Below are 72,089 nucleotides of genomic sequence, written 5' to 3'. Positions count from 1 at the left end.
CTTCTCATCCTAGGTATTTCTTGTCCTCTTATTCTTCCTCCCTATACCTACTAGCAAATCCTCCATTTATAAAAGGATCTACCCAATGTGCTGGAGGACTTCCTTTTTTTTTTTTTAAGGCAATTGGGATTAAGTGACTTGCCCAGGGTCACACAGTTAGTAAGTGTCAAGTCTTTGGTCTGAGGCCGCATTTGAACTCAGGTCCTCCTGACTTCAGGGCCGGTGCTCTATCCACGGTGCCACCTAGCTGCCTCCTGGAGGACTTCCTTAAAGTCTTTTGAGTATTCTATGTACAATACAGCAATGCAACCCGTGTTTTTGTTCTTGCTTCATGACTGGTCCATATTTTTTTCTGATCATATATTTCCTGAATGATATCCCTCTTCCCTCCTCCCACCCCCCTCCTGCAGAAGACTGGGTCTCCAGTCATCCTGAACTATATCTTGCTACTGAACCCAGATGGCTCCAGAGAACAGAGTGAGGCTGGTGACTTTGCACAGCCCTGTCTCACTTAAATACAATTTACTTGCAAGTCATGACATTTCCTTCCTGATGTCATGGTCCTCTTCAAGAATGAAAGATAAGGGGCAGCTATGTGGCGCAGTGGATAGTGCGCCAGACCTGAAGTCAGGAGGACCTGAGCTCAAATCTGGCCTTAGATCAGACACTTGACACTTACTAGCTGTGTGACCCTGGGCAAGTTGCTTAACCCCAATTGCCTAAAAAACAAAAGACAAAAAAAGAATGAAAGATAAACCACAAGACTATTTTAACCAGGCTGTTACTGCAGCAGCCACTCATAGGTCTTATTCTAATGCTGATTATTATGAAAGTTTTCACCTGCTTTGTTTTTCTGACTTGGACCAGTTAGCCCCTCTTTAGGGAACCTGATGGTCCTTAGCTCCTAGGGGTTTACCACATTAGTGCTGGACTTAGTGCAGAAACCCAAATGACTTTAGCTCTACTTCAATTCAGAATTCTCCCGTTGAATCTGCCAGTCTCAGGGATTATACACCACCATGCCCAGATCTGGATGGTATCTTTTATATAATGTCTTACGTGTGTAACAGCAGGGGTCACTGTATAGAAAAGTTTAGGGTAAAAAGTAAAACTGAAAATTAGAACCACTCCTCTTTCTCTGTCTCTTTCTTCCCAAAGCCAACTATGAGTCAGTAAGGAGAGTTAGGTTTTGTAGTCTCTGGGGGGTGAAAGGTCCTGTTTTATAAAGTTCTGCTTTGTGGAGCTTATAAGGAAGGTTATAACAAAAATACATGATTAATGACTCATAAAATATGCCCCTGTTAGAGATCCTCTAATAGTGGTCCAGGGATTGGGCCCTCAGGTCTAAACTAGAAAGAAATGTTCCTAATCGGTTTCCTCCAGAAGGGATAGAACTACCAGAGCTGCAAACACCACACACTCAAGACTGAAAATAAATGGACTCAAGGAAATACATAGTTGAGTGAATAGCAAGTGTTTATAAGTAAAATTAGGTCAGTAAAGAGAAAAAAACCCCCACAATTTATAGCAAAGTAAAGAAATAAGCTCAGAAATGGGCACCAGTCATACCCAGCTGAGGCAGGATAAGGGGAGGAGATAAAAGAAGGCTTCATTTTCATATTCCTCACATCTGCTTTTATCAGAGAGCTTCAACCACACCAGCAAGTCTCTCCAATCACCCCCATTGTTTTCACTTCTTTGCCTCCTGGGCTTGGAAAAGGAAACTATCAGCTGCTGTCCTTGGCTCTGCTGCTGTCAAATTGTTCCCAAGTCTTTTCTCATCCACTTTCCCTTGATGCCAGCACTGGGAAAGGGGAGAGGGAGATGCCTTTCTTTACCTTCTTTTTCTTTCCAGACTCCTTTTCCACAGGTCTCTCTTCCAAGTCCTGCCCCTGTCTCAAAACCATGTGATTATTTTCTTGGTTGGAGAGATGAATGAAAACTCAAGTTTCAGTAGTCTGTGAGGGTCCAGGCTACTCCTACCTGTAGGAGATCAGAATCTGATCCCCCCCCCTTTCAAGAGGTCTGCTTTATGAGTAGTCATTGCTGTTGGTAATACGTTGCAATCTACTCAGATCCACCAAGTATCTTTCCACTGTATTCTGAGTCACCCATGACTTTGAGTCTTTGGAGATTATGGTGCCTCGTCATCTACAACCATATAGTATCAACTGAGGAATATTGATGTTAAAAGCATAGGTCTTTGTTTCAGAGAAAAATGTTTCTGAGACAGAGCAATCAGTAGAATTGCTTTGCAATCTAATCAATAGAACTTCATGATATATTGGATATAAAAGTAAAGGAGATCAAAGAATCAACGAAGGAAAGGATCAAAGAAGGACTGGATAGAGAAGATGGTTTACATTCCTATTGCACGTTAAAATTCTCACAGCAATTTCCTCACAAGATCCTGTGAGGGTGTGTGTGTGTGTGTATATATATATATATATATATATATATATATACACATATTATATATAACACTGTGTGGTATATGTCTGTGCTATTATCCCCATTTTACAGATGAGAAAACCGAGGCTTGAAGTGCTTAAATGACTTGCCCAGTGTCATACAGCTAATTAATGTCAGAACTGGTATTTGAAATTTTAGTTTCCTGCTTTAAAGGCAGCATGGCATCAGTGCATCGCATAATAGGGAGGCAGGAACCTGGGTTCAAATCCTCCATTTACTGGCTTGGGCAAGTTACTTAATTTTTCTGCGCTTCAAAATTCCTCACCTGTAAAATGAGGGGTTTGGACTAGATTAGGGGTCTTAACCTGTTCTGTGTCATGGACCTCTTTGGCAGTCTGGTGAAGCCTATGGACTCTTCAGAATAGTGGTGTTTTTTTTCTAATGTATAAAATAAAATACATGAGACCAATGAAAAATCAATTATATTGAAATATAATTATCAAAACAAAATTTTTAAACTAGGTTCATGGATCCTAGGTTAAGAACCCTACCAGTTGTGTGACCCTGGGCAAGTCATTTAACCCCATTGCCTAGCCAAAAAAAAAAAAAAAAAAAAAAAGAACCCTACCAGCTCTGAATCTATGATCCTGGGATTCCAAGTCCTTTGTTTGTTTGTTTGTTTTCCCAAAACACCTTATGACCTTCTAAAATGGTACTTAGCACAGTGTATGGCACACATAAATGTTTAATGACTTATTGACTGTTTTGGATAAAGCATAAGCCTAGGAAAAGTTAATTAGATCAGTTTATAACTGATTATGCCAATTCCACTTTAGTTAGACTGGCCTTGTAGGACCTTTGACCGGGATTAGCATTCAAAAATGCCAATGAAAAATGAACTTTGGTTCATGAGAAAATAGTGGAAATAACATTTTAGACATTTGTCAAATATGAGAAAAATTAGACAGCTCCTGAGCTTTTGCAGAGAAGTTATCAGGAAGAGCCTAAAGCAGTTTCAGGATGTATAGCAGGATCTGTGCTGAAACATGTTTTTTGCGGGTGGCTCAGTTTCACCCATGAGCAATATATGGGAGCTTCATGATCTCTTGTGTAATTGAAGTTTGGTTCTGACCTGACAGCTTACTCTATTCTTTGAATCTCATTTGTTCTATATTGGCCCAAACACTTGGATCACTTTGTAAAGATGGAGGAGACCTCAGAGCTTAGTTAGTCCACCTTTCTCATTCTGCATACAAGGAAACTAAAATTCAGAGAGATTAAGGGACTTGTCCATGGTCACACAGTTATTAAATGGAAGAGCTGGGATTTTAACCCTGGTCCTTTCACTCCAACTCTAACACATTTTCCCATCCTGCTCCATGACTTTCTGGTACAAGGGTGATCCCGATTTGATATAATTTAGCTCTCACTAACCAAAATATTGCTGCCAGAGATTCATGGCCTTAAATGCTTAAAGGATAAACATTATGCTTCAACAAATATCATTTGATCAGCAAATATTTATTTAGCACTTGCAATGTGCCAGGCACTGGCTAAGTTAAGCCCTGGGGATGCAAAAAAAAAAACCCAAAAACAACTTCTGCCTTCAAAAAGCTTAAATTCAAATGAGGAGAAGACATATACATAAATTGATTGGTAAATACAAGATAAATAGAGAGTAGATAGAAAGTAATCTTAGAATGGAAAACACCAGCAGCTGGTGGGACTTGGGAAAGGCTTTGTGGAGGTATGGAGCTTGAGCTGAGTCCTAAAGGAAGCCAGAGATTCTAAGTGTAGGTGAAGAGGAAGAGCATTCCAGGCACGAGGGTGCAGCCAATGCAAAGGAATGGAGATGGGAGACGAATTATTCTGTGTCAAGAACAGCAAATAAGCCATGAAGGGGAGTAATGTATGAAAAGATTGGAAAGATAGGAGGGGGCCAGGTTGCAAAGAACTTTAAATGCCAAAGGAATTAATATTTGTTCTTAGAGATAAACAGAAGCCTTTGGAATTTACTGAGTGGGGAGGGAGATGACATGGTGAGACTGCCCTTTGAAAAATAGCTTTTGCACTGTGGAAGATGGATTGAAGCAGGGAGACCAATTAGAAAGTTATAGCATAATGACAACATTGTAAAGAATTAAGTACTCTGATCAATGAAATGACCAATCATGAGTCACTCTAGAGTATTGATGATGAAGCATTCCACATATCTCCTGACAGAAAAGTAATGGATTCAAGGTGGAGAATGAGATGTATTTTTTGGATATAGTCAATTCATGTGCACGTTTTGTTTGACTATTCATATATGGTACAAGGGTTTTTTTTTTCTTTTTTTCCCAGATGTGGGGAAAGAGGAAGTGGTCAGTACAGAAAAATAATGGTTAAGTAAAAAAAAATAAAATAAAATTTCAAAAATGTTATTTAATAGTCCAAATGAGAGGTGATGCTCAGGAGAAAGACTAATACATCTGGGAAACAATATTACCCTTTCTAGAATACTGTTAAATGGAAATGGTTTACCTAAATTTGAGCCAAATGTTAGCAAACATGGCATCCTTCATATCTTACTCTGTTTCTGATATTTAAAGCCATAAAGCTCTCTTAAAAAAAAAAACAAAAACAAAAAACTTCTGTTTTCATGTTTTACCTGAGAGGTCATATAAGAAGCCATCTTGTTGGGAGCAGAGCCAAGGTAGTAGAGTAAAGGCAGGGATTCACTCCCAAATTACTCTCCAAACAATTTTAAAATAATTCTGGAGTGGCAGAACCAGCAAAAGGATTGAGTGAAAGAATTTCCTAGCCCAAGACAACTTAGAAGTTTGGCAGGAAAGGTCTGGGGTGAGAATAGACTACTGCTGGCAAGCCAGCCATAGCCTTGGAGGTGACTAAATCAGTAGCATAGACTTCTGGAGCTTTGAGCTCTCAGCCCACAAACAGTAAGGGGGTTGGACAACTGGTCAGAAGTCTACAGGGGACCCTTTGCTGGCACTGAGTGCAGGACTCTGTTGCGTTACCCATACTTGGTTCAAGGTCATAGACCCAGGGTGAGAAGGAGCTCAAGCACACTAGAGCCTGCCACTGCGGCAGGGCAGGGACCCTGGTCACAGTCTGAAGGCAGAAAACGGTACCTATGGTCACTTATAGACCAGAGCTCAGGCCAGGAGAGCAGTGATCACACCTCTCCCTAGATCTTACCACCTTGGAAAAACTAAAAACTTACAGACCCCCAGAACTAGCTCTGAAAACAGCTGCACAAAAAACCTGAAGTTTGGAACAGTGCCCCCTCAAGCCCAGGAACAGAGTCCAACTTTAATATAAAGTTAAAAGTCAAGTAATAGGCTGGAAAAATGAGCAAATAACAAAAAAAGAACCTGACTGTATAGTTACTATGGTGACAGGGAAGATCAAAACAAATTCAGACGACAGCAATCAAAACAACTACATCCAGGGGCAGCTAGGTGGCACAGCAGATAGAGCACTGGCCCTGAAGTCAGGAGGACCTGAGTTCAAATCTGACCTTGGACACTTGATACTTACTAGCTGTGTGACCCTGGGCAAGTCACTTAACCCCAATTGCCTAAAAAACAAAAAACCAACTACATCCAAAGCCTCAAAAAAAAAAAAAAAAAAAAAGGGGAGGTGAATTGGTTTCAGGCCCAATGAAGAATTTCTGGAAAAGCTCAAAAAAGGATTTTAAAAATCATATGAGGGGCAGCTACCTTAGACACTTATTAGCTATATGATCTTGGGCAAGTCATTTAACCCTGATTGCCTCTCAAGAAAGAAAGAAAGAAAGAAAGAAAGAAAGAAAGAAAAAAAAGAAAGAAAAAGAAAAAAACAAATGGTAGAGGAAAAATTGGGAAAAGAAATGAGTGATACAAGAGAATCATGAAAAAGGAGTCAACAAAAGAAGGCACAAAAAAAAAATTGAAGAAAATAACACATCAAAAAACAGAATGGGCTAAATAGTAAAAGAGGCACAGAAATCCACTGAAGAGAAAGACTCCTTAAAAAGCAGAATTGGCCAAATGGAAAAGGCTGTAAAAAAGCTAAATGAAGAAAATAATTCCTTAAAAATTAGAATTTGACAAGTGGAAGCTAATGACTCCATGAGATATCAAGAAATAATAAAACAAAATCAAAAGAATGAAAACATATTAGAAGGAAATGTGAAATGTCTCATTGGAAAAACTGACCTGGAAAATAGATCCAGGAGACATAATTTAAGAATTATTTGACTACCTGGAAGCCATGCTCAATAAAAGACCCTAGATATCATCTTTCAAGGAATTATCAAGGAAAACCACCCTGATATGGTAGAACCAGAGGATAAAATAGCAATTACTAGATCTCAAAAGGAAAACTCCCAGGAATATTATAGCTAAATTCCAGAGTTCTCAGGTCAAAGAGAAAATATTGCAAACAGCTAGAAAGCAATAATTCAAATATTGAGGAGCAACAATCAGGATAGCACAGGATTTGACAGCTTCTATGTTAATGTATCAAAGAGGTTAGAATGATATTCTCGAGGGCAAAGGAAGCAAATTACAAACAAGAATCACCTACTCAGGGGCAGCTAGGTAGTGCAGTGGATAGAGTACCAGCTCTAGAGCAAGGAGAAGCTGAGTTTAAATGTGACCTCAGACACATGATACTTACTAGCTGTGTGACCCTGGGCCAGTCACTTAACCCCAACTGCCTCACCAAAAAAAACCCCAAAAAACAAACAAACAAAAAAAAGAATCACCTACTCAACAAAACTGAGTCTAATCCTTCAGGGAGAAAAAAAAAGATATTTAATTAAAGAGAAGACTTTCAAGCACTCCTGATAAAGAGGCCAGAACTGAACCGAAAATTTGATTTCCAGAGAAGCATCAAAAGGTAAACAGGAAAGAGAAATCATAAGGATTCCATAAAGCTAAACTGTTTATATCCCTACATGGGAAGATGATACCTGTAACTCCTAAGAACTTTATCATTATTAGGGCAGTTAGAAGGAGTATACATAGACCAAGAACATGGGTATAAGTTGACTATGATGGGATGATGTCTTAAAAAAATAAAATTAAGAGGTAAGAGGGAGAAGGGGGAAGGAAGAGGTAGAGTGGGGTAAATTATCTCACATAAAACAGGTTCAAAAGAGTACAGTAGAGAGGATAGGAGGGTGGCAGAAAACACTTGAACCTTAGTCTCACTGGAAATGGCTCAAAGAGGGAATAACATAACACACTTAAAAATTTATCTGACCCTTCAGGGAAGTAGGAGGGAGGAGGGCTGATAGAAGGGAGGGTGGATTGGGGAAGATGGTAGTCAGAAGCAGGAGGAGGGACAGGATGAAAGGAGAAAGAAAGATAAATAGGATGACAGGAAATAAACAGTAATCATAACTGAAAAAATTTTTACAGGAACTTTCTCTGATAAAGGCCTCATTTCTCAAATACATATAAGTGAATATATATGTTATATATAAGAATATATATATTCTTATAAGTCAAACTTATAAGAATACAAGTCATTCCCCAATTGATAAATGATCAAAGGATATGAACAGATAGTTTTCAGATGAAGAAATCAAAGCTATCTATAGTCTGATGAAAAAATGCTCTAAATCACTATTTATTAGAGAAATGCAAACAACTTTGAGGTACCACCTCATACCTATGAGATAGGCTAATATGACAGAAAAGGAAAATGACAGATGTTGAGGGGATGTGGAAAAATTGGGACTCTAATGCACTGTTGGTGGGGTTGTGAACTGATCCAACCATTCTGGAGAACAATTTGGAATTATGCCCAAAGGGCTATAAAACTGCGCATAACCCTTTAACCCAGCAATACCACTACTAGGTCTATATACCAAAGGAATTAAAAAAAAAAAAAAAGACCTCTATGTACAAAAATATTTATAGCAGCTCTTTTAGTGGTGGCAAAGAATTGGAAATTGAAGGAATGCTTATTAATTGGGGAATGATTGAACAAATTAAGGTTGATAATTGTGATAGAATACTATTGTTCTAGAAGAAATGATGAGCAGGATGCTTTCAGAAGAACTTGGAAGAACTTACATGAACTGATGCAAAGTGAAGTGAGCAGAACCAGAAGAACATTGTATACAGTAACAGCAGTATTGTATAATGATCCACTCACAGCAATACAATTATCTAAGACAATTCTGAAGGACTTATGATGAAAAATACTATCCACTTCCAGAGAAAGAACTGATGGAACCCAAATGCAGATTGAAGCATACTTTTTTGCTTTATTTTTTTTTGTTGTTTGTTTTGTTTTGCTTTGTTTGATCTATGTTTTCTTTTACAACATGACTAAAATAGAAATGTTTTGCATGATTGCACATGTAAAACCTATATCATGTTGTTTGCCTTCACAATGAGGGGGGAGGGAAGAAAGGGAGAGAGAAAATTTGGAACTCAACATTATTAAAAAATGAATGTTAAAAATTGTTTTTAATGTAATTGGAAAAAATAAAATATTAAAGAAAAAAAGAAGCCATCTTATAAGTTTGTGACAAAGTAATGTCTTTGAAAGGTTGACTCTTTCGTGTTCAGTTTTAATATTTTGACACGGAACAGAAAACTATCAAATTATTCAGTTTCCTCCAGGGAATGATGTAATTAGTTACTAGATATGGATAGGACTTCTTGTCTCCTCAGTGATTAAGTGTTGCTAAGGAGATCAGATAACTGAAGCAACTGCTTCATTATGTATTAGGATGTCCTTGAGACCATATCTATGATAAGCTACCCCTTCTTTTCTGGAAACTGGACAATTAACTTTTCTGACCTAGGAAGTGAGAACATTTTGTTCTGAGAGAAAGTATACGATCCAATCTTATAAGATCATATTTTCCAAACATATATTCATATCATCTTTCCCTGTCATCATCCAGAGTTGGATTGCTTTGGCAAGTCATTGGCAGCACTCTCATTGACTCACTTCGTAGGTTGCCATGGAATCAAAGAATCTCCAAGTCGGAAGAGATCTCAGAGATCATAGAGTCTAACCTGTCAGGAAGAGAAAGTTATTCTTCTTGGAGGGAGTTGTAAATAGTGGTAGTATTTGTTCCCCAAGTCCCATACATGGCTCAGTCTCTTCTTTAGGTTCAGACATAAAGGCGACCAAGCAAGTTCCCATGATGTCAGACTGTAGAGCAGAACTCCCACACCTTTTCTTACACATTTGGTGGCATAGTAGAGTGTTGGATTTGAAGACTGGAAGGTCCAAATCTGAATCCTGCCTTGGACGCTTATTAGCAATGTGACACTGGGTTATCTGTAATATGGGGTTAATGATAATAATAGTAATACCTTACAGGTAAGAATGTCTTGAGGATCAAATGAGGTAACATATGTAAAGCAGTTTGCAAACCCTAAAGTGCTATATAAAAGCTATTATAATTATAGCTTTTTAACTTACAGAATACCAGAAAAATAAATGCTTTCCAACTGCTTCCAACTGACCTTTTGGATATCTTAGAATCATTGACTTCATTCTTTGCTGTTTCCACATGGTGCCACTTCACCTTCGGTCTTAGCCTTACCCATCACTCCATAAATCAGGTGATAGTTAAGAACCAACAAAACTCTATTATGTGGCTCAAGGGTGTGGGTGAAAAGAAAGGTGGTAGAAATAGGAATAGCGATTACCAGGACAGAGAAGGAAAAGGGAACACATGGCAAGTGGATGCCATCACTAGAAAGAGCGAGTGATAGATTTAGAATCAGTGGAGATCTGGGCTTTCAGTCTTGATTGACATACTAGCTATGTGAACACAGGAAGACTACTTTACTTCCTAGGGCCTCAGTTTCCTCATCCATAAAACATTTCAAGGAAAGTTTTTGTAAGCCATTAAGTCCTATGTGGATTACTGTAATTATTACCTGGAGACATATGGGTCAGGATATTTGAGAATGGGAAAGATGCTCTTGCTGATTCTAGGATACTGCATGCCAGGAACTGTCCTCCCTAAAAACCAAGATATACCTGTAGTCTAAAAACCAAAGATGTACTGAGTGGTAAGGGAACTGCACTGAACAAGGTGAAGGGAGAAAGGAGGAGAAGACTGAAACCTATAACATTCAGGGAAAGGGTAGAAGAAGGGCATAGATCAAAACATTTAACTAGAAGCTGTAACCCTAAAGTTTTAAGTGATGACAGAAACAAGACAATGTAGTCTGAATTTCTTACTGTGGATCTACAACTAGCTACTGAAATGTCAAATTATTAAAATATAATATACCTAAAACCACAAAAAACTATTTCACCACCTAAAACTGCTTGCTTCTATCCTTTTCTTTGCCTTTCCCAAGGAGCAGAAGGATTGGTTTTCACTTCTGGTCTACCTACCTAGTCTTCATATAAATTTTGATCCCTGAAACCTAGTAAGATATCTTGGGTTTTATGGGGTAGATTTCTTTTCTATGGACCAGGCCTTTAACCCAAATCACACTGGTTCTCATTGATTGGCCAACAATAGGTCCTAGCTAAAGCCTCATTTGGTCATTTTTTGGGTTCTGATGGCTCTCTGAGTGTAAATAGCAATTGTTTCTGTTTTGGCCAGAAACCCTGAGGATCTTCCCCTCCCAGATTGATTTTTTTTTTTCTTACTGAGCCTTAATCATTGAATAAATGGGCCTCAGACAGACTGTGACCCGGGAAAGACTTTAGCTTAAAAAGGTCAAGGACTCCTACTGCATCTGGGGCCATCTCCATTAGTCCTGATCTATATCTTGTCACTGGACCATGATGGCTTTGGAGGAGTAAGGCTGGTGACTTTGTACAGCTCTGCGTTGCTTAAATCCAATTGACTCATGAGTCATGACAACACCTTTCTGACAACATGGTCCTCTTCCAGAAAAAGGACAAACAACAACCTGGTCTTCATATACTAATTTCAGCCTTTCTCTACCTCTCTTCCCTTCTATTTACAATTCTCTACCTCCCATTAAAAAAAAAGAAAAGCCTTTCTCTCCAGAAGACCACTTGGAGACTACTAGGTCCTAGAGTGGATCTAATTTAAATAACTTGTCAGGAAAACACAAATAGTGCATTCTTCTTTTATATAACCTTAATTTATATTTTTCCCAAATCAAAGAGAGATACAGGTTTCATTTTTATTGTTTTGTTATTCACATCAACTATTGTGTGCCTTATTATTTATATTTATTATTGCAAATTGAATGACTTGCCCACACAGTATACATTTGAAAACATTTGTTGTTTTGTGTATTTTTGAAGGTAATTTTATAGTTACATCAGAAAATCTAATGATGCTTTATTTTCTCAACCAAACATAAATGAAGCAAATATGTTTAAGTTTTTGGGAGGCTAGTTATCTCCAATTCATCAAGCTAATCATGTATAGATGTTTTGGGAATAATTTTGCCATACATTTCAAAAACAATAACTACAAATAAAAATGGACTAAGGGACAGCTAGGTGGCGCAGTACATAGAACATTGTCCCTGGAATCAGGAGGGTCTGAGTTCAAATCCTGCCTCAGATACTTGCTACCTTAGCTATGTGACCCTGGACAAGTCACTTAACCCCATTGCCTTGCCAAAAAAAAAAAAAAGATTGAAATTATTTTATATAACAAAAACAAAATGCCCATGTATTCTTGACATTTTGGGCAGAAGTAAATTACGTAACATATATACACATACATGCATGTATGTATACATATATACATAAAGTAGATGTGATTTTACACTGAATTTTAAATTACTTAGGGTTTTTTTTATTATTTCAGCTAGGTACAGAGATAAAAATTTAAAATATTAGGTAATGTAGTTAATTCTGTCTTCCTCTTCCTGTTTACTGATAGAATGACTAGCTTATTATTATATTTATTATTGTAAATTATGTGACTTGTCACACAATATACATTTTAAAAAATTCATTGTTTTTTGCATTTTTCCAAGGTAATTTTACAAATACATTAGAAAATTTAATGATGCTTTGATTATTTTGTCAACTATGCACAAGTGAAACAGATATATTTGAAATCCTCGGGAGGCATGTTTCCCAATTCAAAAAGAAGCGTAGGTTTCATTTTTATTATTGTTTTATTACTCACATCTATTACTTCCTGTTTTTTCAATTCCCAAAAGATTTCTCAACTTAGAATGAACGTAGTCCATAGTAAGAAACTATTCTACTCCTTATAAAGAAACATACTTTCCTTTTGGGGGAGGGAGCAGGAAGGAGAGTAGAACCTGTGGTTTCATCAGTTTGGAAAACTCCCACTCCACTAGGGATATACAAATTGCTCTGCAACTTATCCATAAATAGTTGCCTGAGATCTTGAAAGATGAAATGATTTGTGCAGTCACACAGCCTGAATGCGTCTGAGACTGATCCCAGTATCAAGTCTGCACCATGACCTTCACCTCTTGAAATGAAATTTGCTAGTCTTGAAAGTTAGATATTCACATCAGTAATCTCAGAGGAACCCAACCACAAATTTCTTTAATACCTCATCAGTGAACACATATTTCTTGAATCAATAGTTCATTCGAAATCCTGAAATTTAATAGAGTTATCATCATGGAAAATCAGTTAGAAAGGACCTTGGAGATTATTTAGTTCAACCTCCATTTTAGAGGTGAGGAAACTCATACCCAGAGACATTAAATGATTTGCCTAAGGTCACACAAGTAATAAATGAGGGTTTGAAGTCAGGGCCTGAGACTCAACAATCCAGTGCTTCTTCCTCTCCACCATGATGGATACGCATTTTGAGGGCCAGCTACAGAGTACTGAGAATAATGATTTAGAAAAAGGGAGTTTCAGGGCAGCTGGGTGGCACAGTGGATAGAGCACTGGCCCTGGATTCAGGAGGACCTGAGTTCAAATCTGACTTCAGACATATAACACTTACTGGCTGTGTGACCCTGGGCAAGTCACTTAACCCCACTGTCCAGCAAAAACAAAAACAAACCAAAAAAAAAAAAAAAAGGGGGAGTTTGAAGACATTGCACGGGCTGCTGTAACCTCAAATTATCTGGTATGATGTCTTGTACACAATGGGTGCTTAATAAATATTTATTGTTTTTAATAATGAGGCAGAGCCCTACTTGGAAGCAAGATAATGTATTTCTTGGGGCAGTTAGGTGGCCTGCTGAATAGAGCTCTGGCCTTGGAGTCAGGAGGACCCGAGTTCAAATCCAGCCTCAGATATTTAACACTTACTAGGTATGTGACCCTGGGCAAGTCATTTAAGCCCGGCCTTACCAAAAAAAAAATGTATTTCTTGTGGTCTTTCTTCAGTCTCCACTTTCAGTTTTCGATAAAATAAAAACTGCTTATCAAGTGAGGCTGTATTGATTATATTGCTAGAGCATAGTAGAATTAATTACTCACTTGTGATTCTTCTGGCCTTTTTATTCATTCCTTCCTTTTCTTCTTCCTTCCTTCCTCCCCTCCCTCTTCTTTCTCTTCCTTCCTCTTTTTTTTTTTCTACCTATCCCTATCCCCATTCTCCATCCTACCTCCTACCTCCATCCTTTCCAGTGGTGACACTGGAAAACAAAAGAAAAAGAAAAACAAAGCCCTTGTTACAAAGCTGCAGTTGAATAAAATTAATTTTCATGTTGGCTGTGTCTGTAAATGTTTATCTTATTCTGCATACCATCTCTCTGTCATCAGTCTTCTAGAACAGTGGTTTGTCATTGCATTGTTCAGTGTGAGTCTCTGAAAGTTATTTTGCTTTATAACATTTTGTTACTATATAAACTGTTCTCCTAAGTTTACACTGCATCAGTTCACACAAGTTTTCCCAAATTTCTCTTAAAGTGTCTCTTTCATTATTTCTTCGCTGTTTCAGTCATGTCCAATTCTTCATGACCCCATTTGAAATTTTTTTTGGCAAAGATATTGGAGTGGTTTGCCATTTCCATCTCCAGCTCATTTTACAGATGAAGAAACTGAGGCAATCAGGGTTAAGTGACTTGCTCGGGGTCACACAACTAGTGTCTGAGGCCAGATTTGAATTCCAGAAGATGAGTCTTCCTGTCTCCATGCCCCTTGCTCTATTCACTGTGACACCTAGCTTTGCAGTAACACTATTAAATACACATACCACAATTTGTTTAGCCATTATCCAATTGACAGCTACTTTGCTAGTTTCAAATTCTTAGCCACTAAAAAAAAAATAGCTGCTACAAATATTTTTATGCATATAAGTACTTTTCTTTTTGATTGGTTTTTGTGCTATAGGCCTAGTAATAGTATCACTGGGTGAAACAGGGCATGTACAATTTAGAAACCTTGGAGGCATAGTTCCAAATTGCTTTGCAGAATGGCTGGACCTATTAACAGCTATACTAATAATGCACTGATGATGCCCTTGTTTTCCTACAGCCCCTCTAACTTCTATCATTTTCTTTATCAGGTTTTTTTGTTTTTTTTTTTTGCTTTTTGGGTGAGGCAATCAGGGTTAAGCATTTGAGGCTGGATTTGAACTCGGGTCCTCCTGACTCCAAGGCCAGAGCTCTATCCACTGTGCTGCCTAGCTGCCCCTATTTATCAGTTTTATCAATCTGATGGGTATGAGGTAAAACTTCAGGGTTACTTCAGTTTGTATTTCTCTAATTATTAGTGATTTGGAGCATCTCTACATATAGTTTATAACCTGGACTTCTTCCTCTTACTCTAGATCTCTCACTTACATTGAGAAGTCAAGTGCCCGGAATTCAGTTTTTGTAAAATTGTGACTTCTCATTCCAGTAGCTGAGGTCCTTGGACCTATTGAATACTAACCTACTAGGTTCATTTGCTTCTGTGTTTTGTACCCAAATCCACTGATCATCCTTTTTTACCAGTACTGAATGGTTTTGATGATTATTGCTTATTAAAATAGTTTGAGATTTGAAAATGTTAGACCTCCTTCTTTTCCACTTAAAAAAATTATTTTCCTTGGGATTCTTGACCTTTAATTTCTCCAGATGAATTTCATATTCTATATCTTTAAAAATAATCCTTTGAATGTTGGATACAGTAATAGCAATATTGTTTGAAAAATAACTATGAATGACTAGCTATTCTGAGTATTAGATAAATATACAAATCAACTACAAAAGACCTGTGAAGAAAGATGCTATACCACCTCCAGAGAAAGAACTGATAAATAGAAGTATGCATACTCTGTTTTTACATGTATATCTGTATCTGCATCAAATGGTGGCCTTCTCTAGTGAAGGGTGTGGAGGGGAGCAGGAAGACTGCTTAGAACTTTAAATCTGACAAAAATTTTTTTTTTAAATCTTTGCTGAAAAAATGGAATAAATTAACTTGAAAATTAACCTTTCTATAAAGTTTTGTAGTTGAATTAATGTAGTTCCTGTGTTTGTCTTGGTAGTCATACCGCTAAATATTTACACATTCATTTATTTTGAATGGAATTTCTTTATCTCTTCCTGCTAGGTTTCGCTGTTAACATATGGTAATAAGAATGATTAATGTCAATTTATTTTATATACCGAAACTTGGCTGGTTGTTTTAATTAATTTTAGATGAATCTTTAGGGGCTCTCTAAAAACACCATCATATCATCTTCAGAAGGTTGTAGTTTTATTTCCTCTTTCCTTGATTTCTTTTTGTCTTACTATTATACTGAGCATTTCTGAAACTATGTTAAATAGTAGTGGCTGGCAATAATAGACATCTTTATTTCACCTCTTTCTTATTGGAAAGGCCTCAAATCTTTTCCTATTATATATGTATTTGCTTGATTTAGTTAGATACTACTTCTCATATTAGGGAAAAGTCCATTTATTCCTATGCTTTCCATTTAAAAAAGCAAAAACAGAAATAGATATTGGATTTTGTCAAAAAGCCTCTTATGCATCTATTAATATAATCTTTTTTTTATTAGTAATACAGTCTATTAGGCTTATACTTTTCCTCATATTGAACCAACTCTGTATTCCTAGCATAAATCTAACCTGGTCATATTACATCATCTTTTTTTTGTGTGTGTGAGGCAATCGGGGTTAAGTGACTTGCCTGGAGTTACAGAGTTAGTGAGTGTTACGTGTCTCAGGCCACATTTGAACTCAGATCCTCCTGACTCCAGGGCCAGTGGTCTATCCACTGCGCCTCCTAGCTGCCCCTATATCATCTTTTTGATATGTTGTAACCACCTTTAAGCTAAGATTTTATTGAATATTTTTGCAGCAATGCTCATTAGGGATATTGGTCTAAACTTCTTTTTTCTGCTTTGTCTTTCCCTGCCTTTGTTATCAAGACCATGTTTATATCATAGTTTGGAAAGATCTTAGTTTTATCAACATTTTATGTAGTATTGGAATTAATTTTTGTTTGAATGTTTGATAGAATTCACTCACTTATAAATCCATCCAGTGCTGGGTTTTGTTTTGTTTCCTTCTGGTCATGCTGGTAGTCTGATGATTCTCAGATGACCTCTCCTTGACTGATTTTTTAGATAAGACGTATTTGATAGTATACATATTTTCCAATAATTTTATTTTTTTGGAGGCAATTGGGGTTAAGTAACTTGCCCAGGGTCACACAGCTAGTAAGTGTCTAAGGCTGGATTTGAATTCATGTCCTCCTGACTCTAGGGCCAGTGCTCTGTCTACTATGGCACCCAGCTGCCCCTTGATTTTGGTTTAATCTTGTTACCTCACATTGTTGTTCCTCTTCTTTTGGTCTATTCTAATTTTTAGGGACTTCCTCTGCAAGGCTTGCCACCATCTAAGTTACTAGTTTTCCCTACCATCCTTTCCTTCTCAGCTGTCATTTCCTTCAGCGTTACATTTTGTACCTCTTTATCACTTGGGCTTCTTTCGGTCCCTGGGCTTTCTTTTGTGTTGGGTATTTTTGTTTATTTACTCAACTCTCCAGCCAGTTTCTGGATGGGGGGAGGGGATTTATGCCTGGGTCGGCCTCCATTCTCTCCCTCGCTCTTGAGTGGTATGGGCATGCCCTGCTTGATTGGATATGTAGCAGTTAAGACTAGGGTTCACATTCTGTAGGTATCCTTGGGCTTTAGCTCCTGCTGTGGTTTTGGCCAACGCTACCTGTGCTCTGGGTCAGGTTCAGTCTGCCTAGGCTGTGGTCTGGCCCTTTTCCTGGAGGTGATTTGGATGCCACTTAGGCTGCAGCTGGTACTAGGGGAAGCCCTTTTGTCGGCATTGCCCTGTCTCCTGGTCTCTGAGGGCTCTGTTCTGGGTGCTAGTGTGGCCCTGTCACCTGCTATGGGATGGGCTGCTTTGCTTGCTTCACCTTCTACCTACCTCACTATATTCACTGGTTTCCCAGGATCTTGGCAGTCTTTTTGTGCAGTCCTGGATTGGATGGAGAAATTTATAGCTGGTTTTCCCTTTGGTTTTATACTGTTCCTTCTAGCACATTTGTAGAACTTGACTGTGAGGGATAGTTCATTCGGGCTTCTCTCTTCTCATCTTTCAAGACCTTTTGGGGATCACTGGCTACTGCCAACTACTCATTCATTCTGGATTTTCTTTCCTCCTTTAGTGCTCTCTTCCTGGTTCACTACCTACATATCTGACTGGTCCCTCTTCCTGGTACACCATCTTCCCCTATACCCAAAAACGTCCCTCCCACTACCACCACCCAAAGCTCTGTCCTCAGTCCTTTTTTATTCTCTTTACAAAATTATTTCCCTGGGCAATTTGATCTGCTCTCAGCTTCACTTATCTCCTCTGTCCAAGTAACTTCTATATTTCCATATCTAGCCCTAGTCCCTCTTCCATGTCCTAGACTTCGATTTTTCCCCAACCCTGCTCCTCTTCCTAACTTCTCTATCTCCTTATAAAACCACCTCCCTTCCAGTTACCCATACTCAAAACCTCAGAATCACATTTAATTCCTTCCTTTCTTTCATCCTCTAAATCTAATAATTATATCCTATCAATTCTACCTTCACAGTATCTCTATTTGTTCCCTCTTGTTTTCAACAACCTTGATTGGCTCCTCATTGCCTTTAGGATAAAATACTAAATCCTTAGTAATGGCATTTAAGGCTCTTCACAATGTGGATACAATCTACCATTCGAGACTTATTTCTTACTTACTCCTCTTCCACATCACATACTCTATTCAGCGATGGGGAACCTGAGGCCTCAAGGCCGCATGTGGCCTTCTAGGTCCTTGGGTGTGGCCTTTTATTAAGGGGATTTGTTCTGTGAAGTTTGGATTCAGTCAAAGGGCCAAACTTGAGGACCTAGAGGACCACACGAGGCCTTGAGGCCCCAGGTTCCCCACCCCATTCTATATCCTAGCCATGAAGGATTACTAGTGCATTTTGGGGGGGGGGGTTAAGTGACCTGTCCAGGGTCACACAGCTAGTGTCTGAGGCCTTATTTGAACTCGGGTCCTCCTGACTCCAGGGCCACTGTTCTAGCCACTGCACCACCTAACTGCTCCTACTAGTACAATTTCCACAAAATCTTTCTTAATCTCCTCACCCTCCCTAAATTTCTTTTAAGAGAACTTTTTCAGGATCTTTCCTTTGCCCATATCGCATTCTACCTTGATATACATATACACACATATATGCACACACACACACAAAATACATATATGTATTTGGTAACCTATGTCTATATATGCATCTAATATATATGTTATATTCTTCCCCTCTTCATTTTAGATTGTAGGGTCCTGAGGGGTAAGGCCTATACCGGTTTTTATCTGTGTAAACATGGCAATTGCTTTAACTTCTTATTTTGGGGATAAGTGATGCCACTTGGATATAATAAAAGCAGCTAGCATTTATATAGATCTCTTTGCAGAGCTCTCTACAAATATCTCTTTTGATATTCTTGAGGAGTAGCTGCTATTATTATTCCCATTTTATGGATAAGGAAACGGAGGCAAACAGAAGTGACATGACTTGCCCAGAGCTGCAGAGCTGATAAGTGTCTGAAGTGGGATTTGAATTCAGATCTTCCTGACTGAAAGTCAAGTAGTCTTTATCCATTATACCACCTAGCTTGACTGCAAGCTATTGAAAGCCTAATTTGACAGACTGCCCTTCCAGATAGACGTCACAGTTTGAGGAACATGTTTTTCATCCTATTGTGTTTTTACAAGGTAGATGGTTAGAGTGCTAGACTTGGGGTTGGGAAAGCCCGAGTTAAAATGCAGCCTCAGACACTTACCAGCTGTGATTCTGGGCTTCACCTGTTTGTTTCAGTTTCCTCAGCCGTAGAATAGGGATAACAAACCATGCTTCGTAGGGTTGTTGTGAGGATTAAATGATATTATTTGTAAAAAGCACTTAGCAGGGCCGCACATAGCAGATGCTACATAAATGCTTATTTTCTTCCACTTCCCTTTCCTTTTTTGTTGCTTTAGATTTTGCTCAGCAGGCTTTAGTTTCCCAAGGGTTCAAGCGGTTAGTACAGAACCAATAGGGAAATTGCATATGTGATGCTCTATGGCTATGGATCCTGGAATATCACGATTCTTTTAAATTTAAAAGTTTTATTGATGTTTTGCTTTATATTACATTTACAGAGGACTCCCACTTTATGAGATTTAACAGAGTAAAACAGTTAAGAAAAACTAAACAATACAGTGGCCTCATCTGAAAGTACATGCAACATTTCACATTTGTAGCACTCCTCCATTTAAAAAAAAATTCAGAGAAATCTTTTTTTCTCCCTCCCACCCACCAGGCTATTGGAAAAGAAAAACAAATTTCTTGGGACAAATATGCATAGTCAAGCAAAATGAATTCCCTTAATGGCTGTATACAAAAATAATTTGCCTCATTCCACACCCTCAAGCTATTATTTCTGTTCAATAGATAGTATGTTTCATCCATTGATCCTCTGGAATATTGAGTAATCATTGTACTGATCACAGTTCTTACAAAGTTGTTTTTGCAGTGTTGTTATTGTATAAATTGTTCTGATTCTGATCATTCCATTCATCAACTTATAAAAAATTCTCAAAGTTGTTCATTTTTGTAACATTACATGACAGTGTAAATTATTCTTCTGGTTGTGCTTACCTCACTCTACATCAGTTCATATAAGCCTTTTCAAATAAATACCAGCATCTTGGAAGAATTAAATTACAAATAACCCAAGGGGCAATGGAAAAATATGGATGGTGGGTGAAAAGATCTGCAGTAAACAATGACAAATTGCAGGAGAGATGTGGTATAAGTATTATCAAGGACATAAAGAAATGAAAAAGGAGATGGTAAATTAGCTCTCTCAGCAAAATGAAGCCTAAAATGAGGAGAACTGATCAGTTTTCCCCACCCATTTCAACTCCTACATTTGGTATCAAACACCTCTCCAAATAAATGCCTTCCCAAATGTCCTCAACTAGGGAGGGGAAAAGGAAACCCAAACATTAATGTTTATGTGTACAAAAGAGATTATTAACAATCTTTATCTGAAGCCTGAAACAGACTGAATCTAGATTTGGGTGATGGCTCCTCCCTAGACTGTGGAGGTATGGCAGCTTCAAAGTTGGCTTCCCAGCTTCCCCTCTTTGTATAGGAAAAGTCCCATCTCTGACATGTTACAGATGGGTAACTACTCATTAGTGACTAATGGTGAGAAGGCTAGTTTGGCTGGATTTCAGCATGTAGGAGTGGTATATAAAGAGGCTAGGCCAAGTTGGGAAGAACTTTAAAGGCTTAATGGAGTAATTTATATTTTATTCTAGAAGCAAGAGACAGCCACTGGAATTAAGTGAGTAGGGGAGTGGCATGGTCAGAACGGTGCTTAGGAAAAACACTTTGGCAACTGTGTGTAGGATGGACTGAAATAAGGATCTGAGAGTGACTACATCAAGAAAGTCACTGTAATAATTGAGCTGAAAGGTACTGAGGCTCTGAACTTGGGTAATAATGTAAGTAGGGAAAAGCGGCAGTTAAGAAAATCCATTTAGGTACAAACAGAAAGACTGGTAATTGATGGGACACATAAGATAAGGGAAGAATGAGGAGTCAAGGATAATAATGCCAAGGTTGCAAACTGGGAGAAGAGGATGGTGATACCTCAATCAGTAACAGGGAAGTCTGGAGGGGTGGGTTCGAGTGGAAAGATTCTATCTGTGATTTCTCTAGGACATCCAGTTTTAAATGTCCAATAAATAGTTGCTGATGTGAGACTTGAGCTCAGGGAGAGACAGGGCTGGATATATTTTTTTGGAGCCATCTCCACGAAGAGATAACTAAATCCATGGAAGCCAATGAGGCGACCAAGAAAGGGAATAGAGAGGAGTAGTTAGGATAGAGCTATGGGGCACACTCATGGGGACACCCACACTTAAAGGGTATGATGTAGATGTAGAAGTAGAGGATAGTAGTAAGAGTCAGGCAGACAGGTAGCAGAGCCAAGAGTGTCAAAAAAAACCCCAGAGAAGAGAGAATATTCAAGGGAATGGGGTCAACAGTGTCAAATACACTAAAGAGATGAAGAAAGACAAATGAGACAAGCATCAGATTTGGCGATGAGATCACTGGCAAGTTGAGTGCCCAGGTCAGAAGCCAGATTTGCAAATGGCTGAATGAGAGGGATAGAGAAGTGAAGACAATGAGGATAGATAGCTTTTTTTTAGAAGTTTGGCTGAGAAAAGTAGAAGAGATACAGTACTATTAGCACTTTTTGGAGACAGATCTGTAGGCAGAGTAAGTCTCTAAGCACTAGCTAGCTACATGGACCCCTTGGGAAACTGTCCTTTTTTTGTCTTCCAGCCCAGGAAAAGATAGGAACAGTTGTGCAGTTTGTATCGAGTGAGCTCATACCAACTCGAGTAGTTCTGTTTTAATCTGTAAAGGAGTAAAGAGAGCAGAGACCACAACTGCAGCAAGCAGTTCAGTAGCAGGACACTGCAACAAAAAAAAAAAAATGATTCTAAATCAACGTATTGACTGGAGCCCTCCCCACTTATCCCTTCATTAACTATTGCACTTTCAGAGAATCTAGCAGCCAGTGATCAACTAGGCCTACCCAGAGGAATTGATGGTGAGATGTACTTCTCTCTGCTTCAACCTGCTGCTTTACTGCTAATGCACAGGTGGCATTATTTACTATTAAGTGTATTTCTAATTCTAGCAACAGGTTGGTCTGAACAAGGGTACCTTGAACTTCCTCCAAATCCCCTCTCATCCCTGGCTCCCCACAAGAAAAAGGATTACAACGGAAGGCCACACCTCCAGTGGCCCAGCGGGAGGAAAACTAAAGGGCTCCTCAGACTTAATCTCCACATTGACATCTTCCGAGTAGTGACAGCTGAAGAGCGTCTAGTGGTTTTTTTAAGGATGGAAAAACTCAAGTACGTCTGAAGGCAGTGGTGAAGGAACCAGTAAGGAGAGGATGAACATTTCAGAGAAAGCACAATTAAAGGAGCAATTTTGTTTGCAAAACTTGGGAAACATAAGCCAGGACGCATCAAAAAGCAGCCAGATGAAACGGTGGATAGAACACTGGGCCTGGAGTAGTCATTTTTCAGTCCAACTCTTCTTTTGCAACCCTATTTGGAGTTTTCTTGGCAAAGACACTGGAGTGGTTTGTCACTTCCTCCTCCAGCTCATTTTACAGATGAGGAAAACTGAGGCAAACAGGGTTTAAGTGACTTACCGAGGGTCACACAGTAGCGTCTGAGGCTAGATTTGAACTCAGGAAGACTGACTTTGGGCCCCACACTCTCCACTGTGCCTTCTGGCTGCCCGAGACCATAGTATCAGAGTTCAAATCTGGCCTCAGACATTTTAACTAGCTGTGTGAGCAAGTCACTTAATCTGTCTGCCATCAGTTCCCTCAACTGTAAAATGGGGATAATAGCACCTCCCCTCACAAGATGGTTCTAAGAATCAAATATTTGTAAAGTACTTGGCACAGTGCCTGACACATAGCATGTGCTTCATAAATGCTTGTTCCCTTCCCCTTTCCCACAAGTAGAAGTTGCCTTGTCACAGGAAAAGGCTATTTTATTGCCAGAAACTATGCACAGGGGGGAATCTGCAGCCTCAAGGCCACATGTGGCCTTCTACATCTTCAAGTGCAGCCCTTTGACTGAATCCAAACTTCACAGAGCAAATCCTCTTAATAAAAGGACTTGTGTGAAAGTAAAGTAAGGGACACTACCAAGGGCTTTGGGGATGACAAGGTGGAAGAGGGAGCTCATAGCAACTAGCCTCAAATTTCCTCAGGAAATCAAAGGGCCAGGTCTTCAGCCAAATCAGGGTGGGGAGAAGGGGTGAGAAGTTTGAGATAAAGGTTTGGAACTGGTTTTCTGTGGACAGTAGAATAGAGAACCAATTAGGAACAAAAGGACTACCTTGCTGCAATAAGTGTGCCCAGGTGAAGTCAGATAACATGAATTTAGCATTTAGCACCAGTTAGCATAGTTGTATGACTTTTGTTACCAGCTCCATTCAGGAGCACGAGTGAGAAGCAGATAGTGGGAGTCAACCAGGGCTGGTTTTTGGAAGGGGAAAAGTGATAAGGGGATGAGAGTTCCAAAAGTAAAGGGCAGTGTGGACTGATTTGGCTAACCATAGGGTAACCTGGGATGGCATAGAGAAAGAACAGGGGTAATGGCCTAAGAAAGTACTGAGGGGTAGAGATGAAAGGTTACAATGAAAATGAAGATAGGTTTAGGAATGGGAAGGCATAGAGAGGTAAGGAATCATAGTTTCCAGTGAGATTAAGGAATGTCATAATTTTTTATTAAAGTACAACACTTGTGAGTAATGGTAAAATCTAGGGTGTGATATCTTCTGTGTGGCCAAGGTAAAGTAGGGATTTTAAAAGATGGAGGAACTGGGGAATTAGGAAGTTTAGAGGAAGCATCAACATGGATAAGGAAGTCTCCTAGTGTAGGACTTGGAGAAAAGGAATACAGTGAGTCAGATGCTGACTCTGGCAAAGAGACAGAATAACCTGGGGGCTGGTTCACCATGATTTGAAAAGAGTATAAAATTTTTATTCAATTAACCTCAGGTGAGATTGGTGAATGATGGTAGCCGGGAAGTCTGGAACTGGCAGTGTAAACTGTGTGTGTTGGCGTTAAGGTTAAATCACAGTTAGAAAGGATGACCAGGGAAGTAGTGTCTTCTGAGCGAAGCTAAATCTTAGTGAAGACAAGGAGACAGAGTTTGTTCACTATGAACAGGAATACCAAAGGGCACAGGGAAAGGGGTAGTTGAGGTCGGAATGAGACATAGGTAGGATACGGCTGAAAAGGGTGGGAGTATGTGGTAGAGGCAGAGGATAGTTTCTCTTTCGGTGCCCAATAATACAGGGACAGATAAAGTAAAAGGTAGTTGGAATTTGCTACAAGTAGAAGTAGTAGAGACAGCTAGGTGGTGGAGTGGATAGAGCACCAGCCCTGAAGTTATGAGGACTTGAGTTCAAATCCAGCTTCAGACACTTACTGTGTGATCCTGGGCCAAGTCACAACCTCTATTGCCTCAAAAAAGAAAAATAAAACAGTAGTAATGGCAGATAAATTGTATCAGGCCTGAGCCTACAGGCTCAGTAGGTTGTTGATGCCAGGTTAAGGGCCAGCAGCATAGGGCTTGGGTGCAAATACAGCAGTGTTGGCACTGGTTCCCATGTACATCTGATAGTCGTGGATGTCAAGTATCAACGTAGTATCAATGGAGACAGTAAAGTGATATTGCTCAGGAGGCTAAAAGCAAGCTCCAAGTCTGGTTGTCACAAAGTCTAGAAACGGGAAGCTGGGGGGTTTGCATGGAGATAAAGACTTTGGGTGTTACGTTTGTGTGTGACCTGACTGATATGAGTAAACTGACAGTATACAAAGACTGACCAGTACAGAAACTATGCCTGTGTCTGACACATTCAGCACTAGTCACTAGACTTCTGAATCCAGTATTAGCTGCTGCTTTCCTGGTACACCAAGTCATCTTTTTGTGTTACATTATAGTCATTGTGCATTTTCCTGCAGGTTCTGCTTACCTCATGGCCATAATTCATACATCTTACCATTTCTCTTAAAGCTCTTACAACAAAATATTCCATTTTACTTATGTCATTTGTTCAACTATTCCCCAACAGATGGGCACTTAGATATCTATTACCAGTTTTTGCTACCAGAAGTGCCATTAAAAAAATTTTGGTATATATGGGATCTTTTTGTTTTTGACTTTCTCAGGATAGATGAGATTTGTTGGATTCAAAGGGTATATGGACAAGTTTAGTAACTTTTCTTGCGTAATTACAAATGGCCAATTTACAGTTTCATAAATAGTATATTAACGTGCCTGACTTCCAAAAGAACTTCTAGACTCTTTCCATCTTTTATCACCATTGGCAATTTTAGGGCTGTGAGGTGAATTCTCATTTCATTTTCTTAGATGCTATTTTTCTGCAATCACCAAGCAAATAGCTTACGCTTGTAACATTCCAATGTCACTTATCCTTATTCCCCATGCAAAATCATTTGCCTGGGCTTTTCTACTTTCCTTCTTAGCTCCCTTAATTCTTATAGCTCCATCATTTTAAGTTTGTCACTTGCTCCACTAGATACCCTCTTTCCACTGTATGTTCTTCTTGACTATCTCCAAAAGAAATAAATAAAACATAAAGAAATAAAATCTCTACTGTCAAATTTCTTTGTGTAGCTCCAGAAGGTCTCAACATACTACAGAAGGCAAATTTTGGGAGCCTATAACTGGAAATGTATGGTGGCTCAGGCCAGATTTGCCATCCTTGTCCTTAATTTCAACAAGGAGAAACGTTTAGATTACTGTTTAACAATGCGACAAAAATGTTAAAAACAAGACGTTTCCCCAAGCCTCAAAAGTATAGAATCAGTACAGCAGAACTGGCACTGGGGAACAGATGATGTGACTTACAGGATGTGAGCAGATATGTTTTAGGAGGAGACAAGCTTGATCTACACAGTATAGAAATGTTTACATTTAACTGTTATGATGGGGATCTACAACTTGTTCTCGGGGGACAAAGATTCCCTGAGTTTAGTTTGCAGAATACAATACATTAACAATAACAAAATTATTTATTGAGCACCTAGTACATGTAAGGCACTGTGGAAATACAAAGATGAATTGAACATTATTCCTGCCTTCCAAGAGACCACAATGCAGTTGGTGAAACAGAACAAGCAGAAAAATGCTAAACAATGCAAGAATCAAGAGTGTAAGACAACAATACAGGCAACATCACACAAGGCAGCACTTGATTAACTGCCAAGTGGATGGTAGTTAGTTTAACATGCATGACTGAAGTGGGAAAGATCACTTCAAAATTTAGAGACTTCTTGTCCCCCAAAGTCCTCTGGTGCCAAGACCCTAAAACTGACCAGCAGAGCTGGTGTTACTTCTAGCTCTACTCTTTAGCATTGGGATAATCTTTTTATTTCTCATCTACTATTTCCATTAATTGCATAATGGATCTCTGAAGCCAAACACTCAATTTTAGAATAAAGCAGCTAAGACAGGGTGTTCTTTGGTATCAACAGGACTTTGCTTTGATCTCAAGTAATCTGACCTGAGGTCAAAATCAAATATTTGCAGACAAGAAACAAACATTCTTGTTCTATGTGAAGCAGTTTTTGCAAGGAACAAATTAGAGCTTGCCCTTGTGATCACCACTTTGCAATAACTCTTCCAAAGTCAAGAGATATATAAATTCATCAAGGCTAGGCACATTTACCAAAATTATATAGTTTTTAAAAAACACAGCCAAGCTGGGTGGTGCAATAGACAGAGCACTGGCACTTAAGTCAGGAGTTCAAATCCGGCCTCAGACCAAACACTTGACACTAGCTGTGTGACCCTGGGCAAATCACTTAACCCCAATTGCCTAAAAATAAAAAAAATAACAAAATAACAAAAAACAAACACAAAAAAACACAGCCAGTACAATAACCTGGTGGCCTTGCTTGCCTTCCAAATATTAAAAGGTTGCACTCAACTGTAACTTCTAAGTTCTCTTTTAAGTAAAAAATTCTAACATTTGAACTAATTTAGTAGAAAGGATAACTTACTGTTAATGGTCCTCTTTCTTACCCAAAAGATAACCATTCCAGATAAAATTCCGCCAAATGCAGATTAAATTCCTCTTCTACATAAGCATTCCCTGACTATTCTACTCCTTACTGATTTCCCCCCTTCCCTGAACTCTTCAAACTCTAGTCTATATTACACAATTTAAGCATTTAGTTTTATAGAATCTTCATAAAGTTCTCATGTACTCTCTGAGAATCTTCTAAAGGGTGGAGATAGAATCTAGAAAGAGAAATCAAAGGCAAATTTGCTGAAGACTTTAAGACATCATATTATCCATATATTCAGAATTACGATCCATTGTGATTTAACATACAGGAATAAGAAAACAAGAAACATCAAGACAGGTTTGGACTACCCTAGTTAGATCATCAAAATGCAATGTTACCATAACTAGACTCAGATCATACTATTATTATGTATTCTTGTTTCTTCTAGAGCCCATTAATAACCATAACTGTGCAAAGCACAAGGGAAAATGAAAGGGCTGGAAGAATGTTCTCCCTGATAAAATCCAGAAGAGGGGTGGAGTTCCTTCAAGAAAAATGGAAGAAATGCTTCAAGAGGAAAACCAATGGGAAAAAATAATCCCAGGAGGCAAAAGGGAATGCAAATTTGTAAGACATTAGTTGGAGGGGCAAATAAATAAAGTAGCAGAAGAGAACCACTGTACCAAAACCAAAGCGTAATAAACTGGTTTATTGATAGTTGACATTTATGTCATGTTTAAGGTTTGCAAAACACTTAAGCACACAATTGTTTGAATTAATCCTTGTTAAGTCAGATATGATTAACAAATGAGGAAACTGAAGCTCAGAAGAGTTTAAATGACTACTTGATCTTCTGAGGAAGGGCCTCAAGGAACGATGTAAGATGCACAGCTGCTAGTATTTGAGCAACAAGCCCGGTAATTGTTCTGGTAATTGCCAGTTGTGATGAAGGGCTACCAGGCAGTCATGATGACCTGACCAACAATAGCTAATCCTTTCTCACAAATATGCACCCAGGATTTGAAGGAGAGGTATCTGAGACTTTTCAGTCTCCCCACTGCCTGCCAAACCAAATCCCACTTTCTGGTTAACCTGGCTTCAGACTTGGTGAGGAGAGGGAAACAAAATGGCCACATAGAACCACCAAATCAGATGATACAGTTGCAGATACTATGTAGAAAAAATATAATCATTGAATATACCCCGAAGTACACAGGAAGCTTTTATATAGTCTGAAGGTATTAGATATACACAAAGAAAATTATTGATCTTAAAAGGAAGTACAGTGACTTGAGCTTGACAATAGGATAAACCTTAAGACCCCAAAAACATTTCTAAGTGGTGGTATACCATCATATATCAAATTACACTTGTAAAAATCTGAAACCCTGAAATGCCTGAGAGCTGTCCAAGTTCACACAGTTATTAAATATCAGATTAAGGATTTGAACCAGAGTTTTCTCTCAGAACAAAGCCAAGCAAAGAAGAGACAAAAAGAATTGCAGGAAAAAGGAATGCTGTTTTTGCCACGTATCCACTAGGGCCTGATATACTAAGACCCCTGACAGAGGGTCAGGATGGATGGGATAGGCAGGTTTAACTGCACGTTCTTAGTCCTTACTCTAGTTCAGGGTTCTTTCCACTAAGAGGTTGTTAGTAGAAAGAATCCTGGACTTAGAATTATAAGAAATCTGGATTCAAAGCTTGCCTCCAAAAATCCACTAGCTATGTGACCAGGGTCATGTCTCTTTACCTCTTGGTGCTGTTAAGTTTATGAAGTACAACTGTACTTACCCCAATGCAGTTGTTGTGATGACTGAGATAATACAGGCAAAACATTTTCTAAAATATAAAACTACATAAATACCAGCCACTATTATGTGACCCCGAGGCATAGGGGATAGAAAGTTTCCTATCAAGATGCTCAGTGTCTTGTTACAAAGACGTGTTTGTAGGGGATTATTGGCCACCTTTTTGTTTTGCACCAATAGAAGGGGAAAGAGAATGATATTCCAATAGGGTTATAGCCCTCTAGCCCAGGAGGAAATAAATATAGGGAGGACCCTCAGCTTTCAGGACATTTGCTAAATAAATAAAGGTCTTTGTACTAAAAGTAAATCAGTTGATAAATTCTTTAAGTAGAAATGATCGACAGGAACCCTGGAAGAAGTAACCATTTGAGTTTCTGATAGATGGGAGTATAAGGTAGGCATGATCTTCCTACAATTCTGGACGAACAGGTATCAGAGTAAGTTGTGGGCTAACATTCTAAAGGAAGTTGGCCTAAAAGGAATAGGCCCCACAATAGAAAACAAAATTCCGACAAAAATGTGAATGAACTTGCTAAGAAAAAAGGGAACCTATTTAAAGACTTATGTGACCATGTAGGGAATGCACTGACAACTTCTGAAATGACTTACATGGAAGTTATCAAAGCAAAAACACATGTAGCAAGGATGAACACAAAGAAAAGCATGGTCCTGTAAGAACAGTTGTTGGGAACCAAATCTTACAGGTTGAGTTTGTTGAGAAGAAAAAGGTATTTTTATCTACACTTTAGTGAGGAAAAAAAAGGAAACTCAATGAGAAAAAGACGATGTTCTCATGTAAGTGATAAAAATAATAGAAATGAGACCTATTCACTTCCTATTTTGCTTGTTTTTTCTCCAAAAAAAATGACCTTTCAAACTGTTTGTATCCCCAGCACTTAGCACCACTGAAGAGGTGGCCCTTAGTAAATGCTTGTTGTGGGGCAGCGGATAGAGCACCGGCCCTGGGGTCAGGAGGACCTGAGTTCAAATCCTGGCCTCAGACACATAACACTCAGTAGCTGTGCTACCCTGGGCAAGTCACTTAACCCCACTGCCTAGCAAAAACAAAACAAAAACAAAAAAAAAGCTCGTTGATAGAAATTTGGTTATCAGAGGGTTGAAATCCAAGACAATATTGAAAACACCTCGCTTCCTAAATCAAAGAACTGTTACCAAATATCCAAATATATATTACTATATCCAATGGCATTAGATCACGTATGTGGCTGCTGAAATGAGTTTTGAGAGGTTGTAGACACCAAGAGACATTCCACAAAACTGTGGACCTGTAAATCTTTCCATTTTTAAGGAGAGTAATAAGGTGGGTACACATTGTTCAAACTATAGGCTAGTAGCCAAACAGAAGGGAATGGGTAAGACTGGTTACTACATGGTGTGGCATTATCTTTAATTCTCTATGAAGTCTTCATGCTAAAAAGCACCAAACATCTCCATTTAGCATGTAGAGCACAGCCATGTGTTTTCTAGAGGGAAGGCAAAAAACTTTTAATGTACAGTTTCTGCTTGTTTCAGTAACGACAACCTCACCATCCCAGGGAAAATTTAGGTTTCTGTAAGTTTATCTTCTGTACCAGTCACTACTTTCTACAAACCTCATTTTAAGTCCCACATTTGTTGCCCAAAACATTCCTTTATTTATTCCCACTCCATGTGAGAATGATTTTTAAGGTAAAGTGTTACTATACCACCTAGGGATTGTGTAGTAAAGCTTTAACTTTAGAATTAAGGCCCTTTTCCATTACTTCCTCCCCCCCCCCCAAAACAGAGCAGGTAGGAGAAATTTAGCAGAAGAATTCTTTATAACAGGCTTATTTAGCTGGCTTACAAGGTAAACCTGTATCTACCTCTAGGACAACAGGGGTATTTTGGATGGGGGAGTAATATTTTGTAGCTTAACTGGCTACAGCAGAAGTTTCCTAGGACTCAAGTGTGATAAGAGGAAAAAGCCCTGGCTTTGGAATTAATGGACCTGGGTTCAAATTATGACTCTGGACCCTTATTATCTCTGTGATCTTGGGCAAATCATTTAAGCTAATTTCCCTGAGACTTGAGAGCGCAGACTACAAGGTTCTCTCCAGTTACAGATTCATGATTTTATTGGAAACTGGAAAAGCTCAGAATTTGTACAGGTCAGCCACCAGGTAATGATTTTTTCAGTCAACGACAAACTATTTAAGGTATCTAGTCTACCTTGTCTGCTGGAAACATTAAATACTGAAAAGCTACCATAACTTGTTCGGTAGCTATCTTAAAACGTACCCACAAGTTGATCAGCAATGAGCATAGTCAAACAAGAAGAGATCACTAGACTTGTCTAGAAGGGGTGTAAGCAGACTAATTAATTTTAATCTAACGTTAAATACCTACACGCAAAGTACTAGACTAGGTGCTAGGGATACAAAGACAAAGGTCCTGCTCTTGAGCTTACATTCAAACTGGGGAGAAGAAGACACAAAGGAAAGTAGGATAGGCAAAGCAAGGAAATGTCCAGATAAAGTGAGCTGGCTTTCCCCTTGAAGGGAATGATTACAAAAGTTAGAGATTAGGAAGAGGGGTCAAAAAGAGAAATCCTTTTCAGGCAAGAGGGAAGGGATAAATAAAGGCACTGATATGAGAAGAGGCTGGAGAAGACCATGGGTAGATTCTGTGTGGATCAAACTACAGTAAGCTGGAACTGCTGGGTCTGAATACCAGGATTGTCTATTCACGGGACAATGAGAGCTAGGATTAAGTCTATCAGATTGAGAGCTGAAAGTTAAGGTAGTTGTAATAGGGGTGAAAAGGAGAGGACAGATGTCCAAGATGTTTCGGGGCAGAATATCTCCATTTCCTGCATCAATTCTGAAAATTAAGACGTCAAAGAATTTGGTTAACAGGGCCCTTATTATTTTTAGGATAATTTGACATAATATCATTCATATTTAAAAAAAAATCTCTGAATGTCACTAAACAATGAATTAAGCAAACTTTTATTGAAGCATTAAGTTTTGTGGTACAGATTTTAAAAATACATTTTAACTGATTAAAGTCCAACACCATGAAGAGAGAAATTATGACACCAAAACTTCCCCTCTTCTAATCATACTAGATTAATTTAGATTAATATCCATTCAACAGCTTTCACTTTTCTATCAGAGTCTTATGTTTTCATACTCATATAAATTTGTGCATTTTTCAACTAGTTAGGAAGGGATCTTCAGTATATCTTTAAAAAAAAAAAATCAGACCTCAAGCCAACAAATGTCATCATCAAATCTCTTGGGACACTGTTCAAGAACAAAATATCCACTTGAATTATTGGTCCTCAAAAATATCAAGCACCAAAAAGTATCAGGTGCCACATTACTTACAGATTACAGAATCAAACTGACTGAGTTGGTAGAATGCTTCTTCAATGAAGCCTTTAGTCAATAACATGCTTAAAATAAAAGTCAAAACAGTGTTCCAACCACTTGATTACTAACCAAGCAGATTTTTTTAAAGTTTAGAAACACTAAAAAAAAAGTGTTTCATTTATAAATACGGAAGGAACAAAACACCACTGCATCAATCCAGAAAGAGTCAAAACAAAATTGCGAGGACAAGAGGGAAATATCAAATTTAAGTTAATTTTGCTGGTCTCACAGCTTCTAAAATCCCAGTTATTTGCTGAAAATGCCAACTCTTGAAAGCCTGCATCTACTAGTAATCCATTAAATGACCATTTTTGAACATGCCTTGTTTTTTATGAATAGCATTTTACTTCACTGTCTGTCCAGATAACCTAGACAGTTCTCACTCTGTGCAGTCATTCACTTAATGCCATCAAATCATGGTTAAAGGAATCACCACATTAATTAAGAGGAACAACAGATGAAGTCACAACACTATCAAATACAGCATAATAGTCTCATGCACCACAATATCACAGGACTTTCAGTCACAAGATAAAAAGGCATATCGATTCTGCTTGGAACAACAAAATTAGGTTAACAGTATATTGTTTACTCACAATTAGGTTGAAATGGCTGCTAAGAAAAAAGTTATGGTGAATGATCCAAGCTGACCAGCATATCTAGTCTGGTAAATTCCATATCCTTTACACTAAATCTCCCTATTAAATTTGTTGATTTAAACAAAAATACTAAGTATTGAAGGTCTGTGGCTATACATTTGGTGCTCTACTAACTGTGGAGTATGGAAATGGCATAGTTAGAGTTTTCCTAACTCTGCCAACTCACTCTAATCTTAATCAACACACCCTGGAGAAAGTCTTGGTGCCCCACCCCCCTACCCTTGCCAATCACACATGAAAGAGACCACCAAACCCACCTTGACCTGAATTAAGATTTGAACCAAGGTTTTTTCCCCCTAAAGGTGAAAGGCTAATGTTAAACTCAGTGTAACAATATATTGCTCATTTTATAAAGGGGAGGGGGAAAATCACTGAGCTTAAAGAACTAAAAGTTACAGGAAGCAAAAGTAATGTTCCAATACTCAAAATTCATATAATAAAACAAAATCATCAGCTGTAATAATCATTAATTTTCTTAAGAAGGTAAAATTTCTAACTCCTCAAGTGCAAAGAAACGTATTTAAGTAGGAATTAGTTTCATTAGAATTAATAGAGAAAAATGTGGTCTAGAAATTGGAAGAAACTGCCCATAAAAAATATCTGGCAGCAATTTAACAGAACAGTCCCAGATGATTTAGGCTGAGGCCAACACCTAATGAGGACGAAAGCCTTGTCTGTGGGGAATTTTTGGTGATACCTGGAGAAAAATTACACCGTGCATAATCCTAATTGAATTGTTTTTACAAGTGTTGTAAAGTCTCATACAGTAAAAGTTTTTCTCTACATGCACTTCAAGTTCACAGCAAGAGTGGCATAGAATGCCTAAACACAGAAGAGAGCAGTCATGCAAGATATCTAACTCCTTGATATAATAATGCATACAATTCAAAATGATTATACTATGATTACATCTAGGGCTTTCCGCAACTACAAGGCGATGGGTATGGAAAGCATGGCCCCCTGTATCATTAACTAGAAAGCTGCCACCACCTTCTATTTGTGTTCTCTTTTTGCGTTTTTTCTTCATTTTTCTTAATCAACTCTGCTGTTGCTGCTGATTCTTAGCAAAACTGGTAAAAACGAAATTGTAATCATTGAACTGAGCAATCTGGCGATCAAGACGTTTAAACCCTTCAATCTTTTGGGCCGAAGAAAACACTGTGCGACATTTAGAACTCTGGGGGGGGAAAAATTAAGAAACCATTTAGAATATACAAAAGTAAAGGTAGTTTTCAAGCAATACAAGCATTTTTTTTTTTAAACTCAGTCTTATGTTTTCATAAGGACTGTACTGGGTATTTAGGTTAGCTTCTTAAAAGATACATTTAAACACGGTCATGAGACATCTTGGAACCTCACCAGGCTTGAATTATGTTTAAAAAAAAAAAAAAAATAGGATGGTCATGAGACTCCACTATTAGTACTTATTCACTCTTATAGATCTCACGGTAAATTTCAGCTCCTTAACAAGTACAGGATTGTTTATCTGAAGAAATATCACATCTGTTGCTTCCACTTGCTACCTATCCAAAATATTATTTCTGAACCCATATATTTTTACTAGAAAACAGTAATTTCAGATAAATGGTATTCTTGAAATAACTGCTCTCTACCCCAAGGTTAATATGGTAACAACAATAAAACAGGTTACCTGATTTACAAAGAGGGTGGTCACAAATTTTCCAGGTTTGAAAACTTCCACTACTTTCCTGATCAGGTCATCGTAAGAGGTCTGACCTATGTTAGTTTCAAAGCTAACATAAGAAAATTCTGGTTCTGGAGTGATGTGAATAGTCCAATAAGTTCCCTTACAGAAAAAAAATTATTTTTCTTTAATAACAGGTAACAGTTCAAAATTAAGTGGCAAATGCTGACTACTTTGCCAAAGCAGAATTACTTACATCCGATTTCATTCCATTCATTGAATAACCACAAGGATTGAACATTGTAGCATCAATGACAGAACCTGGTATCAGGTCACGAATTCCACTCACCTAAAATTTTAAATCAGAAATTTAGACTTAATGAAAAGTGAAAAACAAACAAACAAAAAAAAAACAAAAACAAAAACAAAAAAAAACAAACCAAAACCAAAAACCAAGCAACATAAAAAGGAAACTTAGAAACAAACATTAAGACAAAAAAAAAAAAAAAAAAAAAGCTTACACGAGTGACATCATTTGCAGTAACACCATCTTTCATGTAGAACTGGTCCATAACTGCTGGGTCAAGCTCACTCATCAGAATTTCCAGTGTCTGATCTGGCTGATTAATAACCCGACTCTCTGGAAAATCCAGAGTGTACAAGTACCTATAAAGACCAAAATTTTAACTTGCTAATGATGTAACTGACATAATTCTTAAAAAAAAAAAAAAAAAAAAAGCAAAAAATTACAAAATTATATTTAGACATACCAGCAATCAGAATTCATACGCCCCATACAATATGCTGCTCCATCTGTTGAGGAAGGAACAAAATTTTGAAATCCAATCCATGTTAGTAAGTCTTATTATCATCTTTCTATAATTAATCTTGAAATAATTAGGCTCATATCTTTTATCTATCACAGGTTTACAGTTATCAGAAACAAAACAGCCACAACAGAAAACATGTAAACATATGCAAAGATACCCTCTGATCTCTATCATTCCTCTAATTTGATCTCTGTTATTCATGGCTACAGAAAAAGGACGTGAATAAAACGAACACTATGAATAGGTTAGATATGGCTGAATTCCAACTGCTATAAAAAGAGGTCTGATTCATCTACATGGCATTGGTGGTGCCGCTCTAGACTAAATAAAAAATAAAAATAAAAATACCCAAACTAGACAAGAAAGTATTTATTAAATGTCGACTAGGTGCCAGACACCATATCCCCCACACCCACAATCAAAACCATCCTTGAACTCAAGGAATATATGTATATTCACATGGAAAAGGAACATACATTAAAGGTATCTAACAAAATATACAAAGTATTCAAAAATCTCAGTGCAGATTTAAGCTACTAAAGCTTAAAAGTATGCTACATTTTAAATATATAAAAAATATCTAAAAACAGACATATAAAATATATAAATTTATATAAAAATTTAAAGATATATATATAAAATATATATATTTTATATAAACAGAACATAGAGAAAGCACATATAAAGCAAGCTGAGGGAGGAAGAATGGGGAGGGGAGAGATGATGGGCAACTATAAATAGGACCAAGAAAGGCCTCATGCTTGAGCTGAACTCTGAAGGAAACCCAAGAATCCAAGAGGTGGAAGTGAGGTGGGAGAGTATTAGAATTATGGGGAACAGCCAGTACAAAGGCAGAGAGAAGAATTACTTCATCTGTCAGGTGTGAATAGCATAAGAGGGGAAAATAGCTGGCCTGGAAAGCATATAAAGGAAAATAATGTGGAAGAAGGCACAGACAAGGGTTATTATGGGATTCAGGTTGGAGAAATCTTTAAATGCTCAACAAACGTTTCTATTTGATCCAGGAGGTAATTTCTATGTATGTGTTTAAGTTTTATGTATGAGACCAAAATAGGAGCTGGGAAGGTGGGATGGAGTTTAGCCATGTACCTTAAAACATGAACTAGAACCTTTTTTTATGTAACACAATATAAAACTATAACAAATATCTCTCTTGGAAGATTCTATAATTCAAATGTCTAACCTAATTTTTATTTATTGTAGCAAGAGTACATTATCTGTGAATGGAATAGAGGCCTTAGCAATCAAGCACTTTTGGCCTTAAGGTATTTATTCCCCCTTGCCTTCTTTTCTTAAGAAAAAAGGTACTTCTCAATGACTTATACAACCACACTGCAATTCAAAGTAACTTTCACTCACATTACTAAATTGATAATTTCATGACTTAAGAAGACATTTATGGTACAGTGGAAAGAGCCACAAATCAGGAGTTAGAAGCTGTGGATTCTAGTAAATCACTTTGCTTCCTTGGGCAAGTCACTAAACTTTTGGGGGCTTCAGTTACCTCATCTCAAAATAAAAGTGACAGGAATAGTTAAATCTCTAAGGTTCCCTTTTCTTAAGTCTATGATGATGTTTAAAAATCTAATTTCCCCATCCTTGTAATTCATACTAATTTAGAATGGCATAAAATAAGGTTTGAAAAAATAAAATGAAATACATATTTTCTTAATGTTTCATTTGATACTGTAGAAATAATTAGGTCAGGGCACCTAGGTGGGGCAGTGGATGGAGCACTGACCCTGAAGTCAGGAGAACCTGATTTCAAATCTGACCTCAGACCAAACACTTGACACTTACTAGCTGTGTGACCCTGGGCAAGTCATTTAACCCCAACTGCCTAAAAACCAACAAACAAAAAAACCAAAACAAAACAAAAAAAAGACTAGGTTATTGAGCTTATACAATGACCAAGAATACCCCAGACAGATTCAGATGTTTGCTGAAAAAAGGACATTTCAATTCAACTAATTCACAATGGCAATCCTAAAAGTATGGTGTAGTGGACAGAATGGTGGACCAGGAAGTAAGAACTGTCCAGGTTCAAATCCTATCTCTAACACTAAACAGATGTTTGACCATGGTCAAATCACAACCTTTGTGCTTCAGTTTCCTCATCTATGAAATAAGGCTGTTAATTCTTAAGAGTATTTGATAATATATGTAAAACAATTCTCAAACTTCAGTGCTAAATGATTGTCAAGTTACTTTGAATAGGTATCTTGCTAAATAAAACAGTAGTAAAATTATCCCACATAGAGAAATCTATGGAATGAAAAAGTTAGGTGTAGCTAATAAAAACCTTAGAATTATTTCAATGAGGATCTTTTTCTGTTAGTGTGTGCTGACCATTATAAAATTTTCAGAATTTTCTATAGTTCAACACCCATTAAGAAAAACTAAGTAAAATATATGCTTTGTCTTACTTGGGAAAATTTCATTAAGGAATTCTACTTCTTCCTGGAAATTCCTGTGTGGGTACTCCTGGTGGGAAGGCTTCATGAAATTCTTACGAGAATAAAAGAAGCTCTGAAAAGCATAAACACAAAATTTAATTAAAACCCCACATTAATGTTACGAAAATCTCAAACCATAATTATACCATTTCACCAGAAATAACTGTCATAGCGCTTTAGAATGAAACTCCTATAAATTCCATTTCTTTCCTTCCCATAAACTCACAATCTAATTTATGTAATTATACTTAATTTTTTGATACTTAAAAATTTGATACTTTTGATTCTTAAGCTCCTTGAGATCAGAAGGTTTATACTGATTGCCGCCTTCTGGGCTTAAAGAATGTTGGTGATATCTATAATTATTTCTGGATATTTTATTTAAAACAACAGTTTGTGATTAAAGCAAGCAATCTTTTCTTTGGGATAGAAATTTAAGCTCAGAAGGAGGGGGAGGAAGAAAATAAACTGGTATCAATGTTAATGCAAATGGGTAGTTTGAGGGTGGAGGAGGTGTCTTGTTCCAAAGTAATTGTTGGATTGTTGAATCACACTTGACAAGGAACAACCACATTCTCAGAACTGGACACTAATGTAAGCAGGGTTACAAAAGCCAATTTCACACACAGGAAATTAAGAAGAAAAAATCCCAACCCAACTTTCATGTCCAACCAACAACCTTAAAACTGTGTGCTGTTGATTCCCAAAGGATAAGATAATTGAATGACTTGGTCAAACATCACACTTTAAAGAAATCATAGCACTCCCTTTTCTACTAACAGGCGGTCAAAGAGCATTATCTTTGTATTAAAGAACCTAATAAGATATTAGCTGATCTAACAAGGTTTATAATTATTTTAATGATATGAAATGAAATATAAAAGCCAAGAATTACCATTAGTGTTTATGACCTAACTTAGTAGAAATATAATTAGTGGAATGATTAATATCAACAGTGGAAAGAATTCCTCCTTCCACTAATGATATTAATAAAAACAGAAGATCATCATCCAATCCTTTAACCAAAATTTTAACTATATGAAAAGCCACTCTTTAAAAACTTTCCTGGAACCTACCAAGAACTTATTTTAATACTATGTTGTATGGCTTACCCCTACCCACAAGAAATGCTCTTTCTACTACAAGAACACAAAGTAATTTCATGAAGGCATCCAAGAAACGATGTTTTCCTTTACTCTCAAATTCCCTATAATTTACAGTATCTATGTTATTCATCTGTAAATATTCTACATAGCATTATTATTGACATTCAAATTTTAAAAGCAGAATAAATATTTCTATTCTAGCATGAAAATGTTTTGTTTTGGTTTTTTGTATACTTACTTGAATTGAGTCAAACCCACTGTACTCCCTAGCAAGCTCCAACAGGGGGACCAGTGCTTGCAGTAAGAGGGTGGTACCACATGTCTTCAAAATGAAACGTCTCTTGGAGACAAACATGCTACTCTCACTGCAGGTGGTGAGAAAAAAACCCAAGACAATAGTTCAGAAGTTTAAATCATCATACAGAACATTAACTGTCACATTAGGCAAGTGCTTGTTGAGAGAAGAAACATTTTACGCTCAAAACTTCTACAGTCTAGATTTTGTCTACAAAGTGAAAAGTATCATACAAGTGGCTTTTTAAAGACTAATTTCCCAGAGAGTACTATTCACATGTAAGATCCCCTTGATGTAACGTGATGTAATGCACAAAACAGATTTGTTCATTAAAGTCTACAAATAATTCAGTACCTAATACGGTATCTGATTAGCATAATTTCTTCAAATTAAAAAACAAGCAAATAAAACTAGCCATGATCATCAGTCTCCATATATTGATTATCCTTAAATGTGCTTGTGAACTCAAAAAACACCACTTTTTGTACTTTCACAGTGGCAGAATTTTGGGGTTACTCAGGAGAGCTTAACTTCTCTATTTCACTAATCAACAGGGAAAAAGAGTTGGGCTTATTTTGAATTGTACCTTAAAGAAACTGCCACTATGGAAAAGAGTGATTTGCCAGATTTCATTTACTTTTTACTGAGGAAGTGGTCACTTAGTCAATGAACTATTATTTAGCTTTTAAATACAGGTGTCCCAAAAGTTGTACTGCAGTTTTAAGCTAATCAATCTTTGAAAGCTTTATTTGACTCCTCTAAGGTCAGGATCAACCAACAAGAAAAGCTTTCTAGTACAGGCTGAAAATTAATAATATAAATGTTACCAATCAACAACACTTACTCCTTACTGTGTTGTTCATCACTGCTTTATACCAACATTTTGGTAATTTTAGTAATAAAATATTAGTATAAAGAACTCATCCAAGTCCACCAGTTTTTTCATTTTAGTGGAGATAAAAGAAACTTGAAGTTCAAAAAACTTAAGTGACTTATCCAAGGTACCTACTTTACTTGGCAGAACCAAGACCAAAAAAAGTCTAAACCTTGGGATTCCCAAATGAAGCACTACGGCCTCCTTCCCCTGTATGCTAAGTAGCAGGATTTCTTTTTTTTCTATGGCTGTTTTAGATACTACCATTTAGGAAGAGGAAGACTTCCCCTAGGTCTATAATTCCAAAACACATTCTGCAAATGGTCACTGGTATCACACAGGGTGGTCCCTAAAAGCCTTTTAAAGCTTAAAATTACACTAAGATTTTTGGGACACCCAGTATTATAGATAGGCATAAATAACAACCAAGATAGTACTTAGAAATTTTTTTTAATGGAAAGTAATCTTTTAGTTATGCCTTAGCAATTCCTGTTTATATTGCACCCTATGATTTAAGTGTTTCAGAACTAAAATGAGAAATAACTATATACTTTTAAATAAAAATATAGTTTTACCTGAGTACATAAGCTTCCTGCTTGTCAGTTTTTGTCACACTTATGATTAAACAATGCACATTCTCCAAAAGTTTGTCCCACTCAAACCTATAAAGAAAAATTTACACAATTAGTTTGTATAACCTTAGTCCCTTGACTCCCTGCTAATACGTATTATAGAAATCCATCTTACAATTAGGGAGGGGACTGTACCATCAATTTTTCTTTCTAGTACCCAAAATCTAAATCTGGGCAACTGCAGTTCAAACAATACCAACTAATGTACTGATAATTGTTTGACATTTATGTAGTTGTGAGTGGACTTACTGTGACCATAACAATGCAAGTTTCCTTATTTTGCTCTTGCTAGAACTTTTTTTAAAATTCTAGTCCTATATACCACCCTTTGAAAGTAATATGAGGCTGCTTTATCTATGAAAATATGTTAAAGCATACTTTTCTCCATGACACAGTATGCAAAAGGGAGCCATCTAGTTTAAAAGTCCCACTAGTAGTTATGTACTCTTAAGGAGATCAAAGATGGAAAGTTCCCAAATAGGCCACAAAGTTCATAAAACTTCCCTGTTTTGACAAAGAATTGGAAATAAAAGTAAATACCATTTGAGTAACTACCATCTAAATGGTAGTATACAAATATGAAGAAATGAAATTACCATGTTGTAAGATATCATGAATATCAAGAATTCAGAAAAAGCGTGCGAAGATACGAATAAGGTAAGCAGAACTAAGAAAATATTATACACAATACTGTGTAATTACTAATAATGATAAGCATGTCCCCAAAAGATGATAAAATTACCGCTTTCTCCTTTCTTTGCTGCTGTGGAGAACCAAATATGAATATGACATATTCCTTATATCAATATGAAGTGATGGACTCATGGTACTGAATGAGGTTGTTTGTTTTTGTTTTTTTTAAACTCAGCCAATGTAAGAATTTGTTCTTCCCAACTGCTCAAACTTGGGGGAGAAGAGAAGCTGAGAGGTATGATAGCTTTACTAATAAAAACACTTAGTTTTTTTGGTGTTGATTTAATTTCACCAAATTAAACTGTGACTAGTTCCAAAGGTAGATATAAAATCAAATGCAAAAAAAAAAAAAAAAAAAAAAAAACCCAACAAAAACCAAAGACAAAAACAAAAAACCTCTGCCATACAAGTGTTCTATTGTAAACAATGGGGAAATAACCTTCAACCTAGCAGTGCTAGGACCAGCCTGAAAATCATGGTAAAAGCATAATTTAATGAATATAAGTCTCACTACAAAAATTAAGATGCTTTGTTTTAACTGAGGTTGATATTTTATATTGACCAATTTAAAATTGGTGGTTATGTTTTATGAAAAAGCAAAACGAGTCAAATTTTAACTGTTTTGCTCCAGAAATCTCTTTATTGATACCATGACATACTCCCTAAAAGAAAAAAAAAAAACAACCCTCTGAAACCATTTTACAGTTCATTTCTATCCTCTTAGCATAAGGCAATTAAGTATCTAAACATTCCTCTACCAGAGAGTTGAGATATTATACTCAAAAGCATTACATTTTATGTGATGCAAAAGACTTTAGATAAAGATCATCTAAGGGCAGGGGAGTTCTTAACTTGGAGTCTATGAGGTTTTAAAAAAAATATTGATAACTACATTTCAATATTACTTTTTCCCTTGGCAGTTCTGGGTTTCTGACACAAACACAAAAAAGGTTAAGAATCCACAATATGAAGAGCAACATGCACCTGTACCAGAATCCCCTCTACGATATCTAAGTAGTCATCTAAGCTTAGCTTGGAGACCTCCAGAGATGGGAAACCCATGGAGGTCCTATTTCACTAACCCTGATACCTCTACTGTGATTAGGAAGAGCCAAAAATCTATCTCTGCAGTTTCAAACCTAATATTCTTAGTTCTTTGTCCTGAGAACTGAACAAGTTTATTCCCCAAGCACAACACTGTTTACTTCCTATACTGCTCCCTAGCTTTAGAGGCCAAGAGGTCACTATATTCCTAGCTTCCCCCCCCCCCCCTATTGCTTTGTATAAGTGGAAGAGAGGATAATAAACCTGCTTGCCAGCTGCCAAGTCAGACAGACCAGACCTGCCTCTCCTTCCAATTGTTAGTATGTCTTCCCTTCCCTGAGGCACTCACTACCTTTTTCACACCTCAGCACTACATTTGTCAACAACCCCTAGCCAGAACAGCAAATACCAACCAGGTGCCTGGACTCCAATGCTGCCCTACCCAGAAAATTTTAGGTTTGGGCTTTGTTTTCCCTCTCCTATGCCTTATCAACCCAAAAGGTAAAAGATTAAGTGAAGAAAAAACATCCTCTACTTCAATTAATTCATCAAGAAGTTCAGGTAAGAGAAATGAAATCCAAATATATAGGGTACTTTATCCTGGAACATAAGTTCTCAGAGAGGGTACTTTTTTATCATACTAGAATATGATGCTAGCATGTCTGCCTCTGTAAGGATGACTTAAGGAAATGAAGACTTTCCAGTCCAGTTTTAGAGAGAACTTTCCAGTTGTTTTTCAGTTGTGTCCCACTCATTGTGATTCCATTCCATTTGGAGATTTCTTGGTAAAGATACTGGTTCCCCACCCTTGTACTGGAGTGATCTGCTATTTCTTTCTCCAGCTCATTTTAAAGATGAGGAAACTGAGGTAAACAAGGTTTAACAGGGTCATACAACTAGTAAGTGTCCGAGGAAGATGAGAAGGCCCAATACTGTACTCACTGCACCACCTAGCTCTTCAGAGAATACTTAGAATTTATCTTTATGCCAGCAATAAAGATAAATTCTTACTCAAATGTTACTGAATGGTTTGTACTTGCAATAACATTGTTTACTATTTTTCACTCTATGTGTACAATATTTCAAGCTACATTTAGGTTTTATGGCTCATAGTACGAACATGACCACTTTTTATAACATTATTTCTCTAGGGAAAGGTCTTCTACAGAACTGTATTATAAATTTGAAATGCACAGCATTTTCTTTTAAACCTGGGTGAACCGGACGTTTCTAAGGAAAGGCAATATGGAGTAGTATAAAAAGCTAAGGATTTTGAATCAGGCTCTCCAAAACACAGAAGCTATGAAATTCTAAATCTTTCCCGTGTGTGTGAAATGGAGATAATCTACTTCACAGGATTATTGTGAAGGAAGAACTTTGTAAACCTTAAACTATTACATAATGTGAATTTTTATAGTTATTAGAAAGCTTACACTCCATACTTCTACAAATGAGCATAATTATATTTTTTCTGGCCTTTTAAGAAACTGAACTGATACGGTGTCTGCATACCATGCACTGTAACTCTATATTCCTATTTACTAGAAGATATTCCTTACATTATGATATAAGGATATTAAAACCCAGGAAGGGTTCTATCTGACTTGCTCAAGGCGAGACAGGGTAGTAAATGGCAAAACTGGGATTTGAACTCAGATCCTTTCATTGCACACTGCTGTTCCCTATTGCTTATGTGCTACTATAAAGGGCAATAGGCACTTAAATGGAATGGAATAAAAAAGTCAAAAACAGAACCGAAGCAGTAACAATTAAAACAACCTATTTTTTTTCTGGACCCCCAGCAGACCTATTAATAATGTGTACTTCTCTCTCTCTTCATACACAGTTTTACTTTAAGGACAAATCAGTAACTTTATGCTGAGGCAAAAATGATATAGAAGACATTTCTTGACCTTAGAAGATGATATTTAGGAGAGGAGGGGGAGGGAAGGAAGGATGGTAAGTGGTGGGAGGATGCCCAAATGGACAAGGTAATTGGAAAGAGAGTGTTTTAGAGCTTCAGAGGAAGTGATATTTAAGCTTAGCAGTGAAAGAAGAAAAGAATTCAGAGTAAGATTGAGGAAGTGCATTCCAGCGTACGAGGCAGAAGCAATCTAGTTTTGGGCAACTACTAGGAAATGCCTTTTGTCTTAAACAGATTGTGTAAAAGAGAGTAATGTAAACAAAATAAAGATAGGAAGATCGGCTGGGTGCTGTTACGACAGAGGGGAGGGTAGATCTAATACAAGACTACAGATATATTTTATTTTAGAAGCAATACTTTGCATTGGGGCCTAAAAAAAGGCCATTTCTGTCCTAGAATGAATAAAAAGTTCCATTTTAAAATATGATCTAGAAACAATTTGTCAAGTAAATGGTCAACTGTTCTGAGTTTCAACAAATTATTTAACTGCACAGGAATACTGTGATGGGAAAATACACTCCACTAGAAATTGTTCACCATGACAGTTCCACTGTGTCACATGTGTGGAAACTGGGTGCCAATGTAAAGAGTATATAGTATCCACACTAATACATTGTTGGTGGAGCTGTGAAATGGTACAACCATTTGGGAAATCGATTTGGAATTATGACAACTACGTACATGCTGGAGGTGATAGGAAACCACCAGGGTAGGGGTGGGTGGGTGGGAGTGACATGGTCAGACCCATGGTTTAAGATGATCCCTTGACAGCTGAGGGGAAGATGGACTTCTGAACCACTTGGTTAAACGAGAACTGTAGTCAGTTCTTGGTAACTACTGACTTGATAAAATAATATATCCACTGAGAGGACTAGACTTATAGTCAAGAAATATCTAGATTCCTAATTGTGTCTGATACTTACTAGCTTCATGATCATGGACAAGTCACTTGACCTCTACCAGACTGAGAAACATGCTTTGTAAACCTAAGAACACTATATAAACATGAGTTATAAAGCAATTATCTGCTAATGTTTTAAAACATTTGTATATCAATGTACCTTAGATTCAACTTATACACAAAATTATTAAGGATATTCTTCATATAACACATTAAGTATACAGAGATAAAAAACTTCAGAAGAAAGTTGCTCATGCCGACATGTTCACGCTGCACAAGATTATCATTGTCACATAAACTATCTTGGATACATTATGTTTGGAAAAAACTTAAGCTAAAATATTTAAAGCAACACCAATGAAGTGGGCTGAAGATCAACTGACCTCCGTGGTTCCTTCCAATCCTATGATATCAAAGTAGATGCCATTTTAAATGATCGTGTCACAGGGTTCGGCAACTATACCTGTCTCATATCTGAAGAGCAATTTTAATAATGTATGAAAAGCACTACTAAAATATACACTGGGCTCAGATTTCTTAAGAACCTAGCCAACAGCTCACAAATGTTCAGATTTCTGAAGAGTCTGGCCAATATGGCAGATCTTTAATAAACCCTGTCTCTGGCTGAAAGAAGGGTTGGGTCGAATTCTTTCGGGCAGGACCCTTGCTCTCAGTATTTTGGGGTTCCCGCACCCCCAAACCTCTAGACCTCATCAGCATGAGTAGCTTGCCAGGAATCCCCTGATCCCAAACAACTGGCTCAACTGTGTCTCACATTCCTGAGGGAACATGGGGAGGTCTGGTGAATAGAGGGAAAAGGGAGATACGAGACTTAACTAAAGAAAATCGACTCCTTTAATATACACTGTTCAGTAAATATCAGCCAACCAGAGTACTATGAAAGATGCTATGCTCTGGAAGGGAAATATTTTCCTGAAACAAGAAAAAAAAAGTTGCAGTGTTTCAGACTGTTGGCCAAAAAACTCATTTCTAACTGACTGATGCTATCCCTTAATCCAAGTCCCTTCTGTTCTGGGCAGTAGCCAGAGAAGCTACTTGACTTTATGTGAATTTAAGTACAGATTCATGCAGGTTAAAAAAGGTGTTGTGGGGAATACTGAGAAAGCTCAGCTCTTTAATTGGAAAAGCTTTTTTATTTCAAAACTTTTTTGCTAAAAGGTTTTTTGGCATAGGTTGTGGATTCCTTTAATGTAAATCATTTATGTTGTAAAGCTTGAGCAATGACGTAGTCAAGTATGGAATGAGTTCCAGGAAAGTTAATGCTGAGGTTCAATTACTATATTTGCAACTACTGGTCATCAGCCTTTACTGCAAATTTCTTTTAACCATAAAAATCTTGGTTTCAATGTGTTAAGTGCAGCATAAAAATTGCAGAATGATTGCCAGATTTAAATTTAATTTTCAATGCTTTAGTACAACTACTAAATTAACCTGTCTTTCAGTAACAAATAAAACACCATTTAGTGACAAAATTTTCACATGTAAACTTACTCTATTAAAGAAATGAACAATTTATATTCTTTTTTTGTGTGTGTTGAGAGGCAATTGGGGTTAAGTGACTTGCCCAGGGTCACACAGCTAGTAAGTGTCAAGTGTTTGGTCTGAGGCCAAATTTGAACTCAGGTCCTCCTGACTTCAGGGCTGGTAGTCTATCCACTGCACCATCTAGCTGGCCCTAACAATTTGTATTCTTTACCTTGTGTCTAACTGTACCTCATAAGTTCACTGTTTTTGTGACTACAAGAGACCCAAAAGGAAGGCTTATTTAAAAAACTATACTTTGACCAGATCAACCTAGTTTTTCCTCTCCTAGGTAATTTGCTTAGTGCCTTAAAATATGAAGTTACAAAGTTATTGACCTGTCTTCACATCACTTCAAGTAAAAGACAGTCACAAGTAATTAGATGTTTGTATTGGCACATACTTAATATGTGTAAGTCCTTACTGCCGCTTGCACATTCAGCATTCTCCCCCTGCCCAATCAGTCAAAAATGTCCTTTACTTAATGAGCAAAGTACTGAAATAAGTGCTTCATTCTCATTTGACAGAGGAAAGAAGCTCACAGCTTATTAAGGGCCCTAGGTCTCCTAAAGTCCAGCCTTCAAATAAAGTCAGCAGTTTCAATGATTTACTGCAATCTCCTCCTTCATTTTTTCTTTAACAGGGCCTGAAACTTAAATCTTAAACTCATATGCTAAAATAGATTACTTGAGATGGAACTTCTGAGATGATCCAGTGTGAACTGCTCACATTTTAACAGATAAAAGAAATTGACCCTGGCATATTCTTTTCATGGGAAAAATCAAACATGCACAACTTGTACACAAAGTGATACTATAGTGAACATACGAAATAGTTTATAACCTTTTATGAAAATAGCAACATAAACCTACATTTTATTCAGCTTATAGAATATATGGCTCTTAGAAGTATAATTTAAGGTCCTACTGATATTTTAGAGATTAATTTATAATTTTTAAAGGTATATAAATGATTTACCTCTTGATATTTTTATAGGCCACTAAGATTAATTTAGATGGCTGTCCTTTTCTATGAACTAAAGTAGGTTACAAAAGCAAAATGAATTCACTATATATACTAAATACAAATTCAGTTCGTGAATCAAAAAATCTCTGATTAGGTCAATATGCTCTTTGCTACAGCTTATTTTCAGAGGTACTTGATGATCAGCCTCCCAAGTTGAATTCATTCCCTCATTCAACAAATATTTATTCAGTTACTATGTATAGAACAAACATGTTAGTGCTATGGAGGTCATTTGTTCGGGTCATAATATATACATATACATACAAAATTAAACAACACAAAGGTATATTCTACATTGTATAATGGAGGGGTGAGGAGACAGTTGTACTAGTTGATCCCAGTTTCCTGGAGGCACTGCCCAAAGCCTTCTAAATGCTAATCATACTTAAACAAAGTCTAAACTTGCAGCAAATGAAACCTATTCATTTTATATTTGTGCATTCCTAGGGGGAATAAGAGACTCACAAACCAGTTATTTCAACACTTCAACTTAACATTTCAATCACTTCCCACAGTATAAATCCAGGATATGGGCTTCAGGTTAATAGCTTACAAAAAGGGGGGAGAAGGAGGGAGAGGGCAGCATGAATTACAGTCTCAATTACCCTATCAATAAAGATCTGAAAATTATCAAATACCTTTCTATTACAGACTACCCTTCCAAAAGTTGCCCCAGGCTGAATGTATTCAAAAACATGCTGTTTTTCTGGTCCACATTTATCTGGGCGGAAAAAAAAAAAAAGTAGGGAAATCAATTTACCTCTATAGTTGTAAAGTTGAAAATGAGAATGCTCAGTTATCAACAGAAAGTATTTGTTGACAATTACCAAAAAAAAAAAAAAAATCAACCCCCCCCCCAATTTGGCTTACCATGTTCACATGACAAGCTATTGAAAGAAAGAATTATTTACCTATCTTCTTCTTCTTTTAGGCCATTGGGGTTAAGTGACTTGCCCAGGGTCACACATCCCTATCTTCTTAAAACTATCTAAGACTGGTTCCTGAATACATTCTTCAACCTAACTACCTTAAATGTAGAAGAGATTGTAAAAAAAATTTTTTGGAACTTTGAAGAACAGATCCAGGTTAAGCAAAGTCACACACTGAGTAAAGTGGAATGGAGGTTACATAATTTAATTCTACTCCATCCTGTTTTAAAAGATGAGAAACCTCATCCCTCTTAACCTTTCTGGATTAAGATTCTACAACTAGTTGGCATCAAAATCTGTATTGTCACTTGGTTCTCTGAACTTTCAGTCAAATATAATTTTCTTTCCGGTATACGACAATGGATGGATCCACAGTTCCTTTATATTTTTACCCATACCCCAAGGAATGAGAGTGTGTATCTTCTCACTATTACACACAAGTACTCTACCTCCACAAACCACAACACTAAAATTCCTGACAAGAAAGAACTTATTTCTCCCTGAACCTTAACACTACTAGTAAGCCAATACTGTCTCCATTCTCATGGAAACTTCCAGGCCCTGTAGTCTTCACAGGCTCTTGGATTTCTTTGGCCCCATTTTATTCCCTTAAAAATTTTCACTCTCAATCAGTTCATCTTTAACACTGTCCTCAACAGTGAGTCCCTATGTTAGCCAATGTCAAGTGGACCCTTCACTGCTGCATTCCAATCCAGCAGAAGCAAAGGATATCTACTCCACAGCTCCTTCTGTAGATACATGTGTACCATAAATTGTAAACCTGAGAACAAATTTTTGGTAAAGACAACCCGTTCACAATGGATGGCCTTAAACTTCACTGAAAAAATCAAGGCTATCCCCAAAACTCCAAATCACCTCAGCATCACATCCCAGGACCTCCAGAAAGATCAATTCGCCTATTGTTATGCTCTCAATCCCAAATCTTAGCCAGGGTCCTTCTTAGCTACCTTCAAACATGTCCAAATCTTTCTGCTTAAAATGTCCATGCCATTTAAACTCGTGGCATTTACTGGTCCCTCCTAGGCCAATAATAAGATAAATCCTCAAACTTACCAAAATACTTATTTTGCAGCACTTTTTGTGTTGGCAAAGAATTGAAAAAACAAAGTAGATGTCCACTGATTGAAGAATGGCTAAACACGCTGTGGTATGTGAATGTTAGTGGTTATAATATTACTGAAATGATGAATATGATGAATACAGAGAAGCACAGATTTACATGAACTGATGCAGAATTTAAGGGCAGAAGTAAGCAAGGCCAAGAAAATATACAGATTACAACAATATAAACCTAAATAACCACAAAACAATCAAAATGAATGATGCAAAATTATAAAGAACAAGACAATAAGCATAGCTCAAAAGAAGAGATACAAGAACACGCCTCCCTTTTTTTGCAAGAGAGGGAGGTTCACAAAAGTGGAAAAATTGCTTCATTTTTCAATGTACTGATCAGTATTGCTGCCTGATTTTCTTTTCTTTAAATTTTGTATTGTTCTGTTTTATGCAATGGCTCTCTGGGAAGGTCGAGATACAGAAGGAAATTGAGACAATGTATAAACAAGACTATCAACAAAAACTTATTTTTAAAAATAATGCATCACAAAAATAAGCTGTATGAAATGAAGTTTCTAGTTTCATATGAACACTTTGTCTTGTTTTTTGTGTATGGAAATGTTTTTGTTTTTTTTTTAAATTCAAAATAATGCTGTTGAGTTGTGTCAGACTCTTCATTACCCCATTGGGATTTCTTGGCAAAGATACTGAAGCAGTTTGTCATTTCCTCCTCCAGGTCATTTTACAGATGAGGAAAATGAAAGCAAATAGAGTTAAATGACTTGTCCAGGATCACACAGCTGATAAGTGTCTGAGGCTGCATTTGAACTCAAGTCTTTCTGACTCCAGGCCTGGCACTCTATCCACTGCACCACCTAGCTGCCCTTCAGAATAATCCCAAGGTTCCCCACAATCCACCCCTGATAAATCACCTTCACTATATACTATCCCCCTTTTCCAAGCACCTGACCTATTATAATATAAGCTTACTGTTTTCCTCCTTTTCACAGGTTGTATAGTGCCACTGACTCCATTTTCTCACCTTTAGTTTACTTCTTAACTCCTTTGTATTTTCAACTAAAACTACTCTCACCAAAGTCAGTAAATATCTTCATGGCTAAATTCAGAGGCCTTTTCTCAGTTCTCATCCTTCCAATCTATCTGCAACAGCGGACACTGTTGTCATCTTCCTTCTGGATACGTGCTCCTTCCTTTGGAAGGGGACTTTTCATGGTTCTCCTTCTTACCTTACCTGTGGCTCCATTTCTTTTCAGTCCATTCCTCCTCCCACCCCATTGACCTTTTTTCTCAGGGTTCAGTCCTAGGGCTTCTGTCCATATTCCTTACTAAGTCAATCTTACCAGATCTGGTAGACTCAACTATTCTCATATCTCTATGCGAATATCTCCAAATATTCTAGTCTCACCCCTCCAAGTTCAAAATCTCCTACTTGGGACATAACCACCACCTGCAAGTTTCATATGTTTATCTCAAATTCAACAAGTTCAAACAGAATTCATTACCCTTCCTCCTAAACACATCCCTTTTCCTTCTAATTTCCTTACTTTTATGAAGGATGTCACCATTTTACCAGTCATCCAGAATGTCTCTTTGACATTTAAAGGCCCTTCATATTATGGCTCTACACTTTAAAAAAAAAAAAAAAAAAAACAGGCTCTTTACACACTACACAGGATATCCCATTTCCTATCTCTATGCCTTTGCAAAGGCAGCCCACAGTCACGGGCTAGACAGCTGATGGCACAAGTTGCATAAGGCATTACAACTGGAGACTCCTCTTTCTGAGTTCAAATGTGGCCTCAAGACATTTACTAGCTGTGTGACCCTAGACAAGTCACTTAACCCTGTCTGCCTCAGTTCCACATCTGTAAAATGAGCTGGAAAAGGAAATGGCAAACCAAATATTTTTGTCAAGAAAAGCCCAAATGGGGTCATTTCCCTCACCCTTACCCCTCCCCCCCTTGATGCCACTCTTGTTCAAAAATTACCCTGGGACCTTGGATTATCATGGGATTACCGATTTCAGGCTGGAGGGGAATTTAGAGGTCACCTGGTCTAAGCCTTTCATTTTACAGATGAATGAATTGAGCCTTAGAAACGTTAAATGATTTAGCTAAGGTCTGTAGAGAGCTCTGATTCCAGTCCATGTCCTCTGACTCCAAATCCAGTGTTCTTTCCCAATGGACCTCAAGGCAACTGCTGAATCAAATTACAACAAAACCCATACAACAATTCCTAAACTCAGGGCAATACTTACTTAAGGCTATATAATTTGACAAACGCTAACAGCATTATATAACTATTATAACTCAATAAAGTAGGTAATGCTAATATAAATAGGTAAATTATAAATATCATTCCATTTCACAAATGAGGAAACAGCGTCATAGAGGTTAAGTAACTTTTCCACGATCACAGTAACCTTCAACCCGACTCTGCTATTTATAGTGAAATATAAATTTTCAATTCAACATATGATGGACAGACATCTATGGTTATATATAATTTAACCAGCAGTACAACGATTCAACAAATATTTTTAGTGTTCCTATTCTAGGTGAAAGCCCCTTTAGTTCATATACTTTAATTCCATAGACATGGAGAGAAATATCACTCAAGCTCACCACATTTTATAAGTGACATTAGAGGGACATAAATTTTCTTGGGGCTTCCTTTTCGAATAACTCAGAAACCATATTTGTCCTCTTTACTCAAGTTTCACCTTTCTCAACCATTTGACCAGATTGCTTACTAGGTCTAAGTTAATAAAAACCCATATTCAAATTATGAATTAAGCCTAATAATCAAAATCTGTTCTGATTTTTCATTAAAAAGATGAATTTATTTATTCACTACAATATTAACCTACAAAGCATGTCTCAACTTGTTTGGTGCATAGTGCACTAGACAGAGATACTCTAAAACTTGTTAGATACTAAAGACTAACAAGGTAGATGGGAAATATGCCAGTAGAATGATACTATTTTGTAATCATCATTCTCTTTTTACACACCCTGGAAAATTCTACTAAGACAATTTACTTCTTTAACGATGTTCCTCAGCTTTCTCGGCTTATACTTCCATGGCCGGGGGGCAGAATTTCATTATGGCAACTACATATACATTCCACCCCCACCCCAATAAAATGAGTAAGATTAAGTAGCCAGGCTAGTTTATAACTAACAAAAATCTCTTGTCATACTATTTAAATTTATAATATAGGTTGAGTAGCAGTTTAATTAAGTTTAAAAGCCTGCTGAACCTTGAAGTTCAGGTCAGATAGATGAGAAAGTAAAAACTAGGTTAGTGGGCCTGTTGAGTGAACAAAGACAGGTACACACTTGGTTTTAACAAATGCTTGTTTACTGACTACCAGTTTTAGAAACTGATTGGGAGTGTCTCAGAATACATCAATGAGGCTCTTCACCAAAAAACATACCCAAGCTACTTAATAAAAAAAACCACATCGTTCCACAATTTCTATGCAATACGATATAAAAGGATCCCACAGTTGTCTTTTGAGTTTCACAAGTTGCTTAACAACTGTACTCAGTTGGATGAGCCATGTATTTTTCCCAAATTGGTAATCTTATTGCTTTAAGAGTCTAGAAAAATGGTTCTACAGCAAAAATCTGAGGGCTCTAGAAAGATTCAGGGGTTTAACCACTTGCCTACATAGCTAATAAGTGTTGAGGCACAGACTTGAATCCATTCTCCTAATGCATTTTCTTGAAAGGTACCCCAAGAGCCAACGGAAAGGCAACTTGATTGTCACAGTGATAGTAACACTGAACAAAAGTGTCTTAAATCTGGGTTACAATCCAGCTCCATCTACCACTACGAAACCTTAGGTATTAATCACTTCACCTTTGTGGGCAGTTTAGACTAGATGATTTCTAAGGTCTCCTTTTCATGTTCAAGTTCTGTGATCAAGGAGATAGATGTAACTAATAGCTTCTTGGGGGAAAAAAGTTTCATGGTCTAAAGTAAGGGGCCTTTCTTATTCTTGTATGATGGGGTCCTTTGGCAGTCTGGTAAGCCTATGAATTCCTTCTCAATGTTTTTAAATGCATAGAACAAAATAGTATCACAAAGGAAACCAGTTATTTTGAAATATAGTTTCCAAAAATGCTTAAAAAAAAGTTCATGGACCTAGATTAAGAATCTTTGCACTATAAACTCTACTCTTTCCCCAAGGTTTCCCTCAAAACAAAGAAGGTCCTACAAAATTGCTAATCTACCAGGTGACCCTTTCACAGTAGATTAAAATCTACATTAACACCACAAACCTTCACTAAAGGATAATTCAATATATAAACTATTCATTTCAACAATTCTTCAAATTCTATGATTCTAAATTTATCTATCACCTTGTGAAGGGGAAAAAAAACACCTTTACAAAGACTAAAACATAGCTCATCCATGAAATTCTTCTCCAAGGAACTATTTGAACTATGGGGGAAATGTTCAATCTGTTGGCCAAGGAAATCTGTTTAGTTATTCTGTAGCTAAAATTTCTTTAACTCATTTCCAATTAGTTACTCTTCTCGAATAACTGTGTTTCTTCAGACACTTCTAAAACACTCAGTGTTATTAATCACTATGGGCACATACATAGGAAGGTTTTGTCGTCTCTTTTTAAGTGGAAGAACAAGGCAAAGTAGCAACCCTGAGGTTAAAATCTTAAATATCACACAAAACTTAGGAAGAACCAATGTATTCGCAGGCACAAAGAAGCGCAGAAATCCTTCAGATTTTGCTGCTGGAGAAATAAGTGCCTAAAATGCCTCCGTAGCACCTCCTAGTTTCCCCTAAACCTTGGGTTGCTCTTTATCAGAGGATTATAGGGCTAAGCGGCAGCCAACATTCTTCAAAATCCCATTGGTTGACAGCCTTAGGGCCCAACATTCTGCCCACCCTAAAAGCTCTCATTGGTTCAACTTTTCAATGAAGAGGAGTCAGCTAAACGATAAGGCAGAGCTAAGAACCTCACGTGTAATCGTAGTTAAGGCCACTGGGGCGGGGTGAGGGGATGTAAGGGGTGCTTGCAGAGAAATGAGGGGAAGGAAAGAGACAGTTAAAGCACGTCGGACCTCTAGAGAGGGTCGCCCGACACTAGGTCAAGAGCAATTTCTTTCAGTTACCTTTCATTATTACCACCTAGCATGAAATACAGGCCAGGTTTCCAATAATTAAATTGTTTAAAGAAAAAAAAAGGGAAGAATTAGAGTCAGTTTCCGATTTTACCTCCAAAGAAGGCACCAGTCGCCATCAAGGAAATGAATTTCTGAAAAAGCCTCTGGCATTGGTTCTGTGCCCTCAGGTGCAGGGAGCCCGGGGCCCCAGGTCTCCTTGACCGCTTAAGGCATTAGGCAGTAGCATATAAATACGTTACACACAGAGCATTATGTCCCCAGGCAAAAATAATTGCAGGATGGCCATCTATCCTATTATGGCTGCATAGCGCTTCCCGGATCTCACAGGCTAAGTAACAGGTTATACTGCACAAGGTCAGAAGAGCCTGCAACCAATACTTCCTCTACTAACCTACACTCTGGGGCTTCGTCACGCTCGTAGGGGCTGCCACCCACCAAGAGCAGCTGCAGACCAGCCTCGATGGCAAAGGCGGATCTCCCAGGCCGGGAGGCCGTGTGGGCCACGCGCTAGGCCGGAGGTTTTTTGGTGCAGAGCATTTGAAGGCGACAGCGGCGCCCCCCTTCCCCGCCCCCCCACCCAAGGCCGCCCGGGGCACTGCGACACCGCCGCCTCCCACTCACTCCCCACCACAAGGAGCCAGCCAGTAGGGACCCGACTAGTACACAGGGGGGAGGCCTGTGCAGGCGGGTTTTTATGGCGGCTCCGCAGGAGGCCTGCTTAAACGAGACCCTTCTCCGAGGAGGAACCGGGAGGAATTCCCCTTCCTCCCGGCAGCGGCGGGAAGAGCGGGTCTGCCCTCTTCCCCAAACCACACCAGGGGCTGAGGGGAGCGGCGGTGGTGGTGGGAATAGCTGGATCGAGGTCACCTAACGCAGACACAAGAGCGGTCCGAGATAGAGCCCCTGGTTTAACAGGCTCGAGCTGACGGCGCGGATCACACCTGACGCCCATAGGAGGGAAGGAAACCAAGCCACAAACCCGCTTCCCCCCCCACTTCTCTCTCCCTCCCCCTCCCTCCCTCCAGGCGGGGGCGGCGCCCAGTAGCCCGGATGGGTGAGCTTTCCATTCCTCAATCACCTGAAGCCCGCGCTCCCCCACCCCACCCCCGGCCCGAGGAAGGACGTTACCTGAGCGTGGCCGGCACGAGGAGAGACCCCACCGCAAACGGCGCTCCAGCCCCCTCCCCCTTACCATCATCATCACCACCACCACGAAAAATTAGAGCGCCGACTACCGAACATAGGCTTTTACCACCTGACGGCAGGCGTCCCCGGCCCTCTCGACACCTCTGCCCCACGCCCTTCCTTCAACCCCCCAGCTCGGCCCGCTGACCGCTTATCCGTGCTTCCAACCCCTCGGCTCCCCACGCGCAGCCCCGACCTTGGGATGGTGCGGAGATCCCCAGATCCTTTGCTCTCGTCTGGCTGCTGCCGGGAGAACCAAACCTCCAGCAGCTTCTCGGTCCCTTCGAAGAAGTGTGCAGCTTCCATCACTGTGAGACAAGCGAACAACCAACAACCACAGAAAATCAACTAAATTAAATCTCTTCTCCCGCCGCCGCCGCCTCCGCCGCTGCGGGTTGTTCCTGCTGCTTCTTTAAAGTTCAGGAGGTTTTTTGTTTCTGGTTTTTTTTTTTTTTTTTTGCGTGCGTGTGGTTTTTTTTTGCTTCTGTTATAATTTTATATTAACTTTTTTTAAAAAAAAAAGATTAATAAAATTTTTCCCGGCTTTTTTTTTTCTCTCGTGCGAAAGTTGAACGTGAGTCTGTGTTGGAAATAGAGGCAGATGCTGTTCAGTCTCTTTTACTCCGCTGGTTCCCGTTACAGAGAAGAGCATAGAGCGAGCGCTAGCTAATGTCGCCGGCCATACTGTGTAAGCGAGGGCACTGCGTGAGCAAGTCCTTTATATAGCCCCTCACCCCGCAGGGTCAGGAAGTGACGCATACAGCCCCGCCCCTCCCGCTCATAGCACCAGCCGGCTGTCAATCATTTGCCGTCTTAGGTTGGGGCGGGCCTCCCGCGAGCGCCGGGAAGCAGTTTGCCTGGTAATCTTCTGCCATGGCTCCCTCAAGCGGGAGGTACCGAAGGAGAGACCGCATTTGCACTTAGCTGGGGAGACTAAATCGGGGTGGAAAAGGAAGAGTCTAGGCAGAGTTGGGGAGGAGGACTCGTCTATGACTGCCGAGCTTTTAAAAATTGAGCTAGGGTGGGCGGGTCCTTGTCCCCTAGATGGGCTGGACTGGGCGGTGTGCGGGGCGGTTGAGCTGCGCTGAGCTGCGCTGCGGGGGAGCGGCTTGTTCCCTTCTCTGTGGAGTGTATTTGGTCGCCCATGCTTCTGATTGACCTGGCTATTCCCCTCAGACTATTTCTCCGAGGCAAGGGAAAAAAAAAAAAGGAAGCATCCACTGTTTTAAAACTCAACACGTTGCCCCTGACGCATGCAGTTGCAAGTGGGAGAACAAGGCATTCGCTTCATCTTTTGCTACAGTCTTAGCCTTGCGGACAAATAGGAATGAATTCGTATAGCTTTTACACAATAGGGAGAAGCTGTTGGGTTTTTGCTTTTTTTAAAAAAGGGGAAAGAAAAGAAGTGTGGCGCCCAGCCCTAGAGGGCTCTGGGTCTCCCACGAGCAGCGGCCATTAACCTGTTTTTCCATTAGAAAAAGCTTAATCCAAGCCTCGTGAGTTTGTGGAGCTCGGAGCTCCTGCAGCTGGCAACTTCATGCCTTGGTGGGTCTGATTTTAAGAATGGGAATTTGTTCTGCAGATGTATTCCTCCAAATCATAAATTACTAAATACAAATGGGACATTAACTTTATTGGTAAATCTGATGTTTGGTTTGTTTCTCACAAATCTCAACCAACTGGAAAATGATCAGTGGAAAGAGGGGCGTTGGCACCACGTCTCAGAATTCAGCAGGTATCTTAATAAAATAGAAAACACAGTGTTCTAGAATGGGTCAACTAGGACTATTAAGAAATACATCATTGTTGAGATGCCTAATTAAAATAAAATGAATATATGACTGACAATGGCAAGACAAAGTTAGGAGGGGGTCAAAATGTCACAGTGAACCTTCACCTTATTTTGTTATTTTGTTCTTGGGAGAACTTGGAAGATTAAAAAATGTATGCCATTTGAAGATAAATGTGTAACAAGACAAAATAAATTCCTCTCAAGATCAGAAAAGACTTTTTTAAACTGGGCTTCAAGATGTTGTCAGCATGGAAAAAAAAACCAACTGGAAAAGAGGTTTGAGCTTGCATTCCAGATACCCTGCAGGGTTATATACTTGTCCAACAAGTATAGGGGTTTGTTCACATTTCTCCATGAAACTTGTTGAAAGCAGCTACGTATTGAGGTTGTTATATTCACTAATAATCTTGCCACCTTGTACAAAAACATCTGACTGTTTAAATTGGGGTTATGAACTCCCAGATCATATAGTCTATCTTTCCATTAGTTGAGTTAAAGACAAGCAAATGGGTAGGCAAGTCAAGGCTGTTTTTTTGTTTTTTTTTTTAATGGAAAGATGACTGGTAATACTAATTGGGATGAAGATGAAAGTAGTACTGCCATGTTTTTACAAGCCATTCCATTCTTTGGCTTTAAGCAGTTGCTTATAGAAATAGGAAATCAGTGTCTGTTAAACTGCCTCAAACTCTACTTGTAGTATAAACATTATTTGTCTTATAATTGCTTGTAATTAGTTGCTTTTCAATTGCTACCATATTATTTTTTCCAATGTAATTTAAGTCTTAATGTAGTGATGAGAACAATGATACTGTAAAACTTTGTTAATTTGATGGCGGTTAATTCAAAATAATGTGTAAATTAAAGCAATTACTGTTTCCTAGCCAAATGGCTTATGGAATAAGTTTTAGAACTGGAAGGATCATAGGATCATAGATTAGATTTGTAAGGTCATTTAATGATTCAAAGGATTTTAACCTGAGGTCCATGAATTAGTTTTTTTTTTTTTTAAATATCTTGATAATAATACTAAATGTAATTTGTTTCCTTTATAATCTCATGCATTTTAGGTATTTAAAAACATTATTCCGAGATGAAGTCCATAGGCTTCACCAGACTGCCCAAGGGGTCCAGGACACAAAAAAAAGTTTAAGAACTCCTGATAATCCAGCTACCTCAATTTAGAGAAAAAACAAAAAACAAAAGCCCAAAGCTCCGTACAAGGTTGTGAAGCTAGATATGTACACAGTAGTAGAGCTGGGATTAGAAACCATGTGTTACTATCTATAGGCTATTTTAAATCTTGAAGCTGAGAATCTCCATGTACTTAGTTCTTAACTTGTTAATCCATGCAAAGATACAATACACCTTTTCCCAGAATCAAGAAGTCCAAAACTGAATTCATCTCCCCTTCCACCATTTGATTCCTTTCCCCAACTACTCCATTCCTCATAAGTGAAATTATGGCACTACCAATCATTTTTATTATAATTTCAACATCTGGCAGTCCCCTATGCCTGGAATGCTCTCCCTTCTCAGCTCTGCCTATTGCCTTCCCAAGTTTCCTGCAGGTTCCAACTAAAATCTCATATTTTACAGAGAGCCTTTCTCAGCCCCTCTTAATTCTAATGACTTCCTGCTCTTAATTATTCCCTATTTGTCTTGTAGATAGCTTGCTTTGTGTGTTTGTTTGCATGTTATCTCCTCCACTAGATTGTAAACTCCTTGAGGGCAGGGACTGTCTTTTTTTTTTTTATATCCTTGGAACTTAACACAGTACCCGGCACATAGTAGGCATTTATTAAATGTTTATTGATTGATTGATGACTGGACCCCCAAAGTAGTATTAGGTAAAGTGAGGATATTGAGTATCCCAAGAATTTGGCCTCTTTATAATTGTTAGATAATATTTCTGTTGATTGATTATTTTTAATAAATTAGATAAAGACAACAATTTTCATGTAACATGAAGCTGAGAAAGGCTAGATAACACATTGGAAAATGGACTCAAGATCCCGAAAGATCTTGTCAGGCTAGATATGGAGGAAAGAAAACAACCTGAGAGTTTTAGTGGATTGTAAGCAAAATGTGAATCAACAGTATGCCTCCCATACCACAGTGGTCCAGTGGGTCTGTTGATTTCATCAAAGTAGATATTCTTATTCTCTTTAACAAAACAGACTTCAACTCATCCATGCCTGTTCATCTGCTTGTCTATATATATTCACCACAGAGCGTCCCCCTAATATGTTAGAGGCCTTTTTTGATTCTTCTTGCATGGATACCAACAGATTACATTGGCTGTCTTTCAGTTACAGTTATCCCTTCCACATAGCAACTTTCCCAATCACTGTTTCAATATATCGCATGTCAGCATGAAAAATTAAATGGGAATTTGGGGGGAGTTTGGCAGAAGGCACATGAAGGCCCATAGACAACACAGAAAAAGTTTAGAAATTCAGAAATGCTATTATGTAATATCAACATATTTTATCTTTTAATACCATAATAATTCAGACTTTTTCTGTGGTACAAAAGGGAGGGCCAAAAAATTTTACGTGGGTGCTGGGCTCCTGCAATGTGGAAGAGATAACTATTTCTTTGCTTTTACTACACGACCAGCCATTTATATATTTGTTATGGCATCCTTTATACTGTTCCTCCTACGAAATTCTTTATTTGTAATAAATCACAGCCTTCTCATGGCTATGATGAGCCAGAGCACCTCCATCATATCAACTACCACTTTTGCTGAGTTTATGTTTTATGCCTGTGAGAAAATAGCTCCTTTAGTTACGTTGGCTGTGTCAGTGTCCAAGTATGCAGTCTTAGTAGGTTAAAATAAGGTCCAAGGTGAAGGGGTTCTTATGATAGTTCAATTGCATTTTCTCTTCAGTGTCACTGGAAAGCCTTGCGGTATTTCAGCAGATCAGTGAGAAGCTCTGTCAGGGTGACAAAACTCGGGGATGAAGTGTTAAGAATTGTGTCATAAAATGTAATAGCCCCTGCAAGTATTTTGACAGTGAAAGGATCGCTCAGGACAGGACAACCTCTACTTTATGCAGACCACAGAATCCTGTAGTTGAAAGAGACATTGGAGGTTGGTGGTACGATTCAGATTTGATCAAGATGTCCTCTTTGCAATTTTCCTCTAATGATGCTGGTTCTACTCTCTGGGGTCAAGTAGAACAAATGTATTGCATCTTCCACTTGTCAGTCCTTCAAATACTCGAAGACAGCTAATTATACAGATTTTTCCACTGGCCAATTATGTGCCACAGATACTCCATTGTCTTTTTCTCTAATTAGCACTTTTCTAATTTGGCAAATACTTTCTGTTGCCTTAAGTGCTAAAGGAAATTCAGTGTATTGGGTGAGGCCCCTAGAGTATATGACATAATCCTTGAAATAGACTGCTCCCTTTCAGCAGGACTTTAAATACTGAGTTTATATTTCTATGGATTTTTTTGTATCTCATCAATATGGGTACTTTTCTCTGTCATTCAGAACTCAACCCATCAGACTGGGAAAGATTTGACAAAAAAAAAAAAGAAAGAAAGAAAGAAAATGACAAATGTTGGAGGGGCTGGGAGGAAGCAGGAACAGTGATGTGCTATGGGTGGACCTGTGAATGGGTACAGCCCCTCTAGAAAGACACTAGCTATGTGACCCTGGGCAAGTCATTTCATCTCTGTTTACCTCAGTTTCCTTACCTGTAAAATGGGGATAATAATAGCACCTATCTCCCAGGGTTGTGAGGATCAAATGAAATATAATTGTTAAGCACTTAGCACAGTGCCTGGTACATAGTAAGCACTATATAAATGCTAGATGGGAGCAACTAGGTGGTACAGTGGATAGACCACTGGCCTTGGAGTTAGGAGGACCTGAGTTCAAATCCAGCCTCAGACACATAACACTTACTAGCTGTGTGACTCTGGGCAAGTCACTTAATACCAATTGCCTTACCAAAAAAATAAATAAATAAATGTTAGTTACTGTTATTACTGTTGTTGTAAATTTGGAATCATATGCAAAAAGTTATGTAACAGTGCAAGCCTTTTGTCCCTGCTGTACCACTGCTAAGTCCTTACCCAAAAGAGGTTAAAGAAGGAGCAAAAGGGAGTTCTAATCAAGTAAAGAATGACTGAATAAATTGTGGCATATGAATATGATGAAATACTATTGTGCTGTAAGAAATGAGGAAATAGATGGTTTCAAAAAGACATGAAAAGACGTATGAACAGACAAGGAGTGAAGTAAAAGTAAAGTCAGAAGAACAATTTATACTATAACATCAATATTATAAAAACAAACAATTTTGAAGACTTTTACAAACTGAGGAAGAATGAAATTAGTAGAGCCAGAGCAATTTTATAATAATAGCATTGTAAAAACAAATTTGAAAGCTGTAAGAATGATGACCAATCGTGCAGAGGACCAATGATAAACCATGCAATCTATGACAAAAAGGTTATGAATTTAGGGTATGTGTATACAACTGCTGAAGGAATTTTTCTTGACTATACATATTTCTTACAAGGAATCAAGAAATTCCTTTTTTTCTCAATGGCTTGGGAGGTAAAGAAAGCAGATTTCTCTATTTTTTTTTTAAATAGAGAAGTGAGAGCATGCTATAGTTGTGGAATATTGCAGGTACTTTCAGATGAAGTCCCTGTATTCATAGTTTTATTTCATTATTTTACTGTGTGGGGGAATGATTGAAAAAATTATGGTGCATGAATTCAATGGAATATTGTGCAGTAAGAAATGATATGAGGAATTCAGAGAATAACTGGGAGATTTATATGAACTGATAGGACTGAAATTTATATGAAACTGATGAGTAGGAGCAAAAGGACAATAGACGTGACTACAATAATATAAATTAAAAGATCACTAAAAGGAAGTTGAACTTCAAGTAATTTAATAATCAATAAAGATCCTAGAGGACAAACAATAAAACATGCCTCTCTCTTCATGGTAGAGAAGTTGAATTTACTAGAGCAAAATAAATTACATATTGTCAGTATATTAGATGCTTTTGCTTATTGTTTTATTTGTCAGAGCGTTCCCAGCAGTGATTGTGACATAAATATAAAAGGCATAATTTTTTAAAAAAATTTAAAGGAAAAGGAAATATGAAAGAATATACTATAGCTTACAAAATGTTCTATCAAGATGATTAAAGAGATGGATAAATGATGGATATAAAACAGGTAATTATAATGATAATAGCTAACATTTATATAGCACTTACTATGTGCCAGGTACTGTGCTAAGCACTTTACAGTTATTACCTTATTTGACCCTCACAACAACCACGGGAGGTAGGTGCTATTATTCCCATTTTACAAATGAGAAAACTGAGGCAAACAGAAAAAATGAGAAAGATCATATAGAGCAAAATAATAAAGTAATACTGCTGACTGCTAAATGATAGTAAACGATAAATGCTGAATGATAGGCTCTGTGGTAGAGGAAAAGGACATTAGATTTGATCTTGGAAAACCTGGGTTTCACCCTTCTGTTCAGTTCAGGAGTTCCTAGCTGTGAGAATATGATTATTGTCATTTTACCTCTCTGAGCCTCAGTTTACCTGTCTATAACACAGGAGTAATAGTTATCCTAATAATATCACAAGGTTATTTGTGTTTGCTTTGTAAGCTTTGGAGGCTCTGTAAATGTATGCTATTATTATCTATTCCAGCAAACATTTATTAAGCACCTACTATGTGTAAGGCACTCTAAGTGCTAGATTTATAAGGATAAAGAAGACAGACTTCTCTGAGTTCCCAGATAAGTGCTGGATTATGCACGTTTAGCTGGTTGTTGTCCTTCATTCTTGAGGAGGACCAAAGTGATATCGCTATGCTAGAGTCAAGTTCCAGTGTGTCTAACTGTGGCTGATCAGACCAATATGAGCTCGGAATGTTCTATCACAGGTTGGGCACAAATCGTTCATGTGAACATTTGGATTGGATTCTCTAAATTTGTGCATCTTGCATTTCTTTTGAGCTGTTTCAATTCTGCTTTGCTTATGGAGCACAACACCTTCTCTGATGCAGGCCAGCCATGCTAAGTGATCCTATGCCAGTGTCTCCTGTGTCACACAATCAATTCCAAAGATATTAAGAGAGACCTTGAGAGTGTCCTTGTATTGCTTCTTCTGACCACCATATGAATGCGTTCTCTGTGTGAGTTCTCCATGAAAGTCTTTTTGGCAAGTATATGTTTGGCGTTCGAACAATGTGGTCAGCGCATCAGAGCTGTGCTCTCTGAAGTAGAGTTTGAATGCTTAGCAGTTTAATTCAAGAAAGGACCTCAGTGTCTGTTATCTTATTCTGCCAGGTGATCTTCAGAATCTTCCTAAGACAATTCAAGTGGAAGAAATTCAGTTTCCTGGCATGGCACAGGTATACTGTCCAGGTTTCACAGGCATACAACAATGAGGTCAGCACAATGGCTCTGCAGACCTTCACCGCGGTAGTCTGTCTAATATCTCTTCTCTCCCATACTTTCCTTCGAAGCTTCCTAAACACTGGGCCAGCTTTGGCAATGCATGCATCAACCTCATTATCAATCAATCATCATCCCTGGGAAGTACACTACCAAGGTAAGTGAACTTATCCACAGCATTCAAAACTTTTCCATTTGCTGTAACCTATGGTTCCATGTATGGATGGTGTGGTGGTGGCTGATGGAGCACCTGTGTTTTCTTGGTGTTAATTGTTAGGCCAAAATTAGCACAAGCAGCAGAGAATCGATCCATACTTTATTGCTTCTTAGCTTCATAAGCTTCATTGAATGCACAATCATCTGCAAACAGAAAATCATGTACTAACACTCCCTCTATTTTGGTCTTGACTTGCAGCGTTTTCAAAGTGAAGAATTTACCATCAGTGTGGTAACTGACCTTGATGCCATGTTCATCCTCATTGGAAGCATTTGACAACATGGCTGAAAACATCATGCTAAAAAGCATGGGAGCAAGCACACAGCCTTGTTTCACTCCATTGATGACTGGCAAAGCACAAGAGCATCCCATTATCCAGAACCCAGGCAAGCATGCCATCATGAAATTGACATACAATGCTGATGAACTTCTCTGGGCAACCAAATTTTGACATAATTTTCCATAAGCCCTCACTACTGACAGTATCAAAGGCTTTGGTCAGATCTACAAACATTGTGTACAGACCTCTGTTCTCCTCCTGGCATTTCTCCTGGAGTTGCTGGGCAGCAAATACTATATCGACTGTTCCTCAGCCCTTTCTGAAGCCACACTGACTCTCAGGTATATGACTGTCTTCCACGTGAAGGGATCAGCCTATTAAGAAGGACTCTCGCAAGAATCTTGCCAGCAATGAGAGACTCCCCCCCCAACCCCGTGATTGTCACAGGACAATCTGTTTCCTTTACCTTTATAGAGATGGACAATGGAGGCATCCTTGAACTCCAGGGGATAACCTTCTCTTTCCATATAACCTGGAAAATTTCAATCAGCCTTTGTATGAACAATAGGCCCCTTTCCTTGTAAATCCTCAAACTTCTATGGGAAGAGCAATGTTTCAGGCAGAGTGTTTCATAATGCCTTCCCATTAGGTTACCCAGAACACTTAATGTAGTAGAAAGGAAAGTGTGTGTATGTGTATGTGTGTGTGTGTGTGTGTGTGTGTGTGTATGGGTGAGGTCAAAACTCAGTCTCATTTTAGCCTGATGAAAACATGTCCTAATCAGTCACTCAGATCAAAAGACCTTAAGCCCAAAAAGTCTACAAAAGCTATTTGATGAACAAAAATGATATTACGTAAGAGGTTTGTCCCAATCCATGGAGGGATTTTGTTATGTTTTCTGGGTCCTTTATAAAAGCATCAAGTTAGCAAGACAAGAACTTGAGAAATTAGAGTGGTTGTGATATTTCCCCTGGGAGGGAAGGGAAGGTCTCGGCTTTGTCTTTGGACAAGTCTCCTTCCCTGCTTTGATAGGAGAACTTTTCAGCATTGAAGAGTCCAGAGAATGTTGTATTTCCCATTGGTGTTCTATATGGCATCCATGGATCAGCTGGCAGCATTGTCTGCATCAGGAGCAAAGGACATATTGCACAGATTCACTATGCTTAGGGTGGTGGTGGTGGTAGAGGGGAGGTAGAATGAGAGTCCCCAGGTTTGGTGTTGGTCAGGTCTCCTTTTGGACTTCCCATTTTATCTTCAGAGTCCTTGCATTCTGAGGTAACTGATAACAATGTCTGAATTGTGACCCAAGGACTGGAAGGACATATATATACAGATACATATATATACATATATATGTATATATGTATATACATATATATAGTCACAGCCTTAGAAGGATACACACACACACACACACACACACACACACACACACACACAGTCACAACCCTAGAAGGAGCCTAGCAAAGAACCTACACTATGCCTAAGGGCTAAAAGCTTCAGCAACCAGGAGCTGTGAGATTCCCTTTTGTACATGGGCTCTTTAATCTTGAGCCCACTTTTTCATGGAGTCTGTATGTACTTGAGGGATAGCATGTCACACACTCTTGTGGGGATGTTTTGTACCAACTATTCTAACTTTACTACCTCAGTAAATGCTCCTCTAAAAGTGGGGAAGGAGCATATTACTTATACAACAAGAACAAAAAAAAAAACTCCAAAACACAGATCTGGCTCTCATGGAATTTACATTTTACTGAGGTTATGAAATGTTAATAGATAAGTTTGTTGTTTGTCCTTTATTTTTTTTTTTGAAGAGGACCAATGACATCTTGGGGTGATGTCTTGACTCCCGTGTGAATTGGATTTAAGTTTATACACAGTTATCTGAGGAGGGAGCGAACACTAACTAGGAGCATCAGGAAAGGCTTCTTGTAGAAGGCACATGAGATAAACCTTATAGGAAAGTAGGAATTGGAACAGAAGTGAAGAGATTGTACATTCCAGACATAGTGGAGCAGCCTGTGCAAAGGCACAAAAGTGGGAGAAGGATTGCTGAGTTTGGGGAATGGTAAGTGGGCCAATATGAGCAACATCCTTGAGTGTGTCAAAAGGAATAAAGTGAAATAAACCTGGAAAAGCAGAGTCAGATTGTCAAGAGATTTCATTTAAATGCACAGCTGAGAAGTTTGTGTTTTATACTGAAAGCAAAAGGTAGCTACTGATGTTTCTTGAGCAGAGGGAACGACATTACCAGACTTAAGTTTAAGGAAGATTATTTTGGCAACTATGTGGATGATGAATTAGAGAGATGAGAGGCAAGACACTAGAAGTTCCATTAGGGGGCTATTGCAATAGTCTAGGGTCGTGACCCACCACAGTTTAAGAAGTGCTGAAGGGGTAGCAAGTGGAAAAAGTTTAAGAAGCACTGGTCCAGATGACTGGGGATAGTGAAGGTGGCCATGGGAGTAGAAAGGAGAATCCAGAAGTCAAAGGTGTGGTAGTGGTAGAATTGATGAGACTTGGCTGCTGATTCAGTGCGTTAATTCAAGGAGAAGGGGTTCAAGGATGACTACAAAGTTTAGAGTATGAGTAACTGAAAAGACCGTGCTGGTCTCAATAAAAATATGGAAATTTGGAGAAAGGATAGGTAAAGGGAAAGAAATAATGAGCTCCATTTTGCAAATGTTTAGTGTGAGATGCCTATGGAGCATTCATTTGGAGATATAATCATAGGTTCATAGGTGTAGAGCTGGAAAGGGCTTCAGAAGCCATTTATTAAAAATATAGGACTATTTATCTAGAGCTGTAAGGATCCTTGGAGGTTATCTAGTCCAAGTGAGGAAACTGAGACCCAAGGAAGTTAAGTGACTTCCCAAGGTCACATGGGCAGTAATCACCAGGGAAAGGATTTGAATCCAGATCCTCTGACTTTGGTCAGTGTCCTTTCCAGTGTATCACAATCAATCATAGATCTGGAAAGACACTTAGAAGCTATCTAGTCTAACCCTATCATTTTACAGATGAGGAAACTGAGTCCCAGAGAGGTAAAGTGCCACACAAGTAAGTTAAGAGCAGAGCCAGGATTTAAATGGGATACCCCACATTGATTTTGTTTGTGTAGAAGCTTTTCAATGTTATGTAATCAAAATTGTCCATTTTATCTTTTATGATTCTGTCTGTCCCTTGTTTGCTCAAGAATTCTTCTATACGTAGTTATGAAATGTATCACCTTCTTTGTTTCTTTAATTTCTTTATATTACCTTTTATATATCTAGTTCACATATCCATTTGGACTTTATTGTAGTATATGGTATAAGATATTGATCTGAACCTAAATTCTGCCATCTGCTTTCCAATTTCCCAATAGTTTTTGCTATAAAGTGAATATTTACTCTGGTAGTTAAGGTCTTTAGATTATTAAATACTGTTACTATATTCATTTGCTTCAGTATCTTGTGTACTTAATCTATTCTGCAGATTAACTCATGTATTTTTTTAACTAGTAGCAAATCACTTTGATAATTAGTACTTTGTAAGATAGTTCAAAATCTGGTACTTATAGACCCTCTTTCTTCCCCCCTTTTTTTTTTTAAATTAATTACACTGAGATTCTTGACCTTTTTTTTTTTCCCTTCAAGTGAACTTTATTATTTTTTTTAGCTCTATAATAATACTTCTTTGTTGGTTTGATTGGTATGTTACCACATAAGTAAATAAATATTGGTAGTATTGCCATTTTTATTACATTGTCATGGTCTAGCCATCAGCAATTAATATTTCTCTAATTGTTTAGGTCTATCTTTATTTCCATAAAGATTATTTTGCAGTTGTATTCAAATGGTTCCTTGAACGGTTCCACTACTCAAATAGTTGTCTCAATAGGTAGTCAGACCAAATATTTTATACATTCTATAGTTATTTTGAATGGAATTTTACTTTCTGTTTTTTATCTTTGCTAGGGTTTTTATAGTATAAGGCAAAGTTGATCATGTAAATTTATATCATATCCTACAACTTTGCTCAAGTTATTGTTTCAATTAATTTTTGGTTGTACCCTCAGGCTTCTCTAGATAGATCACCATGTTATCCACAAAAAGCAATACTTTTATTTCCTTTTTGCCTATACTTATTCTCTCGATTTATTTTTCTTTTGTTATTCTGTAACTAGCATTTATAGCATTATATCAAATAATAGTGGTGATAAAAGACTTACTTATTTTACCCTGATTTTGTTGATATGGTCTTTAGCATTTTTCCACTACATATAATCCTGTCCTTGCTTTTAAATAAATCCTATTTACCATATCAAGTTTCCTTTCAATCATTTTATTTCTCTATTTCTCAGTGTTTCTAATAGAAATGGATGTTGTATGTTGTGAAAAGCTTTTTTGGAATCTTTTGGGATAATCATGTTTACTTTTATTGTTTTTGTTATTAATGTGTTAACTATATTTATAGTTTTTATATTGAACCAACTCTAAATTCCTTTTATGAATAAAACTGGTCATAGTGGATAATCTTTTAATATGTTGCTGTAACTTCTTTATCAGTTTTCTTTGTCATTGGTCTCCCTGGGATCCTTTTCAGATATATTCTGGGGTTTATGTGAAAAAACTGGGCTTCTCCACTTCTGTTCAAATCATTTTCTTAGCAGAAATTCTCTTCTGAAGAGTGCTGAAAGTACTGCCACTATCCTTAGCTGCCATCAAATGTGGGACTCATTCAGCACAAATTTCCAGATGAAGAGGGGCAGTTTCTCGGCTGTGTCTATTCAAGTTAATTCATCATAGATAGGCATGGACAACTGTCCAAAAATTAATCTACCATGGCAGGGGCATTTCATGTCAAATCTTACTTGGTATGTCAAAGGAGTCGCCATAGTCTAACGTGGTCCCTTACCCTTGGCTGGAGGTAATATTTCCTTTGTTTGGCAGTAGTGATTGGATCGACCTAAGGGAATGTTCCAAGTATCCTTGAGTTCCTGTAGTTTTCCCTACAAATTGTCTAATAGTAAGGAAGCAGTCATGGTGTAGTGGAGGGTGGGCTTGCTTTGGAGTCAGAAAACTTGATTTCAAGCCCCTCCTCTGATCGTGTAACCTTAGGCAAGTCATTTAACATCTCAAATTCCTAAGGAACTCTGGAAATTTCAGAGCAGGTATTGATCTCTGTTGTCAGAAGGCTTTTCCTCTTAGGGCATTCCCTATACACCTACCAATGAAATCACCATTCTGTATACACACATGTATATGTATATGTGTATATATACATACACATATTTACACATATATATAGTTATATGTGTATACACAATATAACATATATACACACTTTTATATATTTGTACATACAATATACACACACTGTGTATATATTCGAACACGTATTATACACATAAGTGTGTGTTTGTATTCTTTCTTTGAGCTAGGGGGTTTCCAAAAGGTCAGCCGGTCCCTTTGGGCAAAAGAAAAGAAAAGTTGACCAGGTTTGCATGGAGTAAGACTTGGGAGTGGAGATCTATGAACAATTAGAACTGGTCCAAGAACCTGGGAGGTTCCTTGCCTGGCTGGTGAAAGAATCTGGGGGACTGACTCACTGTGAGCGAGTGGTAACTGGTATCTATGTAGGTTAAGGTTTTTGCAAAGCCCTTGACATGGATTATCTCATTTGAGTCTCCCAACAACTCCATGAGGTGGGTGCAGGCATTAGGATCCCTTTTTAACAGATGAAGAAACTGTATTTCAGCCTGGTGGAGCAACTTGTCTGTGGTTATAGGAGGGTCAGAGGCTGGATTCAGTCAAGATCTTTCTGACTACCAGTCCAGCACTCTATCCCATTATACACCAGACTGATTTTTATTTTAGTAATTAGGATAACCGGCTAGTTCTGTAGTCACCCATTTGCCCCCACAAGTCTGCAGACTGCCAGCTCTGCAGAAGTCGGCTACAACTGTTGTTGAAGTTCTGTGAACTCCAGGAAGCCCCAGCTATCAGAGTAGTGTGCTGACAAACTACTCAGTCTTTATCTATAGGGGACACATTTCATTCTATTTGGGTAGGGATAAAGCCGAGAGTCCCACAGCTTGAGAGGGAATGAGTTAATGATCAAAGACAACTGAAAAGGCTCAAAGGAAGATCTTGGAGGAGGGAAGGAATCTGATTCATTGATTAGATTGATTAGAAAGAGTGTAAAAGTTCATCAGAGAAGACTAATGTGTTGGCTGGGGGAGGAAGCAGGAAGTAGCGCACAAAGCAGTAATCAAAAAGGCTGGGAAAGAGAAGATACATCAGAAAATAGAGGGGTAGAAGATGGTAAAGTGGTACTTTGCGTGATAAAACTTTTTTGCCTAAGGTAGCATCCAGTTAGGGGGATGTACTAATGGTGACATCTTCCCTTTGTATCATTCTATTGATATTGTCATTGGCCTGCACTAGTGGTGGTCTATTTCAATGATATCCTCATATGATCTTATGACAATGGTTAGAACATTGGATCTGGACTTAGAAATACCTGAATTCAAATCTTGCTTTAGACTAGTTGTTCTCAAAGTATGCTCTGGGGAACCCTGTGAAGCCAAAACTATTTCCTTAATAATGTTGTTGTTGCAGTTCAGTTGTGTTCAACGCTACGTGACCCTATTTAGGGTTTTCTTGGCAAAGATACTGG

The 72,089-nt window shown here is 38.1% G+C and overlaps 1 protein-coding gene across 1 annotated transcript; it reads right to left on the bottom strand.

Annotated features, from left to right (window-relative positions):
• Positions 1-32,219: 32,219 nt before the first annotated feature.
• Positions 32,220-57,154, bottom strand: AMD1 (adenosylmethionine decarboxylase 1). Its single transcript, XM_027856079.1, has 9 exons — positions 56,875-57,154; positions 41,124-41,210; positions 39,618-39,744; positions 38,244-38,346; positions 35,737-35,779; positions 35,488-35,632; positions 35,223-35,315; positions 34,973-35,128; positions 32,220-34,498 (listed from the first exon to the last, which is right to left on the bottom strand). The coding sequence occupies exons 1-9, from the start codon at positions 56,982-56,984 to the stop codon at positions 34,358-34,360; spliced, it is 1,005 nt and encodes a 334-aa protein (XP_027711880.1). The 5' UTR covers positions 56,985-57,154; the 3' UTR covers positions 32,220-34,357.
• Positions 57,155-72,089: the final 14,935 nt, after the last annotated feature.

The sequence above is a fragment of the Vombatus ursinus genome, unplaced genomic scaffold, assembly GCF_900497805.2.
Source record: "Vombatus ursinus unplaced genomic scaffold, bare-nosed wombat genome assembly UNPS02000582.1, whole genome shotgun sequence".
Classification (NCBI taxonomy): Eukaryota; Metazoa; Chordata; class Mammalia; order Diprotodontia; family Vombatidae; genus Vombatus; species Vombatus ursinus.
The sequence above is the reverse complement of the archived record's forward strand: the minus strand, read 5'-3'. Positions and strand labels throughout refer to the sequence as shown.

Bases quoted from the DNA above. Each gene is read 5' to 3' on its own strand.
- AMD1 (XM_027856079.1), bottom strand. From the start codon at position 56,984: ATGGAAGCTGCACACTTCTTCGAAGGGACCGAGAAGCTGCTGGAGGTT. The intron at 39,745-41,123 runs GTAAAACTATAT...CACCACCTGCAG, and splicing joins CAGGAAGCTTATGTACTCAG to TGAGAGTAGCATGTTTGTCT. The intron at 35,316-35,487 runs GTAAGCTTTTTT...TTAAAATTTTAG, and splicing joins CTGCAAATGATGTCACTCGT to GTGAGTGGAATTCGTGACCT.